At 36.4% G+C, this 60,948-nt stretch overlaps 2 protein-coding genes across 3 annotated transcripts; one reads left to right on the top strand and one right to left on the bottom strand.

Moving 5' to 3' along the window:
- Positions 1-253: 253 nt before the first annotated feature.
- LOC121411580 (nudix hydrolase 20, chloroplastic-like) lies at positions 254-18,664 on the bottom strand. 2 transcript variants are annotated; one of them, XM_041604375.1, is made up of 13 exons: positions 18,567-18,664; positions 16,611-16,771; positions 16,015-16,125; positions 14,163-14,312; positions 13,350-13,573; positions 9,771-9,862; positions 7,221-7,459; positions 6,582-6,645; positions 3,936-4,066; positions 3,189-3,307; positions 2,622-2,754; positions 1,522-1,618; positions 254-358 (listed from the first exon to the last, which is right to left on the bottom strand). In XM_041604375.1, exons 2-13 carry the CDS (start codon positions 16,677-16,679, stop codon positions 309-311), a joined length of 1,479 nt encoding a protein of 492 aa, XP_041460309.1. In that variant the 5' UTR covers positions 16,680-16,771; positions 18,567-18,664; the 3' UTR covers positions 254-308. The 2 variants fall into 2 exon arrangements, with proteins under 2 accessions (XP_041460309.1, XP_041460308.1); XM_041604374.1 differs by lacking the exon at positions 18,567-18,664 and adding an exon at positions 18,031-18,414.
- A 7,736-nt stretch (positions 18,665-26,400) lies between these two features.
- Positions 26,401-30,134, top strand: LOC121412257 (flavin-containing monooxygenase FMO GS-OX-like 2). Its single transcript, XM_041605158.1, has 4 exons — positions 26,401-26,760; positions 27,298-27,436; positions 28,117-28,250; positions 28,976-30,134. The coding sequence occupies exons 1-4, from the start codon at positions 26,558-26,560 to the stop codon at positions 29,790-29,792; spliced, it is 1,293 nt and encodes a 430-aa protein (XP_041461092.1). The 5' UTR covers positions 26,401-26,557; the 3' UTR covers positions 29,793-30,134.
- Positions 30,135-60,948: the final 30,814 nt, after the last annotated feature.

Raw genomic sequence — 60,948 nt, 5'->3', positions numbered from 1 at the left:
TTTAAGAATACATCATGGATAAAGAGTTTGTATCATCATAACAAAAAGCAAAAAGAGACATTTTGAGGGTATTTTATAGTCCACCAAAGGGAAAGTTGTTCATCAGTGACATCACACATCCTTGTCGCATTGCCAATGTGAGGATCTCCATAGCATTAGTGATTGCAATATTCAAATGCTCATAACTTTCTCACTATTTGTCCGATTTTTCTCAAACTTTCTTTATTCTTATTCTTTGATTTTTCTGTTTCTACACAAGCCTATTTGTTCCAAAAGTTTCATTCCCCTTTAACTATTAAGTTGATGCTTCAAAAATGAGTTTGATGAAGACTTGACAGGAAATCCAAGTAATGAGGTTCTGTGATGGGAATAAAAAAATGATACACTATGCGTTATATTCTTTCAATTAGACTTTTGGATATTAAATTTGTAATTTTTGTTGTGCATGTAATACAAGGACAGTCCATTTCATTGGCTAAAGAAACGGGGAAGTTATATTACATCTAAGAATAAGGGAGTCCATATAATACAGTAATAATCAGTGATGGTATCATAAAGACATGTCTGAAACAGTGTGTATTGTCTCTGTCTCCAAGGGAAGCTATTTAATACCATACTTTTGAAAGAGATCCAAAGACATGCATTAGCAGCTTACCATTTAATGTTTATCACTACAGTACATGAAGGGTAAAGTTTGGAAATTTAGTTTGTTACTCTTCAGCTTGGATGTGATGAAAAGGATTACATGAATAATCATCAAATCACAAATGCCTATGTCAGTGAATTTGGTTTATCTTGGTTTATCTTATTCCTTTTACAGTTCATGCACTTTTTACACCACCATGATCAGGCTTATTTATTTGCTTGGGGGTAACAGAAGGTGCATTCACACCAACTTGATCACCAGAATACCTGTTAGATAACGAGAACTTGTTCAGACCTCAAAATACCCAATGATTAATTCCCAACCTGAAGCAGACCCATTTGGAAGTTCTCACAAATACAAGCATGAACAGTATGGTCGGAGTAGAAGACAAGACCAACTGCTCGCTAGTTTTAAGACATACACTGAAAGAATCAGTAGTGGACCATGACCCAGAGGAGACAAAGCACTGGAGGGGCACAGCATTGTTCACAAACAATACCGTGCCCCTCCAATGCTTTGTCTCCTCCGGGTCACAGTCCGCCACTGGAAAGAATAACTGTGATATGAGAAAAATCCCTGCAAATATTCTTCTAACTTTGACAAGTATCTACTATTTAGCAGGTAAAGTTTCAGGAATATTTTGCTTCCACAATGGCAAAAGTACTTGGTATTTTCTGATCAGGGTAGATAAAGGTTAATTTTCTGATTTTTAAAATGAACTTCTTCTTGGGAAACCGAGACACTACATAATTTTCTGGAAACGTCCCTGCAACTGGAGCCACACTAGTAAAAAAAAAAACAGGGCATGCACCTAGTGAGATAACCCCTTTAGGTAGACTTTGCCTTTACATACACAATTCTGATTATGACCTTACCGCCATCATGATTGATGTAACCGTGCCTAATTAAGAAGTCTAAACATACAAGGCTGCAGTTTGGTTTAAACCTGTCAGTTGCTATCTCTTCCTTCACCTAGACACAGAAAAATAATTTTAAAAAATCATCAGCAAGTTCAATGAAGAAAATATTCTAAATTTTTGTAAATGATTATTCCCCGTCGGTGGTAGTTATCAATTTCCCAGAAAGCAGCTGAAGTGCAGAGTGATTTTTTTTCCACTTGTGGCACTGACTTACTTATTCATCCCGTCATTTTGAATGTCACAGTCGGGTGTATGGTTCATAAAGCTGTTTATAGGTGACAAATAATCTTATCCATGACTGGCAACCTTTTTCTTAAAATGCCATAGATTCTCAATCATTTTGATTCACATTGGCTGGCATTGAAATGTGATCTTTGTACATTAAACAACTCTTATTGAAAGAAGCAAGAACATGAAAAAAGGATGATTAGGATCATAAGAAACTTGGGCTAGAAAAAGCCATGAAACTGTCAAAAAGTTGTAACGATTATGATTTCTTTTAAAGGGGAAGTTCACCCTGACAAAAAGTTTGTTGTTAAATTAGCAGAAAAAATAATAAAAGATATTGCTGAAGGTTTAAGAAAAAAATCATCAAAGAATTAAAAAGTTATTAGAATTTTAATTATATGATTTGTGACGTCATATGCGAGCAGCATTCCTGCATGGCAAATGGTACAAAATTAATGAAATCTCATTTTCTCAGAAAATTGAAAATGGTTTTTACTGTACCTTTCGTATATCAATATACAAATCATTTCACACCCGATCATGAATAGAAACAAAATTAAGTCATCAGGAACCATACAAAATTTGAAATTCACACATTTTATATTACATAACATAATGGGGCATCTGCTCGTTTTTGACGTCACAAATCTAACACTTTGAATTCTAATAACTTTCTTAATCTTTAACAGATTTAATCATTTTTTCTGCTATTTTTACAACAAACTTTTCTTCAGGGTGAACTTCCCCTTTACGGTTGGGCAATGTACAACTTTTTTTCCTTACTGTGTATTTATACTTGGGTAAACTGTTTGCACAATGATTCTTACCTTACTGAGCGACCAGAGATAGAACTCACTAACTTCACCATCCTTCACTCTAGGTTGAAAATCAACTGGTAGTTCTAGATCAAAGATGAACTGAGTTTCTGGGAAGACGCCTCTTTCATCCTCAAAGAAATAACTTCATCAGGAGTGTGGAAGAAAGACACATTTTTTAAAGATGATTTTCATTGAAAAATATTCATTTTTAAGAAAATGACATTATTGATGTGTTCATTGTGCCATATCAGACATGAAATCATAAATAGATTGATAATTATTGCTCATGCTTTCTTTTCATCAATTGTAAAGATGAAATCAAACGGAGCTTAGATTACATGCTGTTGGATTGTAAGCTACTGATTTATACACCCATTTATCCATCCATTCATTCACTACTTTTTGGAGCTGATGTCTCTTTGTAAATAAGCATCCTCACACTCTTTTAAGATACAATAAATTATATTCATTCATTCCTTCATCCATAAGCCATCCATCCACATATCCATCCATCCATCTATCCATCCATCCATCCACCTATCTATCCATCCATCCATCCATCTATTCATTTCCTACCTTATTGCACCAACAGGAAGAGCTTTTGAACTGATATCTCTTGGTATGCTAGCCTCCTCTTCACTCTCTTTCATCATACATTCTCTGATGTCCAAACAAGCTGGTAACCCACCGGCAGCCTTGGCATACAATAAAACAGGAAATTTTTCAAATTCTTACCTTAATCTAAGACTAATTCATTATTATGAAAATTATTATGAGCTTCCACATCAACACTGGAAGCACTACCCTACTACAATGCATCCCCCCACTCCCCCCAAAAAACTATAAACTTTTGAAATGGCTGCCAACTAATAAATATATCACTTTCGGGAAAAAGCCAATTAAGTCAACTTTCAAATGACACCAAAAAGTTGGAAAACTATTTATGCTTGAGCGAGCACTGCCCACTGAAACAAAGGGTATGAAAATTAGGCTGGGCTGGAATTAGCCTTCCAAATTCTTTCAGGTTTTTTTTGTTTGGAACTTGCAAAGTTGAGGGTTTTGTGATGAATTAATGATCAATTGTGGTTGGAGAAAATTTTATGAAAGTAAAACATCAGTGAGCGGATGCAGTCACAAAATTTTGCATAAGGCATAGTCACAAAATCTGTAAGATGAGGGGTCAATTTACCCCACCCCCCAGTTAAGCAAGGGTTAATAAAAATCTCATAATTCATTTGGGGAGACTTTTTTAACGGTATCATCAAATAAAATGACACTGTGTATCCCATCAATATGAATCATTATTTTTGTTATGAAACTTACGATTTGATCTAGTTTTCCAGGGTAAGTCTGCTTGTTGGGTGATCTCTTTCCAATCCACATACAAATACCTTCTGTGGGATGTCTGCAGTAACCATTAACATGAACTCCATACTGCTTGATTCCAAATAGACCTGGGGGATGATTAACAAAACTATGTAGCACTGGGATATACATGTAACCTCTGGTACTTGATCGAAGTCCCCCTCCCCCCCTAAAAAAAATGTTGACACCCATCAGGGTATACACCAGCCTTATCCATAGTGGTTTTTGGGGCTTGAATGCATTGGCGGTGGAAGCCAGAAAATTTAGGGGGTGTCCAACTTAATTTTTGGGATGGACACAGGTAAAAAATTTGACAAGTGCCCCCAAAAACCTAAATTTAATGAGTTGCTAACCCAAAAATTTTTTAGGGGGGGACACGTCCTCCCCACTTTCGCCGCCTATGCATGAATGTATAATTAGACCCGGTAGGAGTAATTCCTTGCATGCACTTAGTGCCGGTGATGGTAGCTCGAGCTAAAGCAGGGGTAATAATAGCAGCGCTTTGTATCCTCTGGCAAAAAACGCTTCATACATTTAAATCCAGTTATTATTGTTATTATTATTAAAAAGAATGGTGGGGGCGATATGTTGAGAAGGAGCTGATGGACAGGAGCAGGGAACATAAGATGGACTACTGACAATGATTAGAGGGCACTCTTAAACAATAAAACCTGTCTGGGCGAGATCTGGTAGATCAATTAGTAACGGAATATCACTATTGATTGAGAAAAAGCCCCACTACTAAGCAATGTCATCATAATCTACCGTTATTACCCAACTTATACACTGCTCTACCTACATAACGACGCAGTCATACAGTGCTCTGTGTCCATCACTGCATAAAAAAGGTTAATTTCTCAACATTCCCTGCCTAATAGTAAATTGATCTTTACCAAGAAAACACCTTTCCATAAGTTATTATCAATAGTAAATAACCTTACAAAAAATATGAGATTTTAAATAAATTCTGAATTAACTAAAGTACATGTAGATTTCTGGCTTGCCATTAAATTACTGATAAATCTTGAAGAAAAAAAAATTATTGTATAATTTCTAAAACAAAAAATCAGGAATATTGATGAAGATTACGATGGCAACGCAATTTCTGACACATGCAAAAAATATGTCTTGGACATGTTTACCTCAAGATCAATTACAAAGAGCTACATCTATTTACAACCCTGCGGATGCCTGCATCCATTTATCCGTATCTATCCGCAGCAAAAGTAACTTAGCGTAAGCGATTGTGTGACTGTATCTTAAAGGTTGGCTGGATCACAACAAAAGCACAGAAGGAAAACCACTTATTTTTTTTCTATATTACACCACAAAAAGCCCACAGATTTAACCAAATGAAATATCACCGACAACCACTATGGATAAGGTTCATACAGTTAAAATCCTCTCCAGTCCACCCAAGTTGAACTGAATAAAGAGAGAACAATAAAGCAAGCATAATGCTGAATCTTTAATAAAAAATTGATGTAAAACGAGAGTTAAAACCTTTTCAAATTTCATATTCACAAAACAAAGTTATTTACAAAATTAGTGTGAATCTGATGATCTGATATCAAACGCCCATTAATTTTATTGAATTTGTTATATGTACATAAAACACAGAATTTTTAAATTTGGAGATTATACAACAAAGAAACAGGGGGGGGGGCAGTCAAATATATTGCTGTACACATGCATGACCAAAAAAATGCGTTTAAAGGGGTGTTTTTAAGTTTTGGATGTGGTCTGCGCGTGGACTCGTTAAGGGTATCAAAAACACAGATTTTCAAGAAAAAGGTTTTGAAAGACTGTTTAATGGTCACTCACGGGGTCAAACATATTTAGAGTATGTTTTTTCCCCAAAGCTTTATTTTTGTAAAAACTAGCCAAACGTGTTTCGGGTATGTTTTTTTCGCCACGCTTTTTCCCCCAGAAGGTCATATTTTGGCGACAACTTGTTTAGTGGCCAAAATGTGTAAAGCCCGCAAAAAACTTGTTTAGGGGGTTATTTTGCACACAGAGAAAAACTTGTTTAGAGGGCGTTTGGAAATTCCTTGGTCACGCGTGTGTACAGCAATATATTTGACTGCCCCCATCTCCACCCCCCCAGGGAATCGTAACATACAGAAGACATAGGCCCGTATTCACAAAGGTGGTTTTGAAAACCCACGGTTGAGTCCATGGTTTATGCAGTTTTCCTGTATTTGGAATTTTTTATAGACGCGCCTGATACGTGGTAAAATAAGCATAATTTATAGAGGAAATCTGCATAAACCAGACTCAACCGTGGGTTTTCAAAACCACCTTTGTAAATTTGGGCCATAGTGTTTGGTCCATACCACCTGCAATATGGAAACATTAGAACAAAATCATAAAATGTCACAACTTTCTTACTTATGTTCGATCAAAAAGAAAATAATATATCAGTGCAATTTTTGTTCCATTTTTCTCAGGTCATTCAAATTAACCATGCAAAATATTCTACATTTTCGTTTCCATATATTTGTATATAAATATGAGACATTACATCTGTATTCATTGCTTAATTTAAAATGACCATGAATCATATTCATACAATAAATTTAAACAATAATTAAATTGACTTACATGTAGCTGATCGTTCCATTTCAAATAGAGGGGTATCATAGTATGATCTGCTGACAGCATAGTTCTAAGATACAATTTGACAATGAAAAAAATCTTACAGAAACTTAACAGGAGGAGATAACCTACCCCCACATTGTTAGAATAAGCTGAAATGGGATATTCAAGAGGTTAAACAGTCAAGAGAAAAACAACAGAAGTTAGAGAAAAAAATGCATTTTTTTTCCTGATGTACAAAAGCTATATTTTCAAAGGAAGTTGGCCCTTCTGCTAGCAATGTCAATAAAGACAGTATTGATGAGAAATCATGAGATTGTGCATGAGAAAGATTTGGCATGCTCATATACAATGACTTCTTCATAACTCAAGTATAATTTTTTTGTGAAACAAATCCCATAATGCCCCATCATTCCTGTTATCATCAACCAAATTCAAAAATGCAATTTGGCTATTTTTAAAATCGCAATGTATTCATTTTAATTCTTTACTTCCACTTTCTCAAACTATAGATAAACAAACAAACAAATTGTCATCTTCATATGAAATGATATCTAATTAACAGACTTTAAGGAATTGCTGAAACCTTATCTAAGTGTTATGTACTGACATTCCACAACATTCAAAATGAGAATTCAATCTCACCTCATTCCGCCAACCCTGGAGGGTTATAAAGTCAACCGACTCACGACATGTAGACAAAAACTCTCCAACCCGAGCAGTTCTCTCTGCATAGGTGCTCAATGTAGAAGACAGGTGGACTTGATTGTTTTTCAATTCAAAGATATCTGGTTGAGATGCTAATGTTTCCACCATTTTGGGTGGTATAATACCAACCTGTACACCATCCACCATGAAAGGCAGATACCTCAACTTCTTCTCCCCTGAAAAATAATCGTAATAGGCAATGAATTAGGTGAATCCATATTTCATCAGCTTCTAATATCAAAATTGGCAACATTGAACATTCATATATTCTCCTCATTGTTATACAGTACTGTGGTCTATTTATACAGGATACATAGAGGTTGATAGAGAATGTATCGACAAAATAAAAGAAGTGTGACTTTTCATTAAAAGATTTGAAGTTTCCACCACATTGCCAATCTAAGGATTCAATCCTGTTTCTTTAAACATTTTTTCCATTGAAATACATGTCAAGAAACTGGTATATGTGTTAAATTAAATTCCTATGTTTTACCTGTATGTTGCATCATTATTATAATTATTATCATTACTATTATTATTATTATTGTTATTATCATAATTCATTTATTTATCTATTTATTCATTTTTTCAATTTATTGAATGGTTTATTCCAAATGTACACAGAAAATGGCAGTCATAGACTGATTTACATTCAATTTACAACATGGTATATACAGACATAAGGATAAAAAATATAGCTTACAATAAAATAATTGAAGAGTAGTCTTATCACATCATCAATGTGGCCTATTTGATGTTTCCAAAATTGTTATTTTTACAAAAACTCCACCTACCTGCTTTGTCTAATTTGCCTTTTTCCTCTATTAAACTTTCAATTTGGATTTGATTCCCCCTGCATACAATAGATTAATATCTCTAAAGTGGTATTATCACCAAAGTCCACAAATTCTAGCTTGCCTACACACAATGTATACACTTTCTCCACATGCTGAGGAGCGTTTGGGTATAAGCTCCAACCCTCAGCATTATCCATCTATGCTTTTCTTCATTCTGGGTGGAGAGAGGCAAAGAGCAGACTGATGCCTTGCCAAAGGCTGCTAAGGTCATGGTGGGATTCAAACACACTATCCTCTGGATAAATGTATGAGATGAAAAACAAAAGACAGTTCTAACCACTACACAGACATACCAGTATTCCATCAGCAAATAGATGAATTGTTTTTCTTTCAAACAAAATAAAAACTAAGTCCAACAAGAGTGTCGCTAGGGCGGGCACATAATTTGCCCACCTGTAACACGGAAAATGGAGTTATTGGCTAAGCAAGAAAAGTGGAAGGTGGTGAATTGACCTTTGACCTTTTGACCTCAAAATCAATAGGCTTCCTTGGATCCATGCTAGTATTATACACATTAAAATCATATGAGCCTATGTTATGTTTACCACATTTACAAGGACTTAACAAGCGTAAGATGAAAACGTCACTGTGAACTTGACCTTTTGTCCTAAAAATCATGAGGCTTCCTGGGATCCATGCTAGTATCATACACATTAAATTATATGAGCCTAGGTTACGTTAAAGTAAATTTATCTGGTTTTACAAGGACTTCAGAAGGGTAAGATGGAAACATGTGTGACCTTGACATTTGGACCTCAAAATAAATAGCCTTCCTGGGATCCATGCTAGTATCATACAAATCAAATTATATGAGCCTAGGCCAAGTTAAACTGAAGTTATTGTGTTTACAAGGACTGCAGAAGGGTTAGATGAAAACATAACACTGTGACCTTGACCTTTAACCTTTTGACCTCAAAATCAATAGGCTTCCTGGTATCCATGCTATTATCATACACACCAAATTACATGAGCTTAGGTTAAGTTAAACTTTTATCACGTTCACAAGGAAAAGTCAACGGACGGACGGACATCGAGCGGGGTACCATAATACTGGTGTATTAAAACGGAAAAATATAGCGAAAAAGCATAACTTTTGTTGTAGCTACTATTGTTTCCATGATTAATTCACATGTTTACTCTTTGAATACAGCACTCTGTAGATTCTTTCTGCAGACAAACTTTGAGAGCTTATATTGGGTGATTTCAAGTCCGGTGTTGGCCTTGGTGTTGGTGTTGAAATTTGGATTGCTTCCTCTGGCTCCAAAACTTCTTCATAGTTTGCAAAACTGATCCAGATCACATTATTGACACCTCTACAACTAGTTAGTTACTTTTCTGGACCATCTTTATTTTAAGTTTGGGGTTATAATCGTGTAAAAATTGACCTAACACCAACACCAAAAGGTCAACACCGTACTTGAAATCATCCATTCTCTAGGCATTGTGGCATGAGAATGAAATTCAAGCTACAAGTACATTTGGAAGTTAAAAATTTATACAGAAGTTCAAAGGTTCAAGCCTTGGTCACATCAATGGATGGTGATGTTGAAGGTTGGTCCAAGACATGAATAATCATATCTGATTGATACGTCTGTAAAAACTGCATTACACACACACTCCTTGCATTTACCTTCCCAAGTAAAAGATGAAGCAGCCCTCTGTACAGCACTCCACATGCGTCTTGACCATGACTGTGCTAGCGGAGAAGTGCCAGTCATCTCCCTACATACAGAAAGAAAATATGTGTGACTACAACCAAGTGGTCTAAAAAGAGTTAGTTAAACTCCATTGGTCTATTGTCTGCTTAGGGTTACAAACACATATAAATAATTTGCTGCCGATTTCAAAACATCGCATGCGCATGCGATATGCGCAAGTTATTGGGTTCGCTCCGAGCTTGTACCCTCGCGCATGCAATATTTTGAAATCGGCAGCGAATTATTTATACGTGTGAGGAACTTCATGTTGGCTCTAAATCACTAATTTGAGACTGATAGAAGCATGGAAAAGAAGTGAAACTTTGTGTAAAATAAGAATATTAGTTTTATTTTTAAAGATCATGATGTTGCATGAATTTTATATTTTCCCCCCATAAAATCTCACCTTTGTCCCTCGGAATATCAGATCGAGTTCACGGTCTCCAAGTTCAGGTAGGTGGAACGTAGTGTAGCGGTAGTGAAGTGGAGTGGAGCCTGCACGAACTTCGCTTGAGGTAGGAATGGGCATACTTGCATGCAGCTAGCCCGTCGGCACGGGCGCCGGGTGCGCTAGCGCAGAGACGATGGTCAGACAGCGCTCTGCGGCTGCTTTTCACCAAAATTGTGGCTCATTATAAGCTTTGGCGCAGACTTCTTTTTTCTCGATAAGAAGAAAATGCTATGCTTTGGAGTGGCTTTCTTTGTTCTTTTTCTCAATAAGACAAAAATGCTATGCCTTGGAACGGAAATTTGAGTGTAAAAATGGGGGTTCCCTCTGCGGCACATAGCCACCATGCATTTTATACCGGTACTGAGTGCCCCCCCCCCCGGGGCAGACCACAATAGGTCGGACAAAAGTGTTGAGAAACGCTCCCCCGAGTTAGCAATTCTCCACCACGAATACCAGATGGCGCGCCGGGATAGCCTCAGCGGGTCCAGTAAGTGACTGCCCGTCCGTGGGGGTAAGCACTATATAGGCATCAATCCTGCAGCTCATGGCTCATGAATATTCATATTGCCGTACGCGCGTGATGCACGTCGCGATCACCGTACAAATACGTGCATGTGTACATTACCGATACAAGTTACTACTTAGTTATATGGCACCAATCCAGCATAATATGGGCACCAAACCAGCAGTATATTCCAGGACACCAGGGGTGGTATTCTGAAAACGTTCTTATCTTTGTTCTTATCTTTTATCTTATCTCACTGAGATAAGAAGACGCTAAAATCATTGCAAATCGGTATTCTGAAAATCTTCTTAACGCGTTCTTATCTTTGTAAGGACTGCCTTCTTCTTATCTTCAACACGCCCATTTATAGGATATTACCAATCAAAATGCGTGTTATATTGGCAGTTTAACCAATAGAAGCGTACCTTATGTGAAGAGAATATCATGGGCGCTGCGCGTACACTGTTTCTGGCGCATTGCGCGAAATAGGCATTTTATACGCAATGACTGATTTTATTATTTCGAGACGTCCACGTGCACAAAATAAAGAAAAAAGTAAATAAAGCAGGTACGAATAAAGAATAAAAAATGAAGAAAGAAAGTAAGTAGGTATTAAAGTAAGAAGACAGAAAAGGGTCAGAATGAAGCAGAAAAAAGATGAAAGGAACAAAGCAGAAAATAATGAAAAATAAAGAGTAAACAAAAGAAAGCCAGCAAAAAGGACTTAAAAATAAAAAAGAAAGAAAAATAGAATAAATAAAAGAAGGAAAAGGATGAAAGAAATAAAACAATTATCAATGATAAAGTGAAGGAACAAAAAGAAAAAGAAAAGAAAGAAACTAAAAGGAACACACACACACAAAAGAAAAAGGTCAAACTAAAAAGATTAAAAAAAGTAACATGGAACCGAAAAAGAAAATAGTCTAAAAACGAATAAAAGAAAGTTAGAAAGAAAAAAAAGAAGGAGAAAAAGGGAATAAAATGTAAAAAGTGAAGGAAGAGAAAAAAGGGAAATGAAACAAAGAAATAAAATTGAGAGAGAAAAAATGAAAGGAAAATTAACGCAAACATGAAGACTACAAAAAGATAAAGGAAAGAAAGGTAAATTCAAAGAAAGAAAGAAAGAAAGAAAGAGAAAAAAAACGAAAAGGGAAAATAAAGAGTTAAGAGAAGAAAGACAGAGAGAAGAAACAAAGTAAAGAAAAAGGGTAAATAAAGAATGAACGAAAAAAGAATGAGCGACGAAATAAAAAAAAAGAAAGTAAAAAAGACACAAAAATTTCAGAAAGCAGAAATAAAATAAATTTAGAAAGAAAAATTAAGAATTATTAAAGGGAAGGAAGCAAAAGGGGGAAAATAAAATGAATGATTAAAAAAAGGAAAAGCATATATAAAAACGAAAGAATTGAAGAAAAAATAAGGAAGAAAAATAAAAAGATTACAAAAAAGTGAAGGAAGAAAGAAACAAAAAGGAAAAGCATATATAAAAACGAAAGAATGGACGAAAAAATAAGGAAGAAAAATAGAAAGATGACAAAAAAAGTGAAGGAAGAAAGAAAGAAAAGGAAGAGAAAAGGGGGAAAATAAGAAATAAATACTCAGTAGCTATAAAAAAATAAGAAAGGGATAAAACGAAAAGGGAAAATAAAAATGGAAGAAAGTTGAAGTATAAATGAAACAAAGCAAAAGAAAAAAAATTAAAAGATTTAAACAGAACAAAAGAAAAGATATAAATGAAGAATGAAATAAAAGAAGAAAGACATGTAGATAGAAAGGAAGAAAGACAGACAAATAGAAAGGAAGAAAAAAGAAAAAGGGATATAAAAAATAGACGGGCAAAATAAAGGGTGAATGAAAGAAATGGTGGGAGTAATACTTGTGGGTACTTATTACTACTAGTGGCCATCGATTTTGAGCAAGAAAAAAACGCAGACATCGTGAGATGTGATAACCCTCTAGCTATCTTAAATATTATCTTAAATACCGTGAAAGATAAGAAAGAAAAAAGATAAGAACGTTTTCAGAATACCACTTATCTTGATTTTGTTCTTATCTTTTTAGCGCACTTTTATGCGCGAGTGGTAAATTTACGCGCTCAGCATTGGGGGTGGAGAGCAAGATAAGAACAAAGATAAGAACAAAAGATAAGAAAAAGATAAGAACGTTTTCAGAATACCAATTTAAGAAAGTGACGTAGATAAGAACAAAATTAAGATAAGAACGTTTTCAGAATACCGCACCAGATATATCATTAATATGGCACCAATCCAGCATAACATTGGCGCCAAACCTGCGGTATATTCCAGGATAGTTGATGCCTTATATCAATAACATAATTGTGGCACCAATCCAGTATAATATTGGCACCAAACCTGCGGTATATTCCAGGACAGCTGATGCATTATATCAATATTTAACTAAACAATTTTTCCTCTGGTACTTGCTATTTGACATGCTATTCTAAATGTAGATACAGTAAAATTAAGCAATAAAATTTACACAGGGAAGAGCCCTACTACAATCATACAGCAATCAGGTAAACAAGCAACAACATACCCCAACCTCATTCGTGCTGCATATATGTGGTTTCTGATAGTGGTGTCAGTGGGATAATAGGCTGTGTTTGTAGTATGAGGGCGTTCGGCAGGGTTGGGGAAGAGATGATTTACATATATCTTTAAATGTCGCCTTATCTCCTTTGTTTCGGAGACACCATGGCCCACCAGTTCCTGGATTTTGCCTCTGATTTCTTTCGCCAGGGGATTGAGAGAGCCTATGAGCTATAAAAGACGAAAATTAAAAACCAAACAAAGGTATTATGATGAGCTTGTTTCCTTTGTTGTAGCATTGTATGACTAGTAAGCAGTAACATTAATAAATTCTGTGTCCATGTCAAACGTTCTGATCCATAATTTGGTCACTAAGTCAGTTCAGCAATTAATCAATTTATTGATTATGTGTTCAGCAGACCGAGATAGCTTATACTTTCCTTCATTTTGCTAAACAATTATCTAATACATATACGTCTTAAATGAAAAAAAGAGCAAAGAAAATGGGATTCCAGCAGGACTTGAAACCAAAACCTCTTGATTGACAGTGGATATCTACGTCAAAATAACATGTAGTACTAGTATTTTTAATGTTGTTTGTGAAAACAGTGATGTAATTCATATTTTTATGAAGTCATGAAACAAAGCAATTTTAGATCAGAATTGATCAATACCTTATAAACTGCAGAACTGTTTTATTCAAATATTACAATGGCATACATAAGCCAGCATACACACACCCGCACACACCACCACCACAATGGTGTACATAACTCCCTATATTCCTTGACAAAAGGGTACAGAAATTAAAAGCACTTACTGGTCCTTGACTGTGGGTATTCTGGTGAGATGCAAGAGATGGGAGCTGGATGTATATCCTGTGTTCAGCTTCGATCTGCTCTCCGTTTGTCAGTGAGTTCCGGATAGCACTGCTTTTCCGGTCCCGGACATACTTGCTCATGTTGGAACTCTGTTCATGGTTTCAAACCAAATATAAGATGTTAATAATTAAGTATCAAATTATGTAATAAGTCTATACAACAAGTGGAACACCTCTGGCAGTCTAGTCTGCATTACGCGATTTAATATAGCAGCAGTGCTAACTTTGAAAGCTACTATAAAATAATCATTCACAAAAACACCATTCATATGACATAATACCACGTTCATTGACATGAATGACATTTGAACAGTGACTTAAGCCTTGTCAACTACACCAATGTCCACATTTCATTCACTCTATCCATAAACTGTCAAAGTTATAATGGCAATTCAACAATTACCCCAACATGGCCTAAGCTTATTGACCTTAACTGACCTTTACCTTGGTTTTGTGACCTGAAACTCACAGGGGATGTTCAGTGATACTTGATTACTCTTATACTTCAAGTTTTATGAACTAGATCCATAAACTCTCAGAGTTAGGATGGTAATTTAACAAATACCCCCAACATTGCCAAATTTCATTGACCTTTAATGACCACTGACCATGGTCATGTGACCTGAAACTGGCACAGGATATTCAGTGGTATTGATTAACCTAATGTCCAAGTTTAATGAACAAGATCCATTAACTTTCAGAGTTAGGATGGTAATTTAATAAATACCCCCAACATTGCCAAATTTCATTGACCTTTAATGACCACTGACCATGGTCATGTGACCTGAAACTCGCACAGGATATTCAGTGGTACTTGATTAACCTAACATCCAAGTTTCATGAACTAGATCCATAAATTTTCAAAGTTATGATGGTAATTAAACAAATACCCCCAATTCGGCCAAAGTTCATTGACCCTAAATGACCTTTGACCTTGTTTATGTGACCTGAAACTCAAGCAGAATATTCACTAATACTTGATTAACCTTATGCTCAAGTTTCATGAACTAGGTCCATATACTTTCTAAGTTATGGTGTCATTTCAAAAACTTAACCTTCGGTTAAGATTTTGAAAATAATTCTCCCAACATGGTCTAAGTTCATTGACCCTAAATGACCTTTGACCTTGGTCATGTGACCTGAAACTCAGGCAAAATGTTCAGTAATACTTGATAAATCTTATGTCCAGGTTTCAAGAACTAGGTTCATATACTTTCTAAGTTATGATGTCATTTCAAAAACTTAACCTTAGGTTAAGATTTGATGTTGACGCCACCGCCGTCGGAAAAGCGGCGCCTATAGTCTCGCTCTGCTATGCAGGCGAGAGAAAAATGGAGGGGGGGGGTAACATCACATGGAACATATGTCTATTTTAGACATGTTAAACATACTTGACAAGCTACCTAGTGGGATTGTATGTCATTTCACCATCACAAATACTCAGGAGACTATTGAGGTTTATACTCTTTGATATCTATTTGCTAATACAAAAATCCAGTGATCATCAAAATAGTGCAAATGCTACAATTTGCAAAATACCAGCCAGTAAATTATTTAACTATTAAACTTAAAGTAACCTATAAACAAAGTTTTGATAATGTAAAAGCTTGATTAGCAAGTTATGTTGATATCAAAGATTGCATTATCCAGCTTTTTTTTTGGGGGGGGGTGGGTTACAGGTAATCCAAAATATTTTATGGTGGCAAATAAATTAAGTCTCTATAGTATAAAGCTAAAAACAATCCAAATTTCATTAATTTTAGACTTGGGATCACTTCACCAAATACATTACCTTGAATTGTGGGAAAAGGATGACCTCCTTCATGATGACTTTGGCTGGACAGCCCTTCTTCTTGGATTGTTGAAGCCGCTTTCTTTTTTTTCTTGGCCCGGGATAATCCCCCTTAATACAAGAGAAGTGATTATACTTGTATCTTAATCAATCATGCTTCATTTATGTATGACTAATTTTTGTATTTTCATCATGTCCTGATGATAACAGAGCTTTCAAGTACTCTTGTTTGTTAATACCAGCAATTACTGTACTCTAGTCTAGCATACATGGACCAGGTGTTGGCATGAATATTGGAAGTCTGCTCTCCAAGACTAAAATAGAAGTTAATATTCACATAATAACTAAGGACTTTAAAACTGTATGATTTGGTTCTTGAGCATGATATTGAGTTATCCATTGTTTGGCAGGAATTATATAGCATTATAAGAGTTAACAAGCGGATCAGTAAATAATGAAATGTGTAATATGTTGGCGCTAGAAGTGTAGATCTTCGGAATTAGTAGCATTTCTGTGGATTTGCAAGTGTGTTTACCAACATATATTTTTATAACGTTTTTGATGAATTTGAAAATTCTGTGGAGAAGTCAATATACCTTCAACTCCCTGTCCGTTTCCTCTGCCATTCTCTCCTTTGCCGCCTTATTCCTGTCTCTGCCGAACATACAGTCCAATGTGTACTTCCCGAGAACGACGAAGGGCGATCCATCGCAATGCACTATACCATCCTTGTGGTCAGCAAACCGAATAAATCTGTCTAAAGATGGTGTGAAGTTAAAATATGGATATAATCAGATATGCACCTATAAGGCACTCAGCAGTCAAAGAATGACATCAGTAGACCTAAAGTAAGAAAAATAGTTTCTGTAAATCTCAAGTTTTCTTGTATGATTATCTGTGTGTTATCAGATATCAGTTTTGGAAGCAGAAGAGGCTGAAGATCTCAGTCATACTGCACTGGCATTGCAAAATAAACAAAGCAATGCACAGCGCAGATGCAGTGTACATTGCAACGTGGAGAAAAATAATAATATACTTAAAGACAATGAGCAAAAAACCTGTATTGATTTTCATGATCGAACAGGTAAATATTGATTTACTTGGGTACCAAATATGAATTCCCTTGATAAAACTGATTTTTTAATAAGATTTTTTTGTAATCTGATTTTTAACACACATCCCTATATTAGGCGAGATTACCATCAGTGTCTGAAGGTTTGCAAATTTTGTCAGCTAAAATTGTGCTGAATCAGCAAAAAAAAAAAGGTCAAATTTTTCACAATGTTCAACTTTCCATAAAATGTGATCAGTTTATGAGTTTGAGATGAATTTGGTGTTATAGGATAGTAGAACTTGTGCTTTTTTTTCATTTTAGAGCAAAGTTTTATGGTCATGACTTCATTAAGAAATATTTAAAAGGAACTTGTTTGCTGTGACATCTCAGAAAGTTCTGGGGCTACAAACTTCTCCAGCGAAATGATAAGGCAGACTATTTCAGAATGTTCTAAGTTAGATCTAATCTAGATGAGATCTAAGTTAGGCCTAGATCTAAATCTAATTTCTAAACCAATTCTGTAGTGTAAGAATTGTAGAGAAATCCTAGTAGGATGGGGGGGGGATCGGGTGTCTGGACACTTTATACTTTTGAAGCCTTCTTTTTTGTCTTTGGATTACATTACATGTACAATGTGAATTCAATGGAAGTAATCATCTTTTATTTTGTTCTCTATAATCAATATTTCCTAACATTTTGTACTAAAAATTGAAGAAACTTTGCTTGTAAATTTTTCCAAATGACTTTCTACAATTGTTATTCCCGACACACCGTGTCCTGTCCGGACACACAACTGGGTATAATTACCTTACCCTTTTTTAAAATGCCCTCCCCCAACCCCATTAAGTTCACACAAACGATGAAATTTGTGTAGTGCCCTTGTTAAGTTTGATAAGTTTCTTATGTTATGGTACCCAGTTTATTAAGAATAAGAGACCGATCAAGGCCTAAGTAAGATCTACCTGCCACAGGATCTTCTTGAACTGTGTTACACCCAAAGTTTTTTGACTTGTTGTGGCCCACAAAGCGAAGGGAAGAAGCTATCTCAAACCTCTTCAGAACCTCCTGTGCTTGTACAAAGGTTGATACCCAACCTTTTAAGTCCTCAACTTCAGTCCAGATTTCTGACCAAGGACAAGGAGTAGGAGATGGTTTCTGAAGAGAGGACTTTTCCGGTTCAGACTCAGCCATTTTACGGTGAAATCAAAAAATGCGCGCTGGATTGCTTGAATTGATCACGGAAAACTGCCGGTGGAGCTCTGCATGCACTGTACCCGCGCCGCCGGACTAGCTGCTAGCAGCGAGCGCTTTATACGTTCATGAGGGCTGCAGGCCTAGGATTGACGCCTACTCTACCACCGTCCGTGGGCCGGTGGTGGTGGCTGGAACTAAGAAAAGCGAAACGATAGGCGGCGGGGCTACATAACTAAATGTTACAGTGAAACAAATCAAGTTGTAAAATAGATAATAAAGAGCCTAAACAACAGGGGATTCTTACATTTAAATCATGAGATGAAAACATGAAAAAAAAGTTGTTTGCCAGCTAGCTGTAGGCCGGCTGTGCTCGAGTACGAGTACAGCAGAACATGATCTGCCTCATAAACGTAGAGGGCAGCAATACTTAGTATCTTTGCAGTTAGAGTGTGCGTGCAGCTAGTGCATATAGTGCAGAGTTTCAGAATTTCCCAATCATGTTGAATCATTCTCACATACAAATAAACACTTTTATGGACAATTATATTGAAACAGAAAGTTGCAAATCAATTACATATGAATATAAATATGACATACAGAGAGAGATATATAAAGGCCCATGCATATAAGAAAAAAATCATAAACTTGACAAGTTATTGTTAACAAAATTTCCATGTTAACCCCTAAAACATATTTAAAAAAAAAAATAATTGGCCTCTTATAGCAGAGATAGAATTAGATACTTTTCTTTTTCTTCGGAAAGTTTCTTTGCACGATTTTTTAATTTGTAAATTAAACAAAGCTCAAATCCAAACGAAATATAGTTAGCTTAAACAAGACAATTATCATGTCCGTCGGGTGGGTGGAGTGAGAGCCTGCTGTGCAGGACCCCCATCCCATTCCTAAATAAAATAAAAGGTTGCAAAGGACAAATATTTTTCAATTTTAAGATTCGTAAATAAACATAATTATATAGCGTGGTAATATCAAACCGATTATAATACTGGTTGACTCTATTATGATATAATAATTCAAAATAACTAAAACTTGATGATAAATAAAAAGAGGAACAACATAAAAAGTCAAGGGTCTTTGGTAGGACCAGTAATCTTGGTGACACGACCATCTCCCCCCCCCCCATTTTTTTAACCCTTACCTAAAATATCGAAATTGGGCTGCAACCTCTCTGACTCCCCATGCTGTATAAAGGTTATGGAAACAGATTAAAATTTATATATGGTATAAAGACAACACGCGTTTGTAATCTAGCCCCCCCCCAACAAAAAAAGAAGAAACAATATTTTTCTTTTTTGTTTAACATCAATCGGGGGTGTTAGATTAATCGTGATGAAGATTGGATTGGTTGATGAATGAAAATAACAAAATGACTAAATGAATTCGAAATATTGATTAGCTTGTATATTCGTCTCAAAATGAGGTGTTTTAATCTATTTCGTACTTAGAAGACGTAAAATATTTTGCTTGAAATGTCCAGAGTCCAGATGGGAATATTATTAGATATTTTGTCTACACACATCTCCGGGCCGTGGGGAGAGTGGGGGTGGGGTTGAAAGCAATATATTGTTTACTGACCTGAAAATTAAAATTAAAAATTTGGGTAACACCCCCACTGGGGCTATCTATACGGGGGTAGGCCCCCCCCCCCCCCCCTGTTGGCGGAGCGAACAAAAAAATGAAAAAAGGGGGAAAGAAAGATAAAAAAAAGTAGAGTAGGGAAAAGAAAGGAGGAAAAAAGAAGAGGAAAAATAAGAGGAAGAAGATGAGTGAATAAAATAAGGTCAGGGAAAGACTTGGAAAATGATTTAAAAATATATTTCATGTCACTATATTAAATTTTCGCTCGCGCTTTGCGCTCGCATAATTATCATATTCGATTAGATACATATCTTGTTCAATAGGCTGATATGTAGCTTAAAATATCAAGTTTTGAAGTCAATATACAAAGCATAATTCAGCTCGGACATTGAGCTTTAATTATTTTGTTTGATTTACAAATTTATTTTTTAAGTGCTCTGTAAAATGTCCGTTTTATTGTGTAAATATCATTTGCAGATTTTTGCGCTGTGCACTCGCATTATTTGATTTGCCAAGTAGGCCTATTATTTGTTTATTCCGTAAGATTCTTTGTTAATTCTATAACAAACTACTTAAAGTTCCCCTTTTATGACAGTTCATAAAAAAAATTCGTCTAGCGATTTGCGCTAGCATTATTGTTGAAAATATATTATCAAACCATAAATCCTAAATATGATTACAAAGATGCTTAAAATATCCAGTTTTCAGGCCTCAATTACAGATTTCACTCATTCATTATGCTTATTACATTAATGAATATGATAATAAAATTTTCATGAATTCCTAACAACTGAAATGTCCCTTTTTCAAAGAGGAATATCGACAAGTTTCATGATAAATAGGAAGATAGTCATCATTTTTATATGATTACAAAATGTCCTTAGGCCAAGAATGTCCAGGTCCTAGGTCAAAATGATAACAAAAATATCAGCTCGCGCTTCGCACCCTTCATAATTCCCCTACACAGTGCTGATAAATTCACCTTTTCGTACCGGATCAAATATTTTCCGCTAGCGCTTCGCGCTCGCATTATTGATTTTCATGATAAAAAATGATATGTATTCAGAATGCCCAGATTCTGTCTAACTCCAAAACACGCGCACACACCATGTTAATTGAAATATGTAGCTTGATCTTTATTCAAAACGTGCTAAAATTATCCAGTTTCAGATCAGAACAAATATTCTGCTCGCGCTTTGCGCTCGCATCATTAATGTAGAAAGATACCAAATTACCCATTTTTTTTAATGATTTACAAAACATGAATAGGGTGCACCCTATTTAGGTCTGAATTCTCCTTTTTTCCCGCTCGCATTATTGTTTGGTTATTTACCTATACCGTTAATGACTACAAAAAGTGCTTAGAATGTCAATTTGTTTGGTAGGAATGTCAAATTTTTAGCTCGGGCTTTGCGCTCGCATTATTTAATAGTTGAAATATGCATCGTCTTAATGGCTAACTGCAAACGTCATTAACAGGTACCTTTTTGATGAAGCCAGAACTTTTTCTGCTCGCCCTTAGCTCTCGCAGTAATTATCTTGTTACATTATACGCACCTTCCCAGAATGTTCAATTTTCAGGATAAAATACATGAAACTCCCAAAATGTTTAGCTCTCGCTTCGTGCTCGCACTATCTAAATAGGGCTAATGAGATTATTACACTGTTATGTTGTTTTATAAGAATAAAGCTAAGAAATGACTTGTGAGGACATTGGCGTTTTGCCCCCCCCCAATTTTTCACGACCAAAAAAGAGAAAAGGAAAGGAATAAGGGTGTTATTTAAAAATCTATCACAAACTTTTATTTTTGAAATAAAAATGTCATTTGCGCAATACGCCGTATCAAGCCCCCTCATTATCTTTGGCTCATTACGCCACTGGGGCAACCCCTTCTAAGAAACAAACAAAAATCAACTTTGAGCGGCCGATCGGGGAAAATATGGGTGAAAAAAAATCGGGCCCCCTCCCTCCTATTGGTGGATGCTGGATCCGCCCCCTGCGAAAGGTATATCGAAACCTCTCGTGCGTGTTGTGTTCATCGTTATCAACATTGAGGACAAAGTCAAATCTTTAACTCTCTAAATCCATAATCATTTCATAACTGTAAATCAACAGGGATGATAAAATATAGAATGCGGAGTATGCCCTGTCCCAGGTCAGTAAAATTCATTACTACAAGAGGCTTTCATTAGAAGCAAAGCTTTCAGACCATTCGCCAAAATAACAGGTTATTTACCGTACAGGTAAGATTATTTGCTCAACATTTTGTTATATCTGCATATTTTTATTGTGTAAACCATAGTCATATATACTGATTGAAAACTCTTGAAATGATTCCTAGTGAGGAACGGTGTTTGCAGAGTAAAAGTCTCGGAAAATATTATTCTAGACTTAAGTTTTAAAAATCTACGGCGTTATTTTATCTCTGTGGTGAGATCAGATTGGGTGGCATTGCCAATAAAAGGACCTGCATGCATGGCATTATCTCAATATGAAAATACATTGATATGTCGCTTTGATTTTTCTCTTTTATATGCATTCATCTGGTTTCAAGAATTTCATTCTCATTTTAAGTGTTGCTGTCTATTAAATCACCACGAATCGCTCTGTCCCTCGTGGGTTCTGTCAGTACATGAATCCAAAATCATTAATGTACACCAAATTTATTGTTGTTTCATGAACTATTAATAGGTATTTATTGGTGTTAGTCCCATGTACTCAAAGGAAATGAACTTTGGACCATAGGATGATCTCAAGCAGAAAGAGATTATCATTTGATGATCTTTATGATATTTATCAACTCTAAATTAGATCTTGATGATGCGAGGTGCGTGTTTATTGGGGACATGCAAGAAAGAACGTGGTCCTCATGATCAGCGGCGTAACAACGGGGGGGGGGCATGGGGGCACATGCCCCCCCCATCGGCTGACCCCAAAAAAATGGGGAAAAGGAGAAAAAGAGGGAGAAAGGAAGAGAAACGTAGTGGGAAAGAAGACATTATTGTTCATTATAATGTTATATTATATCATAATTATGTTATGTTATATTACATAAGAAACATTTTTTTCATAACTTTATGAAACATAATTTGCTCAGTGCCTATGTCTCCATTGTTCCTAGTGCTCGCATTGTCTGTTTACCGAGATGTATAATCCTGTTATACTAAAACCTCCCATTTTCAAGTCAATATACACCAAACTACCAAAAAAATTCCTCGCACTTCGAGTTATTATTTTATGTACAATACAGTGCGTATAGGAAAAAACAGGACAGATTTGAAAAGTCTATAAAATTTTTGTTTCAAATAATGATGTCTATATTTTGATGAAGATGCTCTAAGGTCTTATCTTTGGAATGCAATAAATATAAATAAATTTTGTTCATGCTTGAGCGAACACGGGACGTTTTTGTTGGGGGTTCAAAAAGAGGCTTGTGCCAGAATTGCAGAATATGAGAAATATGATGATCAGACTTCTTGCTAATCAGGAGACTTTCTCTTGACCTTTTCATTATCTGTGCCACAATTTTCGAATTTTGCTGTCAAATTTCATTTAGAAATTTATTCATTTAATTGAATTAATTTGTTTTTTCATTTAATCTTATCTTACCTTTTAATTTTCCTTCATAAGTAACTGAGAAAAGAAGATTTTTTTGTCAACCCAAGCAAGAAGATTTGAATTATTAATTGGGAAAACTTGTGATTATTCAAATCCTTTTATCATGTGAAACAATTTATATTATGTACCTTTAAAAGCCATGAATCTATTTTTCAAGGGGTCATTAATGCCTTGACAGGAAACACAGGAAGGGATTCATGTCTTTCAATGACAATGGTGTATTGAGTCAATTTTGAAGGAGCTAGATATGGCAGATCGGGTAAAATGTATTAAAAAGTTGTGAGCGAGCGAAGTGAGCACGCAAATATTTCCACTTTTTTATTACAATATCAAATTTTGTGATAGATTTTGACATAATATTCAGAAAATAATGTCATATTTTACTTTCTATCTTTCCTTTTATTTCCTGTCCACTTTTTTTTCTTGGTCATGATTTTTTTAATTGAGGGGGGGGGGGCAGCATCCCGAGCGCCCGCCCATCTGTGTGGCACTGTTCAAAAGGCACCATAACCTTTGTAGCATACAATTAAAGAATTTGAATAAAAAATCCATGCTCTCCCATAATTAGGTTGAAACAAAATTGTTTTAGCTTTAGGAAGGAATATTCAAAGCTAACAGAGAGCATATTAAAAAGAAACAACAGAATTATGGCAAAGATAATGAAAAGGTTAAGAGGAAGTCTGCTAATTAGCAAGAAGTCCGATCATCATATTCATAATTTTATGCCACTTTGGCGCAAGCCTCATTTTTAACCGCAGAAAAAAACATTCCGTTTTCGCTCAAGCATGAACGAAACTAAATTTCTTTAATAGCATTTGAAAGATAATAATTAGAGCACCTATTAACACCAAAATATATACATCATAATTTGAAACAAAAATTTTATAGACTTTTCAAATTTGTTCCGTTTTTTTATACGCACTGTAGTATGCTTCTTTTTCATGACTACTTAAAGTGATTGCCCCATTTTAAGGTCTTCATATAAACATTTCCTGTCCGTGCTTACGTTCGCTATATTGGATTGGTGAAATATGTCTGCTCTCCATGAATTCCTCGAATCAGTCCATAAAATGTCCCTTTTCTAATCTAAATATAAATATTTTCAGCTCGCGCTTCGCGCTCGCATCATTTGGTTAGTGAACTATGTATGGTCTTCGTGAATTCCTACAAACAAGCCTTAAAATGCCCCTCTTCAGGTCGGAATTTCCTAGATTTTCAGCTCGCGCTTCGCACTCGCAAGAATTGGTTAGTGAGAGGGATATGTTAATCATGATTACAAGTGCTTTGTGTGCATGTTTAAATTCTAACAAAATCAGCAAGCGCTTATTGGCACTCACATTAGATGACTATGGTGAGATGTGTATACTCCTAATGGATTCCTGAAATATAGTCCTTAAAATCTTCCTGTTTGGGGGTCAACATCTACAAAAATTTCAGCTCGCGTTTCGCGCTCGCATTATTTGGCGAGACATGTACGTATCATGATTACAAAAGATTGATTATTGTGTCCCCCCTGTTAGGTCTGAATATCAAAATTTTAAGCTCATGCTTCGCGCTCGCATTATTTGACAAGTGAGAGATATATTGATTTTATTGCACTGTTCTTAAAATGTCTCTATTAGGTCAGTATTCCTGGCAACTGGGCGCGCTCACTTAGTGACTAATTTTTTTTTCTGGTGCCCCCAATGCCGTGACTCACGGTACACCACTGATCATAATTTTGATCAATGCATGAAATTGTACTGAGAACTATACGTCGGAGATGCAGGGGATATTATTTTCGTGTAGTGACAAATATTAAGAGGGGAAATGAAGAGGAAAACGGAAGAAAAGGGAATCAAGAATAAGGGAGGTATTGATAGGCCTATAAGTCGTATAACTTTGTATTACGCCTGTAACTGACATGATGGGGAAAGTCCCCCATATTACTAATATCATTATTATTGTAATTATAACTACTAGTATTGTTATCATTATTATTATTATTATCATTATCATTTTATTATCATCATTAAAACGAAACCGAGATTTATCGATGATTTATCATAACTTATTTACCAATACAATAGACAAATGACCTACCAATGTAAAGCGTAAAATCTCTTCTTTCCTCTGAAATTACTTTGATTATTTCTCATTCACGCATAAGTGAGCAAAACAGTTTGAAGAGGAGATACCAATAAGTCACTTGGCGGGCTGTATCTGGGTTTCAAAAAGAAAACCACGTTTCTAAAAAGTTAAATACTAGTATTTGCTCTTTAATTTGATACCACAGTTACAGAAAATGGTAGAGAAATGAAAACAGTTCTGGTTATTTGAAATAAGGCGTGAATTTCATTTCATAAAATGAAGAGGCTTTACAGGCTAGCGTTCAAACTCACTCGACACTCCGTTTTGTTGACGATCAGCAATGTATTAAGTATTTTGTTAACCATGCGATAGCTTCTGTGGGAAACCGGTGAAAACACGTTTATTAATGAAATTATGGAAATACAAGCATTGTTTTGAGGGAACAAATCCTTCTTACTTCTTGACCATTTTCTGTGATTAAGATATCAAATAAAAAAGCAGATATTGAACCTTTTAGGAATGTGATTTTCTCTTTGAAATTTAGATACCCCCAGCCAAATGATTTTTTGGTATCCTTTCTTCAAATTGTTTTTGTTCACTCATGCGTGGATGAAGAAAAAATTAAGTAATTTCAGATGAAAGAAGAGATTCTAAGCATTACATGGTAGGTCAGTTGTCTATTGTATTGGTGAATAAGTTATGATAAATCATTGATAAATCTCGGTTTCGTTTTTTGATGAGACGCACTATATAATAGGCCAGTTAACTTTGATAATAATTGACTTGCGTACTTGGTAGGCGAATTAATAGCTAAAAAAAAAATCTTCTGAAAATTTTCCAATATTCATTTCAGCTAAAATTTTTCAATATCTACTTCAGCTAAAATTTCCATTAGTATCAATGATGGATAACTTGGCTTAGATTGAGTAAATTCGCTGATTTTTTTTAACATGAAGGGGCAGCAACTCAATCTGAAACATTGTTAATTCCATGTTCAGCAGTGATTTAAGATGAGTAAACGTCGCGTCGCTGTGATTGGAGCCGGAGCAGCTGGGCTTTGTGCAGCACGCCATCTAACGACAAAACCTGCTCAGTTTGATGTGGTTGTCTTTGAGAAGTCGGATCGTGTAGGAGGTACTTGGGTCTACACCGAGAATGTTGGCCTAGATGAATATGGATTACCCATTCATTCAAGCATGTACAAGTCACTTAAGTATGATCATTTTTTCTGCTTTAATAAATTTTCTGCGATGTTTGAATGATACTAGTTGAAAACTCCCAGGTATCGGAGACGAGGTGTTTGGTCATTTGGCAGTTCTATTCATATAATCATTGTTTATATTTCTTTTTATAAATGTAATTTCATAAACTTAACTTTAAACATCTAGCTACGTCGTGTAGGCCTACTAATTTATACCATAAACCTTGATCGCTTATTCATTAAGGTGATATCTTAAATTACCCTATCATCCCTCAGTCATCCTGCATCCTTTGACTCACAAGAAGGTTCACATTTAAAGAAAAACATGTTAAAGCCCTGTAACTCACTATAAAATTGCCACTTTAATCGTTTACTATTCCACCATTTTTAGTAGAAAAAAAGAAGAAATTTCAGTTTCTGAAATAAAAAAAAACACACAACCAAATATACATTTATAATACATGTATAAAAAGATAGTGATAGCGTTGTAACAGAAGATTTGGTGACACATCCCACTAACTACTTTATATATCGTTCTCAAATGAATAGAACAAATCTACCGAAGGAGATCATGGCCTTTCCCGATTTTCCTTTCGACGAGAGACTACCGTCGTTCATAAAGCACACAGATGTCTTAGATTACTTACAACAGTATTCGGATCATTTTCAACTGCACAACTTCATACAGGTAGGAAACCATGTGGAAACCCCATAGCGAGAATATAAATATTGGTTTCTTTGTACGGACAAGACACCTTCACGGAGGACACCTCACCCATACGAATTACTACTCCACTTTCGAAAGAGTTGTCTTCCCGGTGGGTGTTTCATAAAGCTGTTCGTAAGTTAAGAGCGACTTTAAGGACGAATGGCGATGGTTTAATTCGTGAGAGAGGTTCACCAGTCGTTCTGAAAAATCGCGCTTAACTTACGAACAACTTTATGAACCCCCCCCCCGAATGGTAATCGTAGAAAGTTGCAGACTGGGGGGGGGGGGGCATAGAGTCTAGACAATGGTCCTCATCACTTTACTTAAATTACAATGCTTCATTCCTCTTGAGGGGATAAGACTAAGATTGTTTATCTTATTGGACAATAATAATCCGAAACGAAATGATCGAAATGGTTGCACGATGGCTTCTAATAATGAATTTTCTTATAATAGACTGACACTCTACAAATCATTGGGTTAAGATCCGTGACAGACGAAGCTGTATTTGGGCCTGATAATAATTCATCTACATTATATCACGTACATGTAATATATGAACCATTTTTATACGTTAAGTTTGTGGGATTTTCCACATGTTGTAAACCGTGACACCAAAACTGTTGAAATAAAAACTTCATTTCCAATTTAATTTGTAGTTTTCTACAGTCGTTGAGATGGTGAAACCGATTAAGTCTTCGGATGATGCGATAACATGGGAGATAACTGTCTTAAACCTTCGAACCAGGCATCGGACTACGTCAATCTTTCATCAAATCATGGTTTGCAATGGGTAAGTCCCTTAATAACTTCACTTTCATTTCTTATGTCAATTTTTTGGGTGTGTTTGAGCATGCTAAAAAAAGGCGAAGAGTTCCCCTCTTCCTGGCCACACTACTACAACTACTTTGAAACATCGTCAAAAATGTTACCAGTGACATCATGGACGTGTTTGGGAAGAATAGGAAACTAAGCACAGTATACATTCGAAAAAACTATAGGGATAACTTGAAAGCATCCCAATCATTGACAAAGCATTCTACAGGGGAAGGGGGGGGGGTATTCCATGTGGCCGGCCGATGTCAACCCTTATAATAATTATTATGAACATATTTTATATAATTTCATGCATGTTCATACGTGAATTTGTGATAATTGACTTTTAATATTACTCAAATTTCTGTTCGCTGATACCCGTTTTGTCAACGAACATACTAATGCATCATTAAGAATTGGCCAAACCAAGTTAGAATGTGATTTGCTCTGAGAAACTCGACAAGCGTGTCAAATAAATGCAAATGTGTGTATAGTTGAAAGACCTACATGGCATTGTTAAAACACCTGTTTAAAATACATCATTTTGTCGTTGGCTCGTCACAAGAGGTTAAATCAGACTATATTAAGCGAGTACACTCCTATCCTTCTTACATATTCCTGACATAATCTAACTTGTCTTATGCCCTTATTTACCTGTGGGAATTTCAGATTTCAAATTTGTATTTTGTCTCAATTTGACAGCCATTATGCCATACCGAACATTCCCGATCTTCCAGGCAGAGATAAGTTCAAAGGTTACCAACTTCACAGTCACAACTACCGTCACCCTGATGTCTTCAAGGATCAGAAGGTAGTGGTCTTAGGAGCAGCATCATCTGGACTCGATATCATCCTTGATATTGCCCCTCATGCAAAGCATGTCTACCTGAGCCACTGGAAGGATCGTGTGGTAGCCCCTCTTCCTGATAACATAGAGCAGGCCAAGGAAGTTGTCTCCTTCACCCAGGAAGATGTGGTTTTTGCAGATGGAGAAAAGTGCAAACCTGATGCCATTATCTACTGCACGGGCTACAACTACGACTTCAGTTTCCTCACGCCAGAATGCCAGCTGACGGTGGATGACAGACGAATCATGCCTCTCTACAAGCACATCATACACACCAGTTTCCCATCTCTTGCTTTCATTGGCATTACACAGAAAGTCCTGCCATTCCCACACTTTACCGCGCAGGTCAAGTTCGTCCTGGCAAGCTGGATAGGGACTTATCAACTACCGGGCCAAACCGAGATGGACGCTTCTACCGAAGAGGACTTCCGGTGGAGAACCACCACCTTGAAGATGCCACATAGGTATGCTCATTTCATGGGATCCATCATGAGAGAGTATCATCAAGATCTTCTAGAGATGGCTAAAGAACACCAGTTCAAACCCGTCCTCATGGATCTCTATGAGGAGATGTACAGGATAAGAAGAATCAATCTCATGCATTACAAGAAATTAGGTTTTAAGGTTTTGGACGATGAAAACTTTCAACTACTTGAGGTTGACACTCAATAACCTGACATTATATGTTGAGGTTGAACCCTGTGGACTTGGTCTATATAGGGTCTAACGGGGAAACTGTGTATTATAAAGAAATCAAATTGCGACCATCGGATTGAGTCAATTTCCTTGCTGTCGCTGTATTAATACAAAAATGAAATCTAAACAAGTAGATTCAAATTCAAATTCAATTTTTATGTTTAGTGACTGATGAATACTTCATACATTTTTTGAATAAAGTCAAACTAAATAATTTTAGAATAAAACAGAAGGGGAAGGCGGCCGGGGTAGGTTGAGCATAGGGGCAAAACAAATAAACCTTATAAAAGCCATTGATATGCAGGCAGAAAGGAGCAAATTCACAAGACAGTTCTTTTACTTTTAGAGGATGTTAGTATTTATAGGGAATTAGCAAGTGAAAAAAACATTGACATGCTGGTTCTTCCCGTATACATTTTGTACATAGTTTTTGTGGCTCAACTTACCCCAGAAGGTGGCACAACTTACCTCACAGATGGGGCAAGTTGAGCCATTTGACATCGTTTTTTCAAAGGTCACAACGACTTCCAGTGTGGGGGTAGAAAGTTATATATAGGTGAAAAATAATTCCCAAGAATCAAATTTAAAGGCTAGGTACTTATTTCTTCAATATCATTAGTCATATCAATTCTGACATGCAAAATGCAAAAAGTGTCACAACTTACCCCGCCTTCCCCTATTTTGTGTACGGAAAACGGTGTGAAAAATCCCATGAAGCAGAGGCTTGAGACAAAACACTGAATCTAAATAGCATCCATCAGTATTATGATAATCACGACGTATCTAGGTTTTAATTATGCATTCAATACACAGCTGATTCATGTTCCATTGAAGTGTGTGTGTGTTTGTTTTTTAAGATGATCTTTTCGAAGACGGGTGTATCCAACTAAACACGAATTATTCTTCACCAGCGCCATCTACGATATGTAAAAATGGTGTTTGTGAGTTGAGAAAATATGATTAAAAATTTAAATGGTGTTATTTAGCTGAAGAAATAGATTGTTTTTCAGAATTAAAGGAAATTCAGTTGATTTATAAAACAATAAACAAAGTATGGTTTATCGTATTATTACAAGTCTATTCCAATTTACAAGTTTATTTATCAATTCGATAGAAATTTAGACGCCTGTGTAATTTGCTCATGTTATTATGTGAATATATTACATGAAATGAAATGAAATACAAATTGAGTCCTACTTTAGGCCTATATTCGTCGGCCTTATGCCAAAAGGGCCTTAACTGCTTTTGGCCATTCCGAGATAATGGCGTTTATAAAGGTTTTGGCCTCTCTAATAATCAAAAGTTTGTGGTCGTTTTTTTGCTTTTGAAGCCAATTTCGATAAACGTGTTAAGTTATTAAGTTTTACATGAAATGTGTTAAATTTATTATAAAATATTCAGAACCCCTAAAATCGGGTTAAGGCCCTTTTGGCATAAGGCCGATACTCTGAGGAAGTGCTTACTTAACTTTGGACAATAGCCCCCCCCCAAAAAAAAAAAAAAAAAAAAAAAAAAAAAATCTGTAGGAAAAAGGTGCTCTTTTTCAAAATGGAAAATGCCCTTTTTTCAAAATGAAATGTGCCCTTTTTCAAAATATATATGAAATAAAATATCCGTTTGCACCACAATGCGAATTTTAACGTAAGTGTTCTTTTTGGCTCCCCAATGAAAATATGTTCCGCTGGCCCTGGCTTTACATTGGGGATCATACAAATGTTTTGTAGGAAAAAATAAGAGCAGTTAACGAGGGCAAAATACCTCTTTCGCCTGCCTTCCTTCGCTCTCAGTTTGTAGGAGGGTACATGTAATAAATAAGACAGTTCTACAAGCCAAGTATGGTACCCTGTTGTATTCCCGATTGCATGCAGATCTTTGATATCAAAATTTTCAATATGTTCACCCTTTACCCAATGGTAATACAAGATGATAGTCTAGTTCTGTGGATGAAGTGCGTCAAGACACCAGATATCAGCATTTTAGACAAACTAGATCAAAACAAATCCTCATATTGCGCGTAAACATTATTTTTATATGACTTAAGGTCTTTTCACTAACACTGCACTCTTTTTCTTAATCTGATATTCCTGCTTTCCATGCCTCTTTCATCTTCACGTGTATTTATCGGGTTTACTAACGGTTAGTCTAAAATCACTTGGTCTAATCATCAGATGGGCTAACAACATTCAACAACATGTGCTGCACTCAACCCAGGTGAGGTAAATGGGTACCTGGCAGGAATTTATTCCTTGAAACGCAGCGCGCGTAATGTAGCTGCACTGCTAAAGCCAGGGTAATTATGCTGCATACTGTAGAGCGCTTAGAGACTTCTGACAAAGTAAGTATTAAGCGCTATATAAGCAAGTATAATTATTATTATTAACATTCGGGCTAAACCCACTCAGTCCAATTCTCTTTTGGTCTAATGACCATTCGGTCTAATAGCCAATTAGTCTAATAACCACTTGGTCTGATAGCCAATTGGTCTAATGACCAGTTGGTCTAATAGCCAATTGGTCCAATGACCAATTGGTCTAATGACCAGTTGGTCTAATAGCCAATTGGTCCAATGACCACTTGGTCTAATGCTCAATTCGGCTAATCTTCATTTGGTCCATTACTCAGTTGGTCTAGTGTGCAGTTGGTTTAATGTGCAGTTGGTCTAATTTCCATTTCGGCTAATTTCCACTTTGTCTAATTTCCACTTCGGCTAATTTTTCACCTAGTCTAATTTCCAGATAGTCTTACATTCATTTCGTCTACATGTCACTTGTTCTAATTTGTAAAATTTGGTGACTTGTTTTTTCTAATTTCTGGTGAAATTTGTAAAGTTTGAAGCCGCGCGCCGGCTTCAAATCTTCACACGCGCGCCCATTGAGTATACAGTTCGAGTGACTTACGGTATATTTGGGAAAGACAAAAAATATTGGATTAAACAAATTTTGGGGATATTTTGTCTTGGAAGGTTTTGGGGAAAATTTTCTGTAAAATGACGCTGATAAACGATCATAGAGGTGAAAAAGTAAGATTTTTATTTATCCACATCTATTTAGGCCTATACGATCGACTGTAGATAGTTAATGGCTTGCTTAACCCAATCAGGGTTCCTTGTTTTTCAAGAAAACAAAAATCCCTGATTTTTCTCTGATGAAGTTTAAAAATTCCCTTATTATTATTTAAACCCATTCCCAGTTTCTCATGTTTTCTAAGTCGTTGCAGTGAATTACTTGTATTATTATTTTTTATATACATGTAGGCCTGTTATTATTTCTAATTATGTACCAATAGGCCTACTTGTACTGTAGTAAAAGAGGCTACACAACACCATAAAATGTCATTCAATGAATGTTGTTTTAATATACAACAAAATATAACAGTGTCTGACTGAGCATTGTGCATTTGACTTTTGGGTCGATCAAGATTTTCCGATTTTGCCCTCATTTAGGCATTTTGCCCTGATTTGAAGTAATTCCCTGATTTTTCCCTGACTGGAAAAAAAAAATCCGCATACATGCGAATGCAACGGTAGTGCCATGTTGTAAGCCGTGTTGCGATCGGTCTTGCAACAGTCTAATGCAAACGTTTTTCTTGTTGTTGCACGATCAATCTCTTGGTTTCTTGCGAGCACTCGCAGTCGTTGTAGACGATCGCAAGAACTCGAGGTGGTCGGAGGTGGTCTGACTGGTCGCATCTGAACTTTGGAGATGTTGAAAATCCAAACGCGATCAAATACGATGGATTCACTCGCATCAGATCGTATCATCGGTCGGGCGATCATCGTGTGAGTGTCGTACGTTCAACGTTGTACGACTTGGTATGAGAGGTAAGTTGTCGCATTTAGTCGACTGCAGGTCGTACAAAACTTGCACATGTGCTTGCGACCTACATGTACAGAGACCAGTCTAGCGACTGGGTGCGATAGTATATAGGCCATAGGACTGTTGGAAGAGCGATCGCAGCACAGCTTACAACATTGCACTACCGTTGCATTCGCATATATGTGACTGTTCCTCGGTGTTATGAAATAGGAGTTAAGAATGAATAAAAGAGATGGCAGAAAATATTAGAAAAAAGTGTAACATAACTGACTCCACGAAAGTAAAGCTATGGCTGGTATTACATTGCTTTGACTTCGAATTGGTCTATGCCTCACATCAATCACAAGAACACTCGCACTGGTTTCATTCAAACGTACGAGCAATCGCATTGTCTAACGTCGACTCTCACGACTGCAATCAGTCGTGCCACACTCGCATGTGACCGCATGAGGAGCATATGCAACTTACTCTTGCAACGGGTTTTACTGGTTGTTTTTGTTGTACGACAGCTGTTGCAATTGTGAAAGCCTCTGTGTGATCTTATGAGATGACTAGCGATTGATGCCTGTAGCAGCATGTCGCACGACCAAAAGTTCGCGAATGGTCGTACGTCAATTGTGAAAATGGCTTTAGACAATCGTATGATATTCTGTGCGATCTATGTACCGCTCTGTCCATCTCTACATTTCCCAACATATGAAATCATGTTCCTAAACGATGTTAACAGGAAAATCGTATCCCTTAGCGACCTACGAAGTCCCTAAAACCAACGTATGAGGATCATAACAACCACACATAAGCAATCGCTTGTAAAACGAACAAGATATATCTTTTCTCTAAAACACGATCCGCTCTAATGTTTCCCACACTAGGTAAAAAAGGTACATTTTTCTGTTGAGCATGTATATCAAGAGAAACCTGCGTTGATTAAAGCCCCTTTCACAATTGACGTACGACCTGTTTACGACCGCCTGCAACAGTTTTTTCTTGTCGTTGCACGATCGATCTCTTGGTGTCTTGCGAGCACTCGCAGTCGTTGTAGACGATCGCACGAACTCGAGGTGGTCGGAGGTGGTCGTGACTGGTCGTATCTGAACTTTGAACATGTTCAAAATCCAAACGCGATTAAATACGACTGATTCACTCGCATCAGGTCGTACCATCGGTCGGGCGATCATCGTGTGAGTGTTGCTCAACGTTGTACGACTTGGTGCGAGAGGTGGCACAACTAAGTATAGTCGCATTTAGTCGACTGGAGGTCGTACAACACTTGAACATGTGCTAGAGACCTACAGAGACCTGGGTGCGATTATATAAGACTGTTGCAAGACCGATCGAAATTACGGCTTACAACATTCCACTACCGATGAATTCGCATGTATGCGACCGTTCAGCCCCTTTCACAATTAACGTCCGACCAGTTTACGACCGCCTGCAACAGTTTTTTCTTGTTGTTGCACGATCGATCTCTTGGTGTCTTGCGAGAACTCGCAGTCGTTGTAGACGGTCGCACGAACTCGAGGTGGTCGTGACTGGTCACAACTGAACTTTGAACATGTTCAAAATCCGAACGCGACCAAATACGATCGATTCACTCGCATCAGACCGTACCCGGGGTCGTACCATCGGTCGGGCGATCATCGTGCGAGTGTTGTTCAACGTTGTACGACTTGGTGCGAGAGGTGGCACGACTAAGTAGTCGCATTTACTCGACTGGAGGTCGCACAACACTTCCACATGTGCTAGCGGCCTACATGTACAGAGACCTGTCTTGCGACTGGGTGCGATTAATATATGGGCCATAAGACTTTTGCAAGACCGATCGCAACGGCTTACAACATTGCACTACTGTTTCATTCGCATTTATGCGACCGTTCCACTCGCAATCCCTCGTGCAACACTCGCATGTGATCGCACGAGCACAATAAGAGCACATGCGACTTACTCGTGCAACGAGGTTTACTAGTTGTTTTTGTTGTACGACAGCTGTTGCAACTGTGAAAGCCTCTGTGCGATCTTATGAGATGACTAGCGATTGATGCCTGTTGCAGCCTGTCGCACGATCAAAAGGTCGCAAATGGTCGTACGTCAATTGTGAAAGGGGCTTAAGGTATACACTGGAATTCATCAATAACATAATCCTCGCAATGTATCTTCATCTTAGAGCAGATATCTTTGACATTTTTATATTTTGTTTCGAACTAGGTTCAGATCATTTTACCGCTTCCAGTACTTGATATGAGCTAAGGCATCAATTTCATCCCTTTCCTGCAATTCTATATGATTATATGTTCCCTTGAAAAGAAGAAAAAAAACCTCCCTATATACACGCCTAAACGTCAACAGATTTCTCTTTTCATTCTGGCTAACGATCGAGACATTGTTATCTTCACAAACAAAGCGGGAAATCTTCCCTTTTCTTCTTCTGATGCAAGGCCTTCCCCCTCGTTATGATCTCTACAAGAGAGATAATAACCAACAGCATCATAACATTCAAGCGAAAGTACTAATAACATGGTAAGAAGATGCAAGTGAGAAGATGCATGTCTCCTCTTGTTCCGTCAGAATGAAAGATGAAGGTATTATAGATCTCCATGATGTGAAGAACTAAAAGGGATACTTGTAAAAGAGACTAAAAACTGAATATATTACTCTTGATTTCATCTGAGCTGGGGGAGATGAAAATATTTTTGTTGAATTGATAATAATAATAATAATATAATAATAATAATAATAACTTTTTATTTACTCAGGGTAGCCACTTCAGTAAGGAACTGCGCTACCAGTAGGCCCTGCATAACATAATTATTACCCTTCTCCAATCTAAATGCTGAGCGCCTAGCAAGAAGGCAGAAGGTCTTTTGGTATGACTCGGCCGAGGATCGAACCCACGACCTCTACCACTGAGCCACCATGCCCGGTTAATTAATTAGTATCAAGTTTATAAAAAGTTTATTAAATGTAAAAACAATAACATACCATTAGCATGATGAGAAGGATTACCCTTCCTAACCACAGAATTCGGTTTCAACCAGATTTCGCAAATACTGAAAAATAGCAACAAAAACCGTTCCTACTTCGCAAAGCGCACTCGTAGAAATATGGTTAATGTTGCCCTCTGTTTTTGTACAGTATTCCTTTAGGGAAAGCCCGGAGAGGGCAACATGGCAAATATTTACCTCGTTGGTCTCGGATTGAAAGTTATGTAGCAAGCGAAATATGACATTTTTCTGCTAAAATGCCTTGTATCAGGGGCGGATCCAGCCTTTGCCAATAGGGGGGCCCGGAATTTTTTCAGCCATATTTTCCCCGATCGGCCGCTCGAATATGATTTTTGACGGGATTTTTTGTTTCTTTGAAGGGTAGTCCTAATGGTCACTTCTTAGCTTTATTCTTATGAAACCTAAATGTATAATACCATAACCATTATTTATATAATGCGAGCGCGAAGCGCGAGCTAAATTTTTTGGAAATCTTATATACTTTTTCCTAAAAATGTTGAACATTCTGGGAATTTTTGTCTTCCTGAAAAAAAAAGATGTGCATGCAAGTTAATAATTACTACGAACGTAAAGAGTGAGCAGAAATGAAGTGATGGAAAGGGTACTGTTAAATACTTGCTTGGAATTAGCCATGAAGACGTTACACATTTTTAAAAATGAAATAATGCGAGCGCGAAGCGCGAGCCGAAATTTTTTGACATTTTTTACCTAGGGAATGGAAATTCTTAGCACTTTTGTTTAACAGAATAGGTATATAATTAAACATGCGAGCACAAAGCGTGAGCAAGAAATTTTGAGATTTAGACCTACTGAACAAGATACTCTATTCAATTAGTTTTGTAAATCATGAAAAGGATGAGTAAGTGGGGATCTTCCTTACATTAATAATGCGAGCGCAGAGCGCGAGCAGAAAATTTTTGTATACGTTTTGAACTGCTCGAAATTGTACCTGTTATGGACTGCTTGCATTTAGCCATGAAGACGTTACATATTTCAACATTCAAATATTGCGAGCGCGAAGCGCGAGCTGAAAAATTTTGACCTTTTTTACCTGAATAATGGAAATGCTAAGCACTTTTTGTAATCTTGGAAGGACTCTAAGTATTTAAACTAAACTTTATTGATGCGAGCACGAAGCGCGAGCGGAAAAATTCTGGACACTCTATTCATGTTTTGTAAATCATGAAAAGGATAAGTTATTTATCCGCGAGCAGACACTTTTTGATATTGTGATCTGAAACTGGATAATGATTTAAATAGAGAACAATCTGCATATCTGAATTAACGCGTGTTTTAGATTTCGACCTAGAATTTTGCATTCTAAGTACCTTTCTTATCATGAAAATCAATAAAGCGAGCGCAAAGCGCGAGCTAAAAATATATGATATTCCCATCTAACAAAGGGTCAATTTAAGCTCTGTATTGCAATCAAATTGTGGGAAAATTGTGAATCGTGATGGATGACAGTTAAAAAAGAGCTGATGTATTTTATTATTATTACTTTAAGTTTTTACATAGGACCGGAATATTGTGTCATCATAAGAAAGTGATGACTATCATCCTATTTCTCTTCCTAAGTATGAGAGCGCGAAATCTGTTAATATTATGGCCAGAAAACTGGAAATTTAAAGCACTTTTGTAATTATGCATAAAATGCATGATATCTATCAATGCGAGCGGAAATCGCGAGCCGAAATTTTTGATAAACTGTCATCAAAGTAGTTTGATTTAGAAATAATATTGGGATACATAACTCACTAATCAAAATGATAGCGTGCAGCGCTAGCTGATACGTTTTGACAATCTGACCTGAATAGGGAACTTTTTGAGAACTTTATGGAATACAGGAAAATAATAGGTACCTGACAAATCAAATTTTGCGAGCGCCCAGCGCAAGCAGAAAATGATAATATTCAGACCACAACACACACATTTTTACAGAGCACTTTTTAAAAATCAATTTGTAAATCAAACAAAATAATTAAAGTTAATTTCCCAGCTGAAATATGTTTTGTATATTGACTTCAAAGTTTGATATTTCAAGCTCCATATTGAGCAAGATATGCAAATCCCCTGAAAGACAATAAGAGCGCAAAGCGCGAGCGAAAATTTTATATCCTAACAAATAGAATTTTCAAAAAATTATTTTCAAAGACTTCCCCTCATGTTATTTTATTCAATCATGTTCCTCCTCTTATGTTTGCCTTTCTTCTTTTCTCCTCTCTTTTCCCTTCTTTTTCTTTTTCCTTTCTTTTTCCCTTTTTTTTCCTTTTTTTTGCTCCGCCAATAGGGGGGGCCCGGGCCCCTCGGGCCCCCCCTGGATCCGCCTATGTTGTATATAGGTAATGATAATAATATTGACTGGCTCTTCTTTCGGGGAAACATCAAATATGGTGCGCTTAAAAGAACCACATTGGCCTCGTCTAAAGACTCTGGCCAATATGATTCTGTTGCGGCCAACATATCTGATATGTTCCCCTCAAGGCCAGTCAATATTATATAAATACTGTGAATTGAGTACGTAATAAGCGGTATCGTATACCACTGGAGGTATCGTTATTCCCTGCTCGACAAGTTGGTTTCCATCAATTTGTGTAATTGCTGTGAAATATTACCCCCGAGCTTTATTCTGTACAGCCACAAACAAAAACAAGTAGCCTCGATTCTCCAATATTACTCACCCTACTTCCTCAAAGCGTGATATATTTGTATACTAATCAGTAAGAGGTTGATTTGCGGATAGTAAGTTTGCATTTCGTTGTTTTACCGAGAACAAAACGTTTTCAAAACTGTTAGAATAAAGTATGAAAGCAAGGGCAAAACTTGACACTGGATATGTGCCGATGTGCACGGTGTTTCTAAAACAATATATTGATTGATATATGTATAACCCCAAAATATTGTAAACTTTTTACCAATTTGATGATTATTATTAAATTGTGTTTAATTTAATTTGGTGTATCCCGCCACAAGCTTTTGCTTTTAAGGAACTACGACTAATTATGTGAACGAATTTTATTTATACTATTTATGACAAATGACATGATATTATAATCTATATTGAAAATTATATTTTGTGAAATGGAAGAAAACAAAAGTTCAGTTGAATGAATGAATTGCTGTATAATATGTACAAGGCAATATTATAACCGGGGAAGGAAGATGATACATATTAACCGACGCAATGCATGGTTTTCTTTTCATGTCCACTTCTGCGATGTCCAACTTGACTCCGAATTGCGACAGCTGAAAGTCACCTCTGTTGCATTATGCGTTTGTGACTCCTTTTTCTTTTACATTGACTCTAAATTGAAAAGTTTTCAGCTGCAGCTATACTTACCAAAATATTTGAAAATCTGAGTCATTTTAATTAGAAAGAGCGATTGACTCCCACCAGGCGTCATTCCCAGATAAACTTGAATCCGCAGAAAATGAGAGCGTTTTTGTGTTTAAATGGAATAGGTTTGAAATGAAATCGTTCACGTCATCGGAAAACTATAATCCAAAGGATGAAACACAAAACTATTAATATCTGAAGAATTAATTTAATTCAGTTATTTATTGAACATATTTTGTAGATTCATTGGTAGCTGTCTAGGTACTGACAATTGATAAGATCATCCACAGTGGTCAAGTCGTCGAGGTCATCTTTTATAATGAATAATGGACGTGCTTTGCCATGTTTGCCGTAGGTTATTATCGATGCCATTCAACAATCTACATAGTTTTAGAATTCTGTCCTCGACCTTAGATGCAGGTGAAGGCACCTTGGAAAAAATTTCTTTTTTTTATTTGAATAATTCAATAATCGATTTTTACCATCACATCGATTTTTACGTTTACATCTATCAAGTCTGACAATTACCCATTTTTAGGTCAGTGGGGCGAGGAAAAAGTCTCAGCAGAACATATGATACTATTCAATTCAATTCTTTTTATTTCATTTCCATTCAAAACATAATACAAAGTAATATAAAGCAATACAAATCAAGTACAATTTTATAGAAGGACATTCTTACTTCGTAAAACAGAAAAAAAAAACAGTATAATATAGAGCATAAATGGAAATGAGGGGGATCCAATAAAAAGCAAAGCTTGTAAAATGTGGATCCCCCTTGGAAATGAAGAAATTATAGTTGATTTATTCGTATATGCGTGCATGCATGTATTACATGAAAGAAAAAGAGAACAAAGAGATACCATGCAGAGATACTATGCAGTATCTATGTAGTAAAGAGATACTATGCAGTGATACTAGATCCTGATGTATATTGAACCATAATGAATGGACTGTGATATATTATTATTGCAAAAATAATCGAAAATTGTGTTGTCCTGACAAACTGCGTGTGTGTGTAATTTTGGGGGGAGGGGGAGTTGAATCACGATAATATGATGATTTTGTACTTTTGACCAGAGTGCATAATATGTATGTGTACTTGAAGTGTGCTCCATGCACATTTATCGTTCTTCCAATTTGTGAAACACAATAAAAGCTTTTTGTTTTGTCACAATTTTGATAACTTTTATTTTTCTAAGTTTATATTGTGTATAATTCAGCTAGTGACTGAGAGATACAATTTGAAATAAACCATTAATAATAAAAATATAATCTAAATAAGAGTTTTAAGCCGTATTTTGAAAATAAAAGACACGGTGAAGTATATAGTTAGTACTTTGATATGATTTTGCGATCAAAAGGTCTTGTAGCTTTGTGCTTAATGATACGTTAAATGTCATTTTCAAAAGTGCTAGGTAGATTGGATGCATTGCTCAAGGATGTAAGTGCCATGTCGGGGAACGAACAGTGGATCTCTAGTTATATGCCTTTTACAAATCTTTAACTGCACCTCGTATTGGCTGCTGTATAGCAATTTTTGAAATATAAGTAGAACATTTTAGACAAAAGTTAAAATTAGAAAGTGAATAGATATATCTATTCACTTTCTAGTTTTAACTTTTGCTTAAAATGTAGGATATTTAATGTAGATATTCTATAATTACTTATTGGTGTCCATTAACATGAGACTATTTTTATTTCCGTTCAACAGAATAAACAAATATAATCTAAGTAATGGCAGGGGCGGATCCAGCTTTCGCCAATAGGGGGGGCCGAAAAATATTTTCATCAACATTTTTTCCCGATTGGCCGCTATAAATTTGATTTTTTGGGGTTTTTTTTAGGGGGTAGTCCTAACTCAAGACTGAAGATTTAGTTTTTATTGTTGGTCTTCATATAAAATGCGAGCGTGAAGCGCGAGCTCAAATTCTTGTCCTTAGACCTGAAATTCTGAGCAGTTTTTATATCATGATCAAAGATAAGTATCCAACTAATGAATGAGAGCGCGAAGCGCGAGCCGAAATTTTAATATAGTAACGTACGTGAAAAGGGACTTAATTATAGGATCAACTGTTTTTTTAGTGATTAATGAAGAGTGTACAAGTATCATCAATTAAATAATGAGAGTGCGGAGCACGAGCTCAAAATCTTTGAAATTCCGACATGAAAACTGGACAGTCTAAGCGTGTTTTTATTTAAATGAAGAACAAGCTGTGTGTCTCAAACAATTAAATGCGAGCGCGAAGAACGAGCATAACATTTTCATATACTCACATAATAAAGGGACATTTTGAGAAATTTTGGTAAGAATTTCCAAAGAGGATAGGTATCTCACAAATAAAACAATGCAAGCGCGCAGCGCGAGCTGAAAATTTTGATATATATTAACAATTTTTGTAAATCAAACAAAATAATGAACGCTTAATATGCGAGCTAAAATATTGTGTGCAAATTGATGTCAGAATTGGATATATTAAGTGCCATTTAATCCTCTTGAATGACATTCATTACACAGGCAATTAATGCGAGCGCGAGGCGCGAGCGATTTTTTTTAATATAAAGTCTATTTTCCAATTTTTCCTCTCACCTTTTTCTTGTTTTCTTTCGGGGTCGGGCCGGCCGTTACGAGGCTGTAAATTACACATCATGGGTATAATATCTCTTTCTTACTTTTCTTTCTGTTTTTGATCGTTTCGATGAAGTTAACGATACACTTTTTTTGCAGGTTGCCAAAAAATAGGGGGGCCGGGGCCGGCTCGGCCCCCTCCTGGATCCGCGCCTGAATGGTACATAACAATACAGACAGATCAATGAAATTTCATAACAAATATAGAATTAAGATAAATAAACTGAACAGACAGGTCTAAGACTTGCCAAGAAAAGCAATGCTTGTATATAGGGAGACTTCCCCAGCAAACAAGGTGCAAACAATTTTGTGTACTTGGATTAGTTGAAGTGATTTTAAGGAGTCACCTACATTATAATTTTCATGAAGAGACTCTGTCAAGTCTGCTGTATTTCAGGTCCAACATGTCCAATGACCTGTAGAAGGGGGTAATAACCCGGTCCCCCACTCCGGGGTCGAAAGGACCGCATGTGTGTTCCCAAAATGTCCGGTAAAGGGGTACCTTTTCGCGGGACAAGTCCGGCCCGCGAATTGTAAAAAAAGGGGGTGTATTTGTATTTCACCCGGAGATTTCTTTAAAAAGGGGTGTTTTTTATCTCTTTTTGGACTCCTGAAAAAAATTGAAAGGGGGTTAGGAAATATTTTGAATAGCATAGAAAAATTTATCAAATCCCGGGATCAAATTCCTGCTAGTTTTGAAAGCTCATTCTGAGTCATTCAGGATTATTTCATTTTGAAAAGTAAAGTACGGACCTTTTGTTGGAATGAGAGTTCATCTGAGATAGGGAGTACAATGAGCAGTGTTCCGGATTTAGGGGGCCGGTCTCCAAGGCAGAAAAAGCCCGTGAAAAGCCCTCGAAAGGGGGTTCAGAAATTTTGGTACAGACCTTCGATAGGGTGGGGGCCGGTGGGGGGGGGGCTTTCAAAGGGAGGGAACGAGCATAGGCGTACCCTAACGGCTAAATAACACTGAGTGGGGGGTAATATAGTAAGGACAAAGTAATACCTCTACACCACCTCTCATTCCCTGCACCCCTCTCCGTCCCTACGTTCGCCTGGCCATGGAGTTATTGCTGTTTGCATAATTGTGATCATTTCACGGATGACGGAAAACCGAAAAGGGGGATGCAAATGTCAAGTACATTATTCAAACATCTCCTTACAATATATTCTTCTCACATGCATGTAGCGACAAATTCAAGGATATAAATCCACATGAATATAGCTAAGTTTTCTCTTGAAATACTTAAGAATGTTGTTTTCCTTCGTTTGGAATCATGCTGTCTGTTCAGGTTTAAACTCGGTTTTGGTTTAGTTGAGAATAAGTTAATCAGAGAGACAAGGTGCTAAGGGGAAATAGCTTCGGTGGACGATCCGATCATTCTCGTGACGTAACCAGAAGAGGAACACCATGTTTAATCTCTGTATATCTAAAGCGCAGTGGATCGTGATATTAACGAATCACTCACGTCGCCAACTTTGATCGCTGATGGGATGTTGGGTCTTTACATCCAAATGTTTTCTGCGGTGAGGGGTAAGAGATGGAAGGGGGGGGGGGTGCTCCTGCACCCTTAAGGGACTCTTTAGATCCAATATAGACTTGGAGGACAGCAAATGCGATTAAAGGTCATTTTAATGTGAAGAGAATTTGAAGGTGAAGGTGCAAGGGAATTGTTTTTCTATCCTTCGATAAGCATGGCGTCAAATCCGATTAGTCATGTGACTGTCAAGTTTGTTGTATACCTGCGGTAAGAGGTCTATAACCTTTTAAGTACACTCCTCAAAAGCTGCATCCCGGCTGCACCATTTAGTGTCATTCTAGACATTATGTTATCCTCCTATAGGGTTGCGAAAAAGAAAATGGAAAAGGGGGAAAACTGATAGCAAATAAGCATAGAAATTCAATGATTTTATTTGGTATGACCCACACATAGGCTTATATAGCAGTCACAACGAAGAAAAATACACCAGGATGGTAAAAGAAATCGATTTATGTCGAATAAAAGCGGTCGGTTTGTAGCTGATTGTTGTAGTTGGGGCTGTGATATCACTAATACACCTCTCGAAACAGAGTGCATGTAACAATAATTTTTTTTTTGCTGCTTTCATCTATGAATATATTGGTATTGAAGAGAAGAAATAAAGAGAGGAGAATAGATTTTTAAAAAAGAGAAATATAGCGCGAGAAGGGGGGGGGGGCGATAGGGGGGTCCATGCTCTATTCTTATCTTTGCTATTGTTATTTCCGCCATGAAGAAAAATGCGAGGATATTCAGTAGATCTACTACCACTCAATGTTCACAATCCACCTTCCACCCACCTGAACCGGACACAATTCAGTATAGACCCGGAAGGCCGGAACTAAATTACACTTCTCATTTTAATACCGATGGTGGCTCCTACAACCTTAACTACGCCTGATTTAAACAAAAAGTTCTCGCAGAGAAGTGTGAGTTTAGAATGGAATGCGATTATTTTGTGGTAAGAATTTTCTAGTAGTGAATAGTGGGAATAAAAGACAAATACTTTCCATGATATAATACTTTCAGTGCGCCTTGGTCTAGTGGTTAAGACTTCCGCCTTTCAATCTGAGGGACGTGGGTTCGAATCCCAGCCACGGAGTGTTATCCTTCAGCAAGAAATTTACCCACATTGTGCTGCACTCAACCCAGGTGAGGTAAATAGGTACCGGCAGAAAGTAATTACTTGAAAAGCTGTGAGCACCGGAATCGAGAGACTAGCTTAAGGTGGTGTTACACCTTGGCGTTTACAGCGTATGCCCGACGTATCAAAATTTCTCTAAAAAGTCGGCATACGCTGAACTTTGATTTTTTTTTCAACTCTGGGCGCATACTTAGCGTATTCATAACGAGTTGGACGTATGCATAAAGTATTAGTAACTTATGTCGAACGATTCGTTAACTTATAAGTAACGTATTCCAACGAATGCTTAGCGTATTGCTGGCGTACACAACTTATGCCCTACGATAGCCTAACTTACGCATAGCGCGCGGCAGCGTATCGCTGACGAACACGTGTCGTAGCCAGAAGAAGACACAGTTTTGTCTTGATGTCCAAGAGGAGCAGCTCATGTGCGAATTCCTTCGAGAAAACGCCATGATCTGGGACATCAAGAAGACATGAGTTCCTCCTGTGAACCCCACCTTTAAGGTGGTGTCACACCTTGGCGTTTTAGACAGCGTATGCCCGACGTATCAAAATTTCTCTAAACGTCGGCATACGCTGAACTTTGATTTTTTTTTCAACTCTGGGCGTATACTTAGCGTATTCATAACGAGTTGGACGTATGCATAACGTATTAGTAACTTATATCGAACGCTTCGTTAACTTATAAGTAACGTATTCCAACGAATGCTTAGCGTTTTGCTGGCGTACACAACTTATGCCCTACGATAGCCTAACTTACGCATAGCGCGCGGCAGCGTATCGCTGACGAACACGTGTCGTAGCATATAAAAAGGCTGCCGCTCGACTATTCAAATCATAACCGCACGATACATCACCGTATCAACACCACCGCCATGCCGAAGAAAACTCCTGTGAACCCCACCTTTATATACCAATTCCTATAAACGTCACGGTTGTCAATACGCCATTATACGGTAGCTGTAAGTTATAAACACGTTCAGTAAGTTTTGTGGTCGTCCGGAGCACGTCTTCATACGTCAATATACGTTGGAGTTAAGTTACACATACGTTCAAAGCACGTTACTCATAGGTTAGAAGTTTTAGGGTACGCTGGACATTATCTCGACGTACATCGACTTATGAGTAACTTACGAGTAACGTGTATCAACGATCGCGTAACTTGCCTACAACTTATGGCCCGCGTATGCGGGACGTATGAGCCATACGCTGGCATACGTCGAAAAATTTTGTGCTTGCACAAAATTTTTCGACAACCTCGCCGTATGACGACGTATACCAGCGTGTTTTAGCGTACTCTTAACGTGTGCAAAACTTTACCCGTAACGTATTCGACGTACGCCAGCATATTCGCCTAATTCCTCATACGTCGGGCATACGCTGTCTAAAACGCCAAGGTGTGACAGCGCCATTAGTAGGGGTAATATAAGAATATAGAATATTGAGAACCTGACAAGGTGGATACGTGCGCTACATAAACCATATATTATCATTTGCATCCCTACAGTTTTTGGGGTACTTGAAAACGCTGTTCTTGTTCTCAATGTCAACCCTATAACTTTCCAATTCGTCATTGAATATGCAACTATTTCTGGATGGAACGGGGTGGGTAGTTCACTTCGCTGTGACCTCAGTTTATTTTTTTAAAGGACAATGTAAAAGAAGTTGGAAGTCAATGAAAACATTAATCTTTATAAGAGACACTTTGGAGATGAATGACCTTGAAAGGTCATTACCAAGACTATCAGCATGTAACTTCATTAATGACTGGGATTATAATTGCAAATAAAAGGTCTTGTAGCTCTGTGTTTAATGATACGTTAAATGTCAGGTTCTATTTTTTTATCATTGCAACCAATTAAGATCTCTTCATGTTACTTGCTTGCTAGTAACCTTAGTCAATCCCAGATATTTTCCAGACACTACAATTAGTATTTTAAGGTCCTACAAAATCCCCCAAAGGAACAAAAATCACTAAACTTCTTTACAATTTGCGCTGTTGAATTACTTCGTTTTTCATTCTTTCTTTTTTTTTAATTAGAAACAAGTTTTTATAAGAAACAAGTAGAGCGCACTCTGCCAGTCTCACCTGCATTATACGCGATTCAATGTTGCAGCAGTGCTGACTTTGAAAACGACTACCATAGAGATGTATACTGTATATATTTCTATGACGACTACTGAATAATTATTTACAATGTTCATTGACCCTATATGACATTTGACCTTGATCATGTGACCTAAGACTTGTGAAAAACGATCAGTGATACTTGATTAAATCATGTACTTTATGTCCAGGTTTCATGAACTAGATCCGTATACTTTCAAGGTGATATTAAAAAAAATCCACCTTGGTTAAAATTCTGTTGTTGACCCTAAATGACCTTTGACCTTGGTCATGTCACATGAAACTGCACGTGATATTCAGTGATACTTGATTACTCCTATTTTCATGAACTAGATCCATAAACAGTAAAAGTAAATGGCAATTCAACAAATACCCCTAATAACACAGTCAAGTTCATTGACCTTAAATGGCCTTTGACCTTGATTATGTAAGCTGAAACTCAGTCAGTATATTCAATACTTGATTACTCTCATGTCCAAGTTTCGTGAACTGGATTTATATACTTTTTAAGTTATGATGACATTAATATAATATCCATAGGTTAGGATTTCAATGTTGACGACGCCGCGGCCGCCGCCAGTCTCGCTCTGCTAGAATCATATAATCACAATATTTACAAAGGATTAATAAGATTAAAACATAAAATTGTGGAAAATTCAAGAAGTAAATAAGGAAGATTAAAATATATATTCATTTTCTGAATTATAGTTCTGTCTTTCAGTGGCATAGTTAGCTAATATTTTGAAGGGGTGTATGCTTGTTGGTTACTTGTCATCGTTTATGAAGAATGCGAGCGAGCAAAAAGTTGATTTATCTAACAGGTCATTAAATATGTAAAAAAAAAGCTTGAATTGAAAAATTTATACTTAAAATTTTTTGTCGTCATCAAATGATATTTTTCATCAATAAATTTGGTGACGGGGATCTCTAAATGGAGATCTCAGACAGCTTTCAATCTACATCTCGGTATATCCGTGTCGTTGCCATGGTTATTACACACCGGATTGGGGATGGGTTGGGGCGTTCCTCACCTGACCTCACTTAAAATTAGTACGTTGACAGGAAGGATCTATACTTCATATCACATGCATAATTTCAAAACGATACCAATATTTACATGGTCTATTGATACCAACATTTACATGGTCTAGCTTTTGTTGTCGAGGAACACTACAATATTATTTTAGCAGATATTTTATTAACAACAGAGACATTAAAGCTAAAGCCGGAATGCAAGATTTTTTGTTTACACTTAAACAAAAAGGATACGAAATCCGTGGGGGTATGGGTCCAAAAAAGAAATGATGGCCAAAATTAAAACAAAAACTCTTGGTGTATTCTTAATATCATAACCAACTTAATTAGGTTTATAAAAGGCACTGTTAGTTTGACGAATCCCCTTTTATCGCTTTCGTCACTGCACACCAGTCGATCCATATTCGTGTAATAGTAGAGCAGTAAATGGGCCTGATGTAATTATTGTACTATTCATTATTAATAAATATCTGTTATGATCGAATGACATGCCTCAGTGCAGCAAAATATGGGAAGCCTGAATTCATTGTTCTACTTACCACGCTTATGATAAAGGCATAACCTACTTTCTTTGCTCTTCGATGGAACTACTCGTAATTTCAGTGACGCAGAGTCGAAAAGACATTTCAGGGTACATTTGGATAATTCGATTTGTAGAAGATACCTTTTGTGACGGTACTTGGAAAGATGTGCTCTCTGAAAATGAAACTGATCATGTGATCAAGAAGCAATAGGCTGGACTGCTGCAAGATGTGGAAAAGAGTATAGAAGAATTGGTTACGGTATAGACAAATCCTTATATTACTTTATCAATCAAAAGTTTAAAGCAAGTAAAAACCTGTCTATAAAGGCAAACAGTCTGTTTATTCTTGGAAACGGGGTAGTTGTTAATAGAGTGAGCCTTTACCAAAAGACTTTCATATCCGTGTAAAATATACTTATGATTTCTCAAACATGATAAATGTCACGATGAGGCAGATTAAATTGGCTTATTTCGAAAGGGTGGGTGCTGTCGCGTTAGGGTGCGTCAACGCGAACGCGAAGATTCGTCCAAAGCCCCCCCGGTTTGGCCGGAAGGGTGCGTTGGGAGCGCCACGTCGCGTCGCGTTCACTGGAACGCGCCCTTTCGTCCAAAGCCCCCCCCCCGGTTTGGACGAAAGGGTGTGTTTAATAATAATGAATAAATAAATACAAATATTCATAAGAAAGCTGAACAAACAAAAAGAACGAGTGATATGTGAAATATGCATAGGAACATAAATCATCATATGGCACAAACATTCTTTTTAAGGTAAAAAAAAAAAACAATGACGGCATGCTGCATGAGGATTTTTCGGTGGAAATGTTTTATGGTGTAATATTGATACATGTAAAAATTATGACTGATTTCAAGGTTCTTTCAAATAAAGAAAAAGTAACTTACCTTCAATTTTATACTTTGCAGGTGTGTATTTATTACAAAGGAAAACATTCGTATACCTGGAGATATTTGGTGTCCCCCAAATTATAAAACTTACGGCAGATGTGTCCTGGAAGGGCAAGGCCAAAATTGGGTCAGCATTCACAACGTTTAACTCTTCAGACCCTACCTTACTATATTTTACACTTGAGACAAAATTGGCGCCAAGTGGCTTATTGCAAGGGTGGGTATCTGATTTTATTATCATTATTATTATCATTATGATTATTATTATCATTATTATTCTTAGTTGAACTTTTCTTTCTTTTCCTCAAATTGTCAATGCTTTAAATGATTGAAAATCCACTATTTTACGTGCAAATTGGCAATGTTTGACAAAATACCTTATATTCAGCTTTCTTATAAATATTTGTATTTATTTATTCATTATTATTAAACACACCCTTTCGTCCAAACCGGGGGGGCTTTGGACGAAAGGGCGTGTTCCAGTGAACGCGACGCGACGTGGCGCTCCCAACGCACCCTTTCGGCCAAACGGGGGGACTTTGGACGAATCTTCGCGTTCGCGTTGACGCACCCTAACGCGACAGCACCCACCCTTTCGACATAAGCCGACTAAATTTATCTTTCTATACCGAAGATCTTCGACTAATGGGAACACTTAATTTCATTTTCTTGTCTTTTTATTTTGTCTATAACATGAAACATGTGACTATACCGCAGAATAAAGTTGGGATATAGTGAATTTTGTGTTTCCTGCATAAAATTTGCACATATCATTTTAAAATATTTTTATCATTTAAATAATCATGTGCTTAGTCATCATTTTTTAACCCTATCTAGTATTAATACTCCATCTAAAAAAGACGCATTTTTTAAATTTGAATTATGTACTAATTCTGATTGTTTCTATAATTATACATGTATGTGTTGTTTTGATATAATATGCATTCACTCTAAAAACACTGAGTAAAATTTTACTCAATATTGGGTATAAAGGGAACATGCATGTTTGCTTGGTAAATCAACGCACCACTGCGTAAAATTTACAAAACAATTGGTATCTTTTTACCCAACCAACATTCATGTTCCCAGAATATTGGCTATAACCTTATTATATAGTGTAGATTTTGTCATTTTAAATACATTTTCTGTCACCAATTTCATATAATTGTATTCAAATCTATTGCTCTATTCAACATTTTTAACAGAATCATTTTAAGGAATCCTATTTACATTTTGATGATTAATCTAAGAATGAGCCATATGCAGTAAATTGGGCTTTTGCCTTTTCTCTATGGTGAGATACAGTGAAATTTATGTTTCTGTATAATATTTGTATAATATTTGCATAAATTAGCATTTTAAAATAAGGTACCAGTCACCGATTTCTTGGCACCCTATATTAGAATTGATGCTCTTGATACATATGACCAAGCATATGACTCACATGCTAACAATCGCGCTTTTGTAAATTCTGCCCCCCCCCCAGATTTTTTTTAAGGCATATGACTAAATAGAGGAAATACTCTACTTTGAGACTATGCGTGTGGACAAACATATTCGGAAATTATCCATGTCAATCTTTAGCTTTGGGTGGCGACATAATATATCCATCGGCGTAGTAGTAAAATTTGACCATGATCTTCTCTCATTTAGTGAGTGATAACAACTGTTCTATTTTTGGAATATCGCCAGTGTTGTGCATACAACTTTTTTTTAAATATAAGTATAAGAAATATTAAAAACATGCATACATAATAGTATACATATACAGTATATATACTGTGTATGTTTTACCTACGAAATACATAATCAGAGCTAAATGCTTGTTTGACTATTGTCTATGAAATATTTGGGTGGACGTGGCCTATAGAAAAACTTCTGACCTGCATGGTTACTTACCTATAGGCGATGCACGGTCAATCTTAGGATAATTCACCCGAATGTGGGCTGCTAAAAGTATGTTTATAACAGCTGAAGGGTGGTATCCTCATTACGATCTTAAATTAGACCAATACATTACACTGATGTGATTACGTGGGACTGATAGGTTTATCACGCACTACCATGACTACCCTTAATCCTCATTGTCTGTTTGCTGTCCGTACATGGTTGTTTGTCACGTAACATGCTATGAGATGCTTGGCCGATCTACGTATTCAATCTAATCACTTCATTAGATAATTCAATTTTACAAAATGATCAGATGAATTAAGGATAAGGCGTTTATAATAAGACTGCACATGTGAGTTTGAAAGATAAACAAACTTTAAAACCTGACGAGGACTTTTCCTTTTTTTAGAAATGAAGAAATCTTTCGAAAATGTTTGGTAAAAAAATGTGTAACTATAGTTTACTAAAAAAAAATAATGTGAAATAGATTTTGGAAGATTTTACATATGTATAGAGTTCACGATTTCAAAAGAGCCATTTTCAATAACAAGTCTCTACCTGACTATTATATAATATGAAATAATATTAGCAAGGCGTTATCGTATAAACAAAATACAAAAAGACAATCCCTGCCGTTTTTCTGCCGAAACCTTATTCCACTCATTTGACATGTTTGAGGGGAGATTCAGACTGCATGAAATCTTCAATAGATAAAATTATACAAAGATATTGGTAAGCAATATTACAAATTTCGGATGAGTTGACAAGTTATAATAATCAATGCAAAATAAATCATAATTCTTTATCTGCTTGTTTTTTTTTTAAATATTCTCTTCTCTTTTCGTCCTCTTCATTCTCTTAACCCTCTCCTTTTGTCAATTGTTTTTAACTGTTGTTAGTCATACTATTACAGGTGTATCCTAATACAACTCCTGCCCTCCGGGTTTTACACCTTCTTCCATACACCTTATTCATATTCATTGCTTTCTACACTGTTAAAAAAATGATTTTACAGAAAAGGAAAGAAGATTTTGCAAAAAGCAATAACAGAATCGTTCTGTAAATTCATAAAACATGATTTTTTTCTGCAATTTAACAGAACAGGGTCCCGTTGCTGAAAGACTTGCAATCAATCGCAACTCTAAAAATCATGCGCAACTTGATTTTCAACCAATCAACAGCACGCATTTGGAACTTCCGCTTGATTTTTTGACTTGCGTTTAAACGCAACTCTTTCTGCAACGGGCCCCAGGTCTGTTTAAAAAGTGTGTTTTATTAAAGTAAATTTGTAAGGTTCCATACTCTAAATACCAATTTCCTGTAAGATTAAGCAATCAGGTAAGATTACAGGTGTTCTCGAGACTCTGCTGCAGGAACTTCTTTCATTTTAAGGATAAATTTTCTAACAGTGTAGTTTATTATTACTTTGTATATTCTATATGAAAATGGGACGAAATATCAATCGGAAGAAAGAATTCAAATTTACTTGATTATAATGCATATCAATCATTCTGACGCCCTATTCACACAACAAACATGACAAAGAAAATATATTTAATAGATATTGCAAATTTGTTTGCATATGAGCTCTTTAAATTGACGCATATTACATTTTTTGATTATATTGCATCTTAAGGCGATCGCTATGTGAGCGCATTTTGAGATATTTATTTGGACGAGCTTCTTGGCTGCCCCCGAGTCTGCTTGAAATGTTGTCAAATATTGACCGAATCGACAAGGGGTGTAGCCATATGTTTGCAGTGTTATATCTGTCCACTCTATGGAGGACTGGGCACTGGAGGTAAATACATAATCTTATTCCCAATCTATCCATTCCGAGATTGGAGACGCGAATGCATCTCATATCAAAAATATTGCATCACTCTGGAGGTGACCTTTGCCCTCTGACTTAGCGTCCAGGTTTTCCAAAGTTTTAAAGTTATTTTTTTTTCATTATTTTGTAATTCAAAATAGCCATAAAAAAAAAGGTTTACTATACTGCTTAACAAAATATGTCAGCACATTGATGTCGATCCATTATCTAAAGTTATGCTGAAGAAGCAAAAAAAAAACAATAAAAAATGAATGAAGATAACAAAATATTTCGTGTGTTTATTTTTTGGTGAATTTTTAAAGCTATCCCTGCACGGTCCGAAATATTTTAATGTTTAATTTTGATTGCCTATAAGACATACCACTTCAAAGTTAGATGAAGTTGTTCTTACATTTTTTTCCATAACTTAAGACGATTTGTTGTTATTGTACCCAGCGCTGGAAAAAATGTTATTGAATAAAGAAAATACAGAAGCATCTGAATGTTATAAGTATATACATTGTGTTTAAGATGCTTCATAAAAAAAGTGAACAGGAATATGCAGCGTATATCCAATGCAGTATTAAGAACTATGTTATTTTTATGCCTCTAACAAGACGAGGTGTACTCCCCCACGTTGAATGAAAATTCAAATATAAAACAATTAATCCAAGAAAACAAAATCTTTAGACTATTCACTGTATATTACCACTGAAATGCATAAAGTACATAAATACCAGTCACGCATAATGACAAATAAATCTGATACATTATAAAGAGCGACTATGTTTGAAGTGCAATGATGCTGTATTCGTGTGTCGTCGGGTGGATTATAAGTAACACATGTCCTCACAGTAATACACAAACTACGTCATCGGCTACTGATATGAAGTAAGTTTTGAATGCGAAACTGCATGCAGACCCTCTTTGTCTACAACAATAAATTAAGAGTTAGTAGAACTATAAGAGTTAGCTAAATTAAGAGTTAGTAGAAATATATTATATTTACGCCTATAACAAGACGAAGGGTACTCCCCCATGTTGAATGAAAATTCATATATAAACAAAAATTAGCCCAAGAAAATAAATTCTTTAGACTATTCACTTTATATATCCACTAAAATGCATAAAGTACATAAATACCAGTCACGCATAATGAAATATAAATGTGATACATTAAAGAGCGATGTATTCGTGTGTCGTCGGGTAGACTATAAGGAACACAGTCATGTCCTCACAGTAATACACAAACTACGTCATCGGCTACTGATATGAAGTAAGTTTTGAACGCGAAACTGCATGCCACCCCTCTTTGTCTACAACAATAAATAAGAGTTAGTAGAATTATAAGAGTTAGCTAAATTAGGAGTTAGTAGAAATATATTATTTTTATGCCTATAACAAGACGAAGGGTACTCCCCCATGTTGAATGGAAATTAAAATATTTAAAAATTAGCTCAAGAAAACAAAATCTTTAGACTATTCATATTACCACTAAAATGCATAAAGTACATAAATACCAGTCACACATAATGATAAATACACCTGAAGCCTGTTGCATAAAACATTTTACCTGAGAAAACTCTGGTAAAACCTGAAAACTAAGGTTAGTCTGATTTCCGCCATTGACTTTAGCACAGGGCAAAAACTCAGGTAAAAACAACCTGAGTTTTCTCAGGTAAAAAAGTTTTATGCAACGGGTCCCTGATACATTAAAGTGCGATGTATTCGTGTGTCGTCGGGTAGATAATGTCCTCACAGTGATACACAAACTACGTCATCGTCTACTGATTTGAAGTAAGTTTTGAATGTGGAACTGTAGTACCTCTTGCTCTACATCTACAACAATATAGTAAGAGTTAGTAGAACTCCATATGGTTTAATTCGATATCTTCTAAAACGAATTCATCTTTTTGCCATTTTTGTATATATTTTTCCACTTGGCCTAATAACAGGCTCTAAGACTATTAATATAGCCCCCAATTTGATATTAGTATACTGGTATATGTTATAATATGTTTTGTTTACACTTCGGTGAAGTAGACCAAGTGATGATTAGCCCAAGTGGTAAATAGATGTTAAAAAGTATACAAATTAAAATTAAATCGAAATGGAAGATGAACTTTGAGGGCACAGCCCGAATGGAAATAAGCAATCTGGAAATTAGTCCAAGTGGTAACAAAATCCACAAACCAAGTCTTAACGTAGTTACGTCAGCAGCTGCTGATGTGAGCTTCGAAATAGGGTGGTCACGCACCATTGAAAATATGCTCTCAGAAGGTATGATGAAAATGTGGTCACAGATAGAATGATATTACGACACGGTAATACTAATAGTATTGGAATAAACATCATCAGCTAGGTACATGATGTACTTAGTTTTGAATACAAAAGATGATTAATTGAATTAGGCCTGCATTAAATCATATTCTTATTTCATGATTTCACGTTCGTATGCACGCTATCATTGCATAGAAATTTAGCTCTGGTTGTACATGTATTTCATTGTTCAGAAATTACGCAATATAGTTCACGTACAACTGATGGGGACCGTTTTTATAACGCATTCTTCACGTGCTTGTGGTAGATGAAATACCCCAATTATCCCCCGTTTTAACAGTGGTGGTATATTTCCGATTCATTTTCCGGGTCAAACCATCAAAATATTGCATTTTCCATTCAGAGGATTGTAATGAGTACATTTTAATGGTAAAAGTTTTTAATCATAGCTGATTGAGAGTCTTATTCAACACTCAACATGCAGTTAAGGAAGGGTAACTAGCTTAAAGTCGTGTGTAACTTACGAACGGAATTATTTCCTTACAAAACCAACTGAGTCAAACGAAAAACACAACAGTATAAGAAGGCACGACTGATGCCAAAGTAATAATTTTATCATACAAAACATTCGTTTGAAGGATATATTGTTGGAAAAAATCCCAGATATAGATATAAAGCTAAGTTTGATTGGACACTACATAAAAACTATTACTATATGGCTGAAAGGAAGGAAAGCTTGAGATGTATTTTTACACATATTAAATTTGCGACAAGCACTGCAAATGGCACATTTACATTAGGAATGAATTGATAATGAAGTGACAATTGGGTCTGAAAATGTCATTGGAGATAATAATCTTTCTAAGTTTTAACAATAAATATCCTTTAATTTTTCTGAAGATTAATTTCTCAAAGGTATGACGTAGTATGGTTTGGTATCATGGTTAGATAGTATGTCTCGATATAGAACTGTCTGGTCTATATCGCTACTATACATCCCTTTCCAACAATGGTAGCCGGAGGCAAATGCGAAGCGAGCTCAGGGTTAAGAACTTACTCCTGATGAGACGATAGAGGAGAGACGAAGAGCAAACGGATAAAGGTGCTCATAGGTGGTGAAAGGGATTCGGGTGAAAGGATATTTAGCATGGACGGGGGAGGGGGAGCGGGAGGGGGGGGGGGGGAGTGGGAGGGATGGCACTGACTCTAAGAGGTGGGAGCTGAGGAGGGTCCGGCAAATTCCAAAATGTCTGATGTTTTCTCCAAACAATCCGTCGGGTGAAGATTTATTATCTGACTTCTCTCAACAACCAACATTTTTTTCTGATTTTTGCAGAATAAAATTTTGAGAGGATTCGAAAAGACGAAGCGGGAAAATGGAGTAATTTCAAGAGGAAAGAAGTTAATTGCAGACAACCTCTCCCAGTGGCGCCGCTGAAAGCAAATACAATTAAGAACTAGATCCATTCACATCGCTATAGCTAGCTAGGTTTCACTTAAGTAGAAACCTCCTGGTTTGTTCATACATGCGAATAGATGCCGCCCCCATTGTGAATTGAAGCACTTTACGCCCCTAGCTAGAACTAATGGAGGTAATGGAGTGCCCCATCACTAACATACCAGACCCATATCTTGAAGCAAACGAGCGTGTTTACGTTATCTGTTAGGCGACCCTAAGAGGCGTGCATGACAGTCTCTATACATTACATGATCACGCCTAGACTGTTAACCAATCTTCTTCGCTGGCAAAATTCAATTTGCGTGCGTGAATTTAGCTCAAATTGAGTCCATTATGATCAGGACTCAAGAGATGGAAGTTTGTTCGTAATGTTCTGTCACGTTATCAAAAGGTCACAGTCGATATACCAAACATCCTTCTGATTATGTATATTTACTTTTTATCTCACAGCAAAGTTTGACTTTATAGAAGAACAACAACGACGACAACAAGTACTGAAATATCCGTATATATATTTTTGAAAGCAAAAAAAAAAAAAGAAATAGGTCAAAACCGACAGCTTAAACATAATAAAACTACACGAAATTTGGTCGACGACGTCGAGCTAAATGGGTTGTCCGCTTTTGATTTATATTTCAAAAACATTTGCCAACTAATGTTAACTGTTCTCAAAAGGCACATAGCACTTCATAAGAGAAAATGAGAGGAAGATTTACGGCTCTTTCGAGAGGGTTTTGTGACGCGCTGAATTTGTGGTCAAGTCAGACGGTAAGAAGCGGATTTGAAAAAAAATTGCCCACTCGTGACGTTCGCGCCACAGAGAACATCCTCTCTTTCTCTTTCTACGGTTTGATCAGTTCGTCGAGTGTCCTCCCATTATTTGCCTTGCACCTGCCGATAGAGACGATTTCTATTAAGTCGAGATGAAACTGTTGCCCGAGGACCACAGGTCACATCAAGAAGAATTAATTCTCATCTGAGTTTGACGAGCTGTGCAAGGCAGACTTTCACAAGGTAAGAAGATTCTTCATTGTCCCAAAATACGAGAAATCATTGTGTCAAAAATGTTGCTTTTCCAAAAAGCAATGTAGTTCTGTAATGACGCCCGGTTTGAGTGCGCGGCCCGGCGTGACGATATAATATATACTATCCAAGCCGATCATTTGAATTTATGTAGCTTAGATACCATGAACCTTCATGTACCTTTTTTATAATTATGAATGGCCTAATGTAAGGATGATGTATATTGAAAAACATAAATCAATCAATATATCAATGTTTCCACGACATTTTTTAAATCACTTTTTAAAAGGAATTTTGTATTTTTCTTGAATATACATTCCTTTGTAGGGAAATTGACACTCTGACGTCATTAATTATTTTGTAAAAAAAATTATCAGTAATTGTTTAAAGGTGAAGTCTATGCATGGTCTAGTAAGACGCTATCAGTCAAATTGATCTCCTTTAACATTTCACCCCAAAATTATCTTAACCTTCACTGGAATTGGTTTTACTTTGATAAGCACAAGTGCCAGGGTTTATTCTAACATTAATTTTACTCGTTTTCACCTATATTATTAATAATCTTATTTGGATTTATCTAGCGCCTTTTTAGGGGATAAAAGTGCAACTATTATTTAATATGTATTAGTTTGTTTACCTGTTTATTCATATATTTACTTCTTGTTTTATCTATTACTTATCTTCTATTGTTCAATTGATTTAGTAATATCAGTATTATTTCCCCCCCCCTGTTATTTGTTTATTTGTTACTGATTTAAAAGGGGATTTCTATTACGATAAAATAAGGTGTAATACAAAGAACATACAATGAATTGATATGAACATATAATTGAAATTATAATTAATGATTAATGATATAGGATTTGTAGAGCGCACGTATCCACTTTGTTAGGTGTTCAAGGTGCGCCTACATTACCCCGGCTACCGATCGCGATGCGCACAGCTTTCGAGGAATTACTACCTGCCGATACCCGTTTACCTTACCTGGGTTGAGTGCAGCACAATATGGTTAAATTTCATGCTGACTGAAAGCACACCATGGCAGGGAATCGAACCCACGTCCTACAGTTTGAAAGACGAGAGTCTTCAACCACTTGACCCTGGCGCCCCACACATACAAATGAAAATTAACTTAACTACGGTAACATAACATTGAATAGTAAAGAAAAATGCAATCAAAAGTGTGATATTACCTTAAGCATGCGAGGGGAAAACGGGCAGACGCTCAACGAAAACATTTCCTGAGATACTTTTAGGTTTTATTTTAAATAACTGAAGGGGTGACTTTTTGTTCAATTTGAAGGGAGCTTTGTTCCAAAGGATGTTAGGTCTTGATGTAAGGCATACCTTGTTTGAATCAGGAGAGCTCGAAGAGATAAAATGTCTTTAAGATGATCTGAGGCAAGTCATTATCACCATAAACATGTTTTCCCCAAACTAGTAAATCATTGTCAGAATTCAGAATAGCTGTTTGGTCTATATTATTCCTACGCTCATTTCTGCTTCAAAGAAATTGAAAAGGGGATACATTGGGTATCAATATAATGTATGATATATAAATCAACATACAAACATACAGAATTTGAATCATGCCTTCTTTGCCCCCATCCCCACTTCCTCTCCCTATTCTCCCCCCCCCCCCTCTCTCCCCCTCTCCATCTCTCCCTCTATTTTCCCAAGATCTATTCTTTCTATCCTCTACCATGTCTACTGCTCTATGGTCTTTCAACCGTGAGAATGTGAGTGAAAGCGCATGCTATAACAGTACAAATCCAGATGAGATGTTTTCCGAAGATGTCTTGAAGCATAAGAAAGGGAAGTTGAGCAATTCTAGTCTCCCGATATTGGTTATTGGATGAAACCCCTAACCCTAACGGACAGCTGCTGATGGCAATCTATCAAGAATTCATAAAACACAGAATTGCTTTGCTTCTCACTTGGTGGAATGACTTATGCTAATTCATACTCAAGTTTACCATCTTTGAAATGAATGCATTTGTCTTTTACCTGTAAGAGAATAAAGTGATCAGGTTTAAGTGGTACATACAGTCATCATCTATATTTCAACATGAGTGATTAAAGATATTAGATACTTACTTAGAATATTACTTTCTATCCCTTTAAGGTCCATATAATAAACTGGCTTTGCACCTCTCTCATTTTCCCAATTAACATACCTTACAAAATAACATTACCTCCCCTCTTCCTTATTTATAAACATTGCTACAGGTATAGTACCAATCACAATTACATACAAAGAGAGATAACTTCTGATGGGAATGTGGGGGGGGGGGCAGGCGTGAATCTAGGAGGGGGTTTTAAGGGCTGAAGCCCCCCCCCAAAAAAAAAATGATAATGATAATAAATAAAAATAAATAAATAAATCTACCACAACAAATATATATGTAGGCCCTATGCTTTCATTTTTCATTTCATTTATTTTCATATTTCTCACTGACATTTGATTCACATAAAAACAAGCAGCAACAATAATGCGTAACTTTCAAATTATAAACACCTCAGAAGTATACATACAATATCATAATATAATCATACATTCAGTCGAGTTGTGAGGTAAAAACTTGATGTAAATTAGACAAAATATGATGGGACATACCTTGTAAAAAC

This window comes from Lytechinus variegatus, chromosome 3 (genome assembly GCF_018143015.1).
Source record: "Lytechinus variegatus isolate NC3 chromosome 3, Lvar_3.0, whole genome shotgun sequence".
Taxonomy (NCBI): Eukaryota; Metazoa; Echinodermata; class Echinoidea; order Temnopleuroida; family Toxopneustidae; genus Lytechinus; species Lytechinus variegatus.
This window is presented reverse-complemented; position numbering and strand designations above follow the sequence as displayed.

Bases quoted from the DNA above. Each gene is read 5' to 3' on its own strand.
- LOC121411580 (XM_041604374.1), bottom strand. From the start codon at position 18,259: ATGGCTGAGTCTGAACCGGAAAAGTCCTCTCTTCAGAAACCATCTCCT. The intron at 13,574-14,162 runs GTAAGTGCTTTT...CGTCTTTTATAG, and splicing joins ATACCCACAGTCAAGGACCA to CTCATAGGCTCTCTCAATCC. The intron at 1,619-2,621 runs GTAAGAATCATT...TTCTGTGTCTAG, and splicing joins ATCTCTGGTCGCTCAGTAAG to GTGAAGGAAGAGATAGCAAC.
- LOC121412257 (XM_041605158.1), top strand. From the start codon at position 26,558: ATGAGTAAACGTCGCGTCGCTGTGATTGGAGCCGGAGCAGCTGGGCTT. The intron at 26,761-27,297 runs GTATGATCATTT...TCAAATGAATAG, and splicing joins AGCATGTACAAGTCACTTAA to AACAAATCTACCGAAGGAGA. The intron at 27,437-28,116 runs GTAGGAAACCAT...TTTAATTTGTAG, and splicing joins AACTGCACAACTTCATACAG to TTTTCTACAGTCGTTGAGAT.